This window comes from Silene latifolia, chromosome 8 (genome assembly GCF_048544455.1).
Source record: "Silene latifolia isolate original U9 population chromosome 8, ASM4854445v1, whole genome shotgun sequence".
Taxonomy (NCBI): Eukaryota; Viridiplantae; Streptophyta; class Magnoliopsida; order Caryophyllales; family Caryophyllaceae; genus Silene; species Silene latifolia.
Genome location: NC_133533.1, coordinates 80,417,262 through 80,489,350, shown reverse-complemented (window position 1 = coordinate 80,489,350; position 72,089 = coordinate 80,417,262). Strand labels below are relative to the sequence as shown.

The following is a 72,089-nucleotide window of genomic DNA, read 5'->3' as shown; positions in this document are numbered from 1 at the left end:
CCGGTCACATGGGGGGAAATTGCTGTATGTTGAGTCATGTGTGTTTGATACCTATAGTTGGAATCTTGTCCATGGTTGGATGAAATGATGAAAGAAGTGGAATGTGATGGTTGTCGAAAAATGTATCGATGATTTGTTGATGCTAAACTTTGAGCATGGAATGTGTTGGCATGTTAAGTGTTGAAACATGGTAAAAGATGAAAAGTGAATTGTGAAATTGTACCTGGTTGATATTGAGCATGAAGAATGTGATCATGTTACCTGTTTAATACATGTGCATATGAATATGATGATTTTAATGCTTGATTGTTGGTAGAAGCATGTGATTAAGGTCATGCGTCTGTATATGTAAATGTGGCGTTTAACTTTAATGTGAATATGATAAATGTTCAACTATGTACTGGTTTTTAGAAGCATTGGGTCGTTATTGTTTGTTTTATGCATGTTAAAGTTGTTTTGAAAAGAAATTTTGATTTGTATACAAACCGATTTTGGAAGGGTTGTCTTAAAACTGTCATAAGTCGAGTTCTAGAAAAGATATTGCTGTGATTCCAAGTTGAGGTGATAGCTTGTCCTCTTACGATTCTAACGATAGGTCACACACCCAGATTGACCAAGTAACGAGTGAGATATGACTGTTTTACGAAAATTGGACGGTGTTGAGAACTGCGCCTATACTCGACCGAGTAGTCCCTACTCGGCCGAGTGTATTTTGTACTCGACCGAGTACCTCACTGGGCGGCCATTTTGAGTCGGTGGCTATGTTCTTACCTTTGTTTTGAGCCGGTGGCTATGTTTTTACATTGTTTTGAGTCGTAAGGTATGTATACATGTATGTTTTGGGTCTTAAAGTATTCTTTTATATGCGACGGTCATGATACGTAAGTTACCAAATGTTATGATAGGGAGAAAGCCGGGTTATGAGAGATAAGTGTTGGATAAGGAAGACATGTGTTAATGTGGTTGTGAGAAATAGTGGAAAAAGAAAAGGGAAGGATGATGAGCTAGTCGAGGTAAATAGCATGTTTTGTGAGATATGGCGAGTGATATAGTTGTGTGTTGTGTAATATAAAAGTAAGTATATATGGGCAAAAGTGATGTAAGTTTAAAGAAACGTGAGAATGAAAGATTGATATTAAGGATACGATTAGTGGCATATTGGGATGTGTAAGGACTTATGGAGGGAGACGGTTAGTATTGTGTTGCGTAAGGATATATGAAATGAAAGGATGTTGTAGAGGGATAGAGAAGAGGGGTATGTAATGAACTTAAAGGAAGTTATATCGCGATGTGGATTTGTAGATAGTGGCTAAGTTTGGGAAGTTGGAATATCAAGGGGTGAGCCTGGTGTGTAATTCTTTGGACAAACGGTATGAAGTGAATTTTGGTTTCTAGAGATGAGAAAGGGAGATACGACTAATTGAAGAGTAACTGTTAGTGCGTGGACTTGATGGTGACATGGGTGAGTGTGAAGCAAGATAAGAGAGGATAAATGATAAGAAGAATGATAAGATATTGATATGAATTAAGGGAATTAGAGTTGTGGAGCTATGGAGTTAGGTAGGAAGAGAAAGGAGATGAATTATTAATTGGTATTATTGAGTAAAAAGGGGGAAATAAGGATGGAAGTAAGTTGAGAGAATGTTGACCGGAGTTAAGGAGCATGAAGGTAAGAAATTATGGAAATGTACGATAGTCTCACTAGAGGGTGTGAGTTAATGATTATATAAGAGAGTAGGACGACATGTTAGTCGTGAGTTTCGAGGTATTAAGGGAATAAGGAGCTTGTAGAGTGTTTGCACGATCTGAGATTTTGGTGGAGAGTTAGGTAACGATATGATAAAGGATAGAATTGGGAATAGTGTTGAGGTAAATCTTGTTGATGGATTGGATGATCGTTATTTGGGATGATAAACAAAGAGAGAAAACGGATTGTGATATTAAGAAGTGATAGTAAGAGAGTAGTCACATGAAGGATGTTGGTGCCATAGTATTGTCACTAGCGGTTGAGGATGATGTTACGTTAGGGAAGCTAGTTGATCTAATGAGGTTGATTTTGTAGAGACCAGATAGATATGTATGGTTGTGAGAGAGTATAAGATGTGGTTATATGAGGCGGTTGTTAGTAGTTGAGTATTAATGGTATGGTTACATTTGGCAGGGGGTGATGGTTATGCGGATGAAAGAATATGATATGAGGGGTGTACGAGTTAAGCTCGGGTGAGAGGTAACTTTTAACAATGGTAACTTACGTAATCAGGATTGGCTATTTGGATGTGATTATGGGTCTTAGGAGTATGTAAATGTTGGTGTGAGGTTGTGACCTCACGAGATGCGGTATGGTGTGATAGTCATAAAGTTGTTATATGAATGTTTGTAATATATGTTGGATACGGTAACTTAATGGAATGATGATCAAAAAAATGATAGTTTGGGTGGTCTGACAAGGCTGGTTATACTTGCATGTGTATTCATGATATAGGTTTATTCCATGAAAAGTATGGATGGTATGCATGAGATTCTTGTCTATTTATTCCGTATTATGTATGGTGTTGTGATCTGGTAAAGCAGTTTTGAGTAAGTTTGTTGTCCAAGATGTTATATTGAGTCAGTGTTTATGGGATTGTGTATGTTGTGATGTCTATCGGTGTGGTTGTGGTGCCTCGGGTGGTGATCCGGCACGGTACTTCTTGTTGTGATGCGGGTATTTTCGCACCGTGGTGCGGGTGCGTGTTGGTGGCGGTGTTGCGATGCCGTCACCGGTTGTGGTGGAATATACGGGGTGGTTACGATTTGAGTTTCAAAGTACTGAGACGCTTATGCACGATTGTTGTTTTTGTGTCACCGTTGTTTCTTGTGAATTTCGGTTAGACATGTAGATCGTTGTTTTGTTTGTTGATGTTTCTTACCAAAGTTAAGTTTGGGAATGGGGGTAGAGTACGATATGAAAGAGAGTTGTATATGTTTTCATTGTTATCATGGTATAGTGATATTCTGTTGATGGGACACAGTTGTGATAGGTTGTTACAGTAATTTTGATTTTGTTCTAGATAAGGCTTTGGTAGACATGGTAATGACAAGCGATTCATGGAACATGTGTGGTAATGATCTGATATATGCAGGTGGTTCACAATCCTTTGTTGCGAAAGTGAGTGTAGAGTTTGGGGTAATTAGTGTCGTGTTAAGTTATGTATGAGTCTTGCGGTAATGTAAGAAAGGAACTTGAGGATCTAGTGTGAGTGTACGTAACAACTGTGGATCGTGAGTTATTCTTTTGGCGATAAGAGTTTTATAGAGTTTATATAGAGAGGTATGTTGTGTTGCGGTAATGTGGAAGAGTTAGAGCGTTTGTCATGATCAGGACTGTGTGGTATTGGTTAAATGGAGTGCAGAATGAGTTGAGGTATGAGAACTGTTTAAGTAAGAGAGCCTTGGATATAGGAATAGTAAGTGTTTAGATTGTAGGCAGGTATTTTTTCTCATGTGATGGTGATGAAGATAATGAGAAGTATAGCTAAGGATCTAGTATTAGTGAGTTACGAGGACGTAACATGTGTCCTAAGAGGAGTAGGATGCGGCAAAGAGCGTTTTGATGGTTGTGCATATAGTAGTATAATTGGAAGTAGAGTGTTGGTGTAGCTTAAAGGACGGATATTTGTGTTGATTTTATTAAGGTCATGATCGTGCTTGTAGTAGTTCGATGTTTAGCAATGAGAGAATATTTCAACAGTGTTGACAGTTGAATGACAATGATTATGAGTCCAATAGTTTTGACAGTTGGAAGATGATGTTTATGTGTTTGAGTAAACTTCGAGGACGAAGTTCGCTTTAAGGATGATAGAATGTAACATTCCGTTTTGATGATTGATCTTCTTTTGTGGATTGAGTGCTATTGAGTGTTATGGAAGTAATACAAGGTTGACAACATTATATTGTGGTTATTGGGTAATGTTATGGAGTCTGTATTGAGAACCTATGCTATAGTTGAGACGATATCGTGAGCCATGTTGTGGAAGGAAGAGTAGTTTGTGGAGTTGGTGTTAAGTGTCCATGTTTTATAGGTTGGGTTGGAACTTCGCGGTCGTGTTTCGTTTTGTTTGTTGTTTTGCTTTGACTCGGGATAATGATTTTTGTGGTGACTTGTATAGTTCTTTGGTGTTGTTATATGTGGTTGGTATAATCTTGTGGCGTAGTGTTGGGCTTTGTTTTATAGTAGAGTGTGAACTTCGGGACGAAGTTCTTTTTAAGGGGGGAAGATTGTAACACTACGGATTTCCCTTGGTGACTACTCGACCGAGTAGAACCTACTCGGCCGAGTAGTGCTGAGGTTGTGTATTGTTTTGGTTCTGCCGAGGAACACTCGGCCGAGTAAAGTGAACACTCGACCGAGTATGGGACACTCGGCCGAGTATACACTTACTCGACCGAGTACCCGGTCTGGCGAAGTAATGTTTCTGCGGTTTTGGTTAAAATGATTAGAGGTTATACATAATCGTTCGTCAGTTTCTAAAATCATTTCTCCCCAAAAACATAAACTACGTTCATTCTCCTCTAATCATCTTCATCAATTCCAAGTCAAAGGTTGTCGATTGTGGGTTCTAGCATCTCATTCCGTGTCAATCGCCGTAGTAAGTGTCTTATACTTGTTCATCTATTGTCATTCTTATAAGTTAACAAACCCTAATTTGGTTAATTTGGGGATTTAGGGTTTTGGTCATCATATGTCGTTGATTGTTGATTATCGCTGTTGTAGGTGATGATGTGTTACTAGTTGTGCATTTGTATGATTGATTGCAGCGTAGCGGATTGCGAAAAGGTAGGGTTTTCCTACTCGCCATCTTGTCAATTGATTTGAGATTGTGCTTGTTGTAATTGTTGTTATCTCACGATCATCGGAGTATGGAGATTGTTGTGACGATGTTGGTGTGAGGGGATTGAGATGGCCGTGATGTCATGTGATTGTGATTGTGGTGGAGTCACTTGCGGGAGTGGCTTCACACCCTAGTTCGCCCTCCGTGGAACCCGCCACGGGAGGGGATGTGCACATTAAGGGACAGGGGATTGTTAGTCGCTCGTTGATGAGCCGGACTAGGTGGGGATGGGTCATGCGGTCACCCATCGGCGGCGAGGATTACCCGTGTTGCGATGGGTAATGGCGGGCTACACACTTCGGTGTGTAGTCGATTCTCGTGTGTGAGATCGATGATCAGCTGGTTGTATTGTTGTTGTCTTATATTGATTGAGTAGTACCGACCCCGTGTTGTTGTTTTGTAAAACCTGCGGTGATCCATTCGGGGATGGTGAGCGATTGTGACAGTAATGCGGATGTTTAGCTATGGGACAATGGGAGTCACCACGTCAAGTCTAGCTTCCGTTGTTATGAGTTTAGATGTCTTGGATTTCATTTGTATTGAGACCTTGTACGTTCACTGTGAGTTGGTCTGAGATAATGTAATCTTTAACTTATATACTTTGATAAATGTTGTTTGGAAATTGTAACTTTGATATACTAACCTCGGGAAACCGAGATGGTAACAGCCTTTCATGCTAGGGTAGTCCTTGGTAAGGTACCTTGGTATGAGGGGGTGTTACAGCTTGCTTATGCTTAGGAGAGATTATTTTGGGTTTGGATAATAGGAAATCCAACCGCGATCTGCCGTTCTTGGGGAGTCCCGTCATTTTGCAGGTAAAAGTCATCTCGTTTTTTTTTTTTTCTCGTTTTTTTCTCGTTTTTTGTTTTTTTTTTGTTTGGTTTTTGTTTTGTTTTTTTTTGTCTAATACCTGCTTTTGGTAGGTTTGGCTTATGGAACGGCTCCGATTGATCGAGCCCCCAGTTCATGCACTTTCCTATCATGCTTGTTCGATTGTGATGAGGACGCGGTTGTACATGGTGGACTTTACCCGGGTCTGCGATTATTGGAAGAACAAGCTAAAGAATGATGATGGTCCATTGATTAGGTGGGTTGTACCGTGGTGGCACCTCAAGTCTGTCACTGGGGTGTCTTCTTTGGATCCCACTAGGTCCGTGCGCATTCCTGGATTGGAGTTTATGGTGTGCATCTTCCCGAAAAGATTGATGAGGCAAGTTGGGCTGAAGCAGACGATCCCGAGGCTTGACACCGTCCCGCAGACTGCTATGGCGCTTACTACCGAGAGCCGAAGGGAGTGGGCTATTAAATGGGCCCAAAGAAACATGTGGTTCTTGAACTTCTCCGCCAATGCCTTGTGGGTGTCGGATTCTTATCTGAGGTGGAGAAAGGCTACTACTCCGGAAGAGCGCGAGAGACTGAGGAAACGCGAGCCTGTTGATTACAAGGTGCGCGAGGGAGAGAAAGAGAAGGAGAAGCATCTGACAGAGGGAGAAGAAGAAGTCGGGTTTCAAGTTGTTCATCCTTCAAAGAAATCAAAGACTACTCCTGTCGCAGAAATGGTGGTTGGCAAGAATGGAAGAGCCAGGCCTCGAGAAAGACCGTTGGTGATTAGGTCTGAAATGGTGCAAGAGCGTCCGGCTCGAGGTCGTGACAAGAAATATGACAAGAATGACAAGGGCAAGGGGAAGATGGAGGAATAGCCCGAGTCTTTATTTATTATTTGATTATTATTATTGTTGTTGTAATAAAAAGGAGGGATTTTTAGAATCCTAGCCTATTCTATTTTTATTATGTAACGTACTATTATTATTTAGGAAATGAATGAAATAAAAAGGTTAAATGGTTATGAAACCGTTGAGATTTTCTACTTATTATTCTTGTCGAATTTCAAATGCAATGCAAATGTCCTTCTATTTACATTTTAGATATAATGGGTTGAATCCTGTGAAGGATTGCCTACGTATTCACTTGAAAAGCGAAATCAAACTCTTGCGCGTAGTTCGAGTAAATGTAAAAGAATAATTGTTCGAAGCAAGAGCTTGTAATGAACATAGAAAATAAGCATGAGCTTTTGCTTACTCTGGAGGTGCGAATTTAGTTTATTTGATGATATGAGGATGACAAACTTGTCAAAATGCAAGAGCACAGTGACACTAGCTTATTTCAGTTTGGCCAGGGGCCGTTTATTTAGTGCCACAAGAGCGACACGTGGGTTTACGCGAGGCTTGTCTTTTGTTCCTATTCTAGGCATAGTACCGTTTCAGTTGGTCAAGGTTTGTGGGGTTTGAAAACTCATTTCCATCTAAGTCTGTGATTCTAACCGCACCCCCTGGGAGTATGGTTTTGACTAGAAATGGTCCGGCCCAATTAGGTTTGAATTTTCCCCTTGGGTCGACAGGTAAAAGAGCTCTAACCGATTTGAGTACTAAGTCTCCTTCTTTGATGTTTCTTGGCCTAACCCTTTTGTTGAAAGCTCGTTTGATACGTGCTTGATATGTTTGGACATTATGTAAGGCGCGTAGCCTACGTTCATCCAGGAGGATGAGTTCTTCATATCTATCCTTTTTCCAATCGGCCTCCGGGATTTTACTTTCTAGTAGAATACGCAGGGATGGTATTTCTAGCTTGACTGGTTGTACAGCTTCCATGCCGTAGGTCAAATAGAAAGGAGTAGCCCCAGTGGGCGTCTGACGACAGATGTACGATACCCCCATAAGGCATAGGGTATCTTGCTTGGCCAATCTCTATAGTTGTCGATCATTTTCTTGAGAATCGTGACAACATTCTTGTTTGCCGCCTCTACCGCGCCGTTAGTCTGTGGTCTATAGGGCGAAGAGTGGTGATGCTTAATCTTGTATTTGGCTAGCAATTGCTCGGTTTCAGCTTGGAAGTGTGACCCGTTATCGCTAATGATCTCATGTGGGCAACCATATCGACAGATGATGTTGTTTTGTATGAACTTTGCCACATTTTTAGCCGTAAGACCAGTGTAGGAAGCCGCTTCTACCCATTTGGTAAAATAGTCGATTGCCACTAGAATGAAACAAGACCTCCCGTTCCTACTGGGTTATCTTTCCGATTATGTCAATTCCCCATGCAGAAAATGGCCAAGGAGATGTCATTGTGTAGAGCAGTGAAGGAGGGACATGTTGTACATTCCCGAAGATTTGACAATTGTGGCAATGTCTTACGTATTTGATGCAATCGGATTCCATTGTGGTCCAATAATATCCCAAACGTGTGATTTTCTTTGCCATCATGGGCCCACTCATGTGAGGACCGCATTCTCCGTCGTGGACTTCTTCCATCACCTTTCGTGCCTGTGAATGATCAAGGCAACGTAGGACTACACCAAGAGGTGTTCTTTTGTATAATTCTCCTTGCATGAGAACGTATTGGGAAGCTAATAGGCGTATAGCACGTTGTCCCCTCTTGTCCATATCCGGTGGATAGGTACCATTAAGCTTAAAATTCAGGATTGCTTGGAACCAGGGCTCCTGTGCGATTTCCTCTTCGTCGGTGATTTGGTGGACATAAGCCGGCTCTGACCGTCGTTCGATGCACAAAGGCATTTCCATCATGTGATCTGGCATATTTATCAAAGATGCAAGTTTCGCAAGAGCGTCTGCAAATTGATTTTCCTCCCGAGGTAGGTGTAGGTAGGTTACGTGATCAAAGAATTGAGCGACTTGGTCTATCCTAGCCTGATAGGGTGCGAGGCTTTCGCCGGATTTTCCAAGATCCCGTAACTTGGTTGATGATCGGTGATGAGTCCCCATGTACTCGGAGGTTTTTAATGCCTAAGCTTACTGCCGCTTGTAGCCCAATGAGACAGGCTTCATATTCTGCAGCATTGTTTGTCACCTCGAAGTCGAGTTTGACAGCAATTGGTGTATGCTCACCTTCAGGAGAAATGAGCAACACTCCTATTCCGAATCCTCTTAAGTTTGATGCTCCATCAAAATACAGGTCCCAGGAGTCTACATCAGTTTGGAGTATATCCTCGTCTGGAAATGACCAAGTATCTATGGTTTGTGCGTCATTGATAGGATTTTCTGCGAAGAATTCGGCGACGGCGCGACCTTTTATAACTTTCAGTGGTACGTATTTAAGGTCGAATTCTGAGAGCATCAGAGTCCATCTTGCCAGACGTCCGTTGAGGACGGGTTTCTCGAAGAGATATTTGACTGGATCTATTTTGGAGTATATTTTGACGGAGTAGCTAAGCATGTAATGGCGTAGCTTCTTCGTTGCCCACACAAGAGCGAGGCATGTCTTTTCGAGTTGTGAGTATTTGCACTCGTACTCCAAGAACTTCTTGCTAAGATAGTAGATAGCTCTTTCTTCACTTCCTACGGTTTGAGCTAGCATGGCACCCATGGCGGTTTCAGTTACTATGAGATATAAACCAAGAGGTTGATCTCGTTGTGGTGGCATGAGCACTGGTGGTTTAGCCAATATATCCTTGATTCGATCGAATGCCTTTTGACAATCGTCATCCCACATGGTGTGGTCTGTTTTCTTGAGTTTCTTGAAGATAGGCTCACAAATCATCGTAAGTTTCGATATGAATCGACTTATGTACTGTACTTTTCCCAGGAATCCTCTGACTTCTTTTTCTGTTTGAGGTTGTGGCATTTCGATCAGAGCTTTGATTTTGGAAGGATATATTTCTATACCCCGTTGGCTAACAACGTATCCTAGGAGTTTGCCAGATGTTACCCCAAATGTGCATTTCTGAGGATTGAGTCTCATGTTGTACTTTCGTAGCCTTGCGAAGAACTTGCGAAGGTTCGCAATATGTCCCTCTCTTTCCTTGGATTTGACGATCATGTCATCTACGTATACCTCAACTTCTTTGTGCATCATGTCATGTAGGAGTGTAGTTGCGGTGCGTTGGTACGTAGCTCCGGCGTTGATCAATCCGAACGGCATTCTTTCAGATAGCAATAGGTTCCCCATTGGGTGACAAATGCGGTCTTATGCATATCTTCCATGGCCATCTTGATCTGGTTATAACCCGCATATCCATCCATGAAGGATAGTAATGCGTGGTCGGCGATTGTCCACTAATATGTCAATGTGAGGTAGAGGAAAGTCATCTTTTGGACTTGCTTTGTTCAAGTCCCTAAAGTCGACGCAAACACGGATTCTCCCATCCTTTTTGGGTACGGGTACTATGTTAGCTACCCAATCGTAATACTCGTAAACTTTGATGAACCCGGCTTTAAATTGCTTGTCCACTTCTTCCTTAATCTTTAGAGCCCATTCTGTTCTCATTCGTCGAAGCTTCTGTTTCACAGGTTTGAAACCTGGCTTAATCGGAATCCTATGTTCGGCAATATCCCTGTCGATTCCTGGCATGTCTTTGTAGGACCAAGCGAAAACGTCTTTGAATTCATTTAGGAGGTCTATGAAATCGGCCCTTTCGGTAGAGCTCAAGGTAGTCCCTATCCTAAGTTCTTTGGGTTCTAGTTCGGTTCCTACATTGATGGGTTCGGTGTCCTCTATTACTGGTCCCCCTTCCCCTTCCTGTAGTATTTCTTTGGCTACGTAGGGAGGTATTTCGATTGAGTCTGGGTCTTGGTCATCCTCAGTATCATCGTAAACAGAATTGCACTCAAGATAACACAAAGAGTAAGCAGAACCTGATTTATTCATATTAAGATTTTAGTAAAGTTGAAACAAAGAAGCCAACTAATCCATGGTATGTGGCGGCAAAGGGACAGTGGTTGGGGCATTTCCCGAACTACTGTGACTACTCGAGACTAAGCTAGGAGTAACGAAGGGAGTGGGGATGACGACAGAAGTGGACTCTCTAATGACTTCTCTAGACTCCGAATCTGACTCCGACTCCGACTCGAACTCATCGTCTTCCGGTTCTCCTTTGAACATCTCTCCTTCTCCAAAGGGTGAGCTTGAAGAGTCTTCCTTGATTGTTGGTCCATTTGATTGATTTTCTCCATCCTTTCTGCTGTCTTGCGTCGGTTTCTGTGATCAACGCGGTGGGGTTGAAGCGATCGTCTTGAAGTATCATAGTAATGATCTCATCCTGCGCGGCCCTAACGAATCGATCTTCTCCAAACAATAGGCTAACAGCTTGTTCGTCTAAGCAAGGTACTTGACGGGTTTTGACGGTAGGAACCGTTTCTGGAGGAATGAAGTAGCAATCGTGAAAGATCTCGATTCCGGCTAACTTCCTCTCGAGATAATGCCAAGGTTCGGGAAATCCGTGAAAGAGTTCTAGACTTCCTTCTTGGACAAAGTACCCATTTAAAGTAGGGAGGTATGGCCTCATTTGGATTCCTACGTGCTTGCGGTTTTGGACTTGGGCAAGCATTTCGAGAACTTCCTCTTTTGTAGGTTTGTATCCTATTCCAAGTGGTATCCTCGTTGAGTTGCCTTCCTTGTAGGGCGAGAAGGTATTCTTCCGAATAGGGTTCAAAGGCATTCCAGGGAAGTATCCCTGGGATTTGAGTATGTGGTTGACCACCAAGTTGGAGTAGGGATTATAGTATAAGGGTGCCAACTCACTTTCTATAACGCTTACACTTTGGAAGCCCCCAAGTTCGTATACGGGATCCGCAAGGACTTGATTGTTCGACTGTTTTTCGATTATTGCCTTGATGGGTGACGAAGTGATTGTCACTACTTTGCCGTTTAGTGGGATCTTGATCTTTTGATGAAGGGTGGATGTTGCCGCTTTGGAAGCGTGAATCCAAGGCCTTCCCAGAAGTATGTTGAATGAAGCTTCAATGTCCACTACTTGGAAGTTAACCTTTCGTTCGATTGGTCCCGTGGCTAAGGTTAGGTTAGCAAGTCCTACCACTTTTCGTCGTGTACCGTCATATGCACGTACACCTTGATTGGTCGGAGTCCAATCCGACTCTTTCATGCCTAGCTTGTATGCCGTTTTGAGGGGTATGACGTTGACTGCGGAGCCATCATCCACCAAGGTCATTGGCACATTCTTCTTTAGACAAATGACAGTGATGTATAGAGCAAGGTTGTGACTAGCGCCGAAAGGTGGCAAATCTTCGTCTGAGAAAGTAATAGGATTACTTAGCTTAGGTGATTCTTGGAAGACCAAGTTGACTAAATCTTCAGGAGTGGAGTTATGTGCTACGTTTAGCTTGGCCAAAGCTTGCAGTAAAGCTTGGCGATGTGGGAATGAGCTTGCTACTAGTTGCCAGACTGAAAGATCAGCCTTTGTTTTCTGTAATTGCTTGAGCAAATGATCAGTTGGGTCATCTTCGTTGTCATTTGGTGTGATGACGTTGTTTGGACCATTTTGAATAGTGCTTTGATATGGACGACCCGAACGAGTTAGGTGGTCCACATCTTGGTCTTCACCATTTTGGACTATTTCTTTGACTAGGGAGTTTTCAATGAGATATTCGTCCTCATCGTCATCGACCCAAACCCCGTTGACTGCAGCTAGTTCCCTCATTCTCATGATATCACCTTCTAGTCGTATGATTTGGTCGACTAGTTTATCAACCACGGTGATTATTTATTGCATAGTGGCATTTTGAGAGAAGATCAATGGTACACGTTCTTCGGGTATTGCGTTGGGATTGCGTAAGGTTGTTACCATGCTTTCTAGTTCCCAAACTTGTCTATCTACACTCCTTGCCCATGTGATGAAGTCGGAAATGGTAGGGGAGATAGTAGAGTAGAGCCCTTCATTCTCGATTGCATGAATTTCATTTTCGGTGGGAGAAATGAGGTGCGAGCAATCTAAGGTAGATTCATCACTTGTGATCACTAGAACTCCAAGAGGATTCTGAGTGTTGTTGGGCTTACCTCCCGGCGGTATTGGGAGTCGACCGTCTTCAATCATGTCTTGGAGCACGTTTTTCAACTTGTAGCATTTTTCTGTGTCGTACCCCTTGCCCCTATGGTATTCACAGTAGGAATTTTCATCCCAAAACTTGGACTTCCTCTCGGGTTCGGGAGTAGGTCCAATGGGTTGGAGTTTACCTTGCTTCATTAGCCTTTTTAGAGCGTTGGAGTAAGTGTCCCCAAGGTTTGTGAATTTCCTTGGTGGGGTAGCTTTCTTGGATGGCTCGAGAAGGTTAACTTCATCGGTCTTGCTAGTAGAGCCGTATAAACGACTTGTGGACCCTTGATATCCTCGACCTACCATTTTGGACAAGAGTCCTTTACGGATGTCATCTTCAATTCGTGTCCCTAATAAGGTTAAGTCCTTGAAAGTCTTGATGTTTTGATATCTCAAATGATTGGCATAGATGGGTTTGAGATTATCCACAAACTTTTCCACAAGAGTAGCCTCATCTGGGCGTTCAACTAGTTGAGTGCTAGTCTTCCTCCACCTACTTAGGAAGTCGGTGAATCCTTCTTTGTCATTTTGGGTAAGAACCTCTAGAGTACGCATGTTGACTTGGATCTCGGCATTATCCGCATATTGTTTAGAGAACTCGATTGCGGCATCTTCCCAAGTAGCGACCTTCTTGTGATCTAAAGTGTAGAACCATTGCTTCGGGATGGTGTCAAGAGATGAAGGAAAGATCCTTAAGAACATCTCGGGTTTGATGCCTTTGATAGACATGTAATCCTTGAAGGCACGGATGTGGTTCAACGGGTTCTCGTGTCCCTTGAACTTAGGGATATCCGTCATGTTAAAGTTAGTTGGCAATTTGGAATTGACGGCTTCATACTTGCGATTATTCTCCCTATAAATGTCATCCCCCTTAAGGTACATCAATTGCTCCTCTAGTTATTGGAGTCTTTTCTCAGCTGCAGTCGTCCCCATGAGAGGATTCTCATCCCTAGATTCATCATCGGACTTACGTAGCACTTCACTTTCAAGAGGAGGCAACCTTCCCTCTACGGCATAGATACGGCCTTCGATGAGCTCAAGGCGGTCATAGGTTTGTTCTTGAGTAGATTGCATTTGGGCTAGCGCGGCTAGGATTCGATCATTACTATTCTGGAGTTGGTTGAAGTTTGCTTCATCACTTGATCCGGGCATCTTGGAAACTGGATAAGAGATCGGAGACGAATCAAAACACGATCGACCATTCTATCACACTTGCTAAAAGAGGAAAAGTTTTGACTCGTGAAGTGGGTGTGTGCCACTTGTGTTGAGTGAGTTTTGAAGAAAGACAATGTCTTTGAAAATGTGTGTCCTAGTCAACTGTAGTGTAGTTGTAGGAGTGGGCTCGAAGTGAGGTTTTGAAATGGGCTTGTGGCCCGAATTTTGACGCGACAAACGGACAGAGTTTTGACCGGGTTTTCCGCTAATTAAGAGCCTATTTCGAAATTTTGTTTGAAAAAAGGGGTTTTGATTTTTGAAAATTCGTCATGGTTTTGTTTAGAAGTGGTGATCACGTTTATACATATTTATTCAAGAATTATAACGGGATGCTGAGTGCATTTAAAAGGGATTTGGTTTAAAGGGTGGGTTGCCATACCGAACCATCAAACCCGAAGTCTGTGGAGAGGCTCGTGCCAAACAAGAGTAAGGCCGATTCCTAGTCCATTTCCTCAAGTAGTGAAGGCCCTTGATACAGACAAGAGTAAGCATCATGGTATGGATGACGTCAATCGCTATCCATCCTTAGGCCCAAATAAGAATTAGGACCGTTTAGACGGGACGATTGGTCGAATGAGTTGGGTTGGGCCTAGGAAGGCCGAATTAAACGGTCTAGGAAGACCGAGTTATGAAAACTGACAATTATCTTGTACAAACTATTCCCTAACCTTGTTCAAGTTTCACCCTTGGCTAAACGTAAGTGTATTATCCCCACGTGAGTCGCCAAACGTGGACGACGGGCCGCCCACGGGGGCGCTTGGTGAAAACGAAACAAGCGTTTGCATTTTGTATGGAGTCGCCACCAATTTTTATGGGAAATTGGAACCGTTCGAATACCTCGTGTCATGTCATGACACAAAGTAGTGACATGAACACTAAGCAATCGTTACCCTTAGCATTCTATGTCTAGAATGACTCTTGTGGATGCCAATGAACACGGGTGTTCACAGATATCTGGAGTAAGGGGTGAGGGTACGTATTAGGAAGCTCTTTTGATCGAACACCTAATACCGCCCGCCCCGATAGCGGCCTCTACTAATGATTAGGGAGTTTATTCGTACTTGATATATCGTCGATTGTAATGCATGCAATGCAACATCCAAGTTTTAATCCTAGCATGTGAAGATTAATACTAAGTCGGTTGACAATTAATTAGCATACAATTGGGTCGAAGTAGGATTTAATGCTCATTTACATGTGAAAACATACAAACAATAAAAGAAATACAATAATTATAAATTACAATAATGAAAATTACAATGATTACAATGGAACAGGCGATTTATGTCGAAAATACCTTTAAGATGGATAATTTGAGAAAACGAATAAAAAGAAAGAATCAAATAAATTAACGAACAGGAATTAGCGTGATATTACGGTTAATAGTGAATTAATACGTAAACTAATTAAACTATGTCAAGGCAGAAACGGAGTTCAGGGACAGAACTCAGCCAGGAACAGGCGCAGCAGAGCTACGTCCTTTGGAATAGGCGCAGCACAGCGCGCCTTCCTTGGCTCGGTCTCGTCGCCGTGAAGCCATAATTGCAAGCCGTTAATGTCAATTGGCGATTTTAATGATCAATTAAATTATTCACTTGGATGAAAGTGATTAATATGTTACTTAACACATGAATAGGTCATAAAAACAGTAAAATGTGAATGAGACGGATGCAAACGGATTAATTACAAGATTGAACGATTAATTAGTGACATCGGTGAATGAAACAAACTAAATATGATGAATTAATGACAAATTAATGACGAACATGTGAATGAACAGATGAAAACTATATCAAAGACGAATCCCAGAAACTCAATATGAACAAATTGAATCTCTACAACCCGGAATTGAATTTAATGACGAAAACCCGCAAATATTGGATTACTCGGGATTTAAGTCGGATTTATGACAAATAAAACATATTAATGACGATGGTTATAACACATGTGGAATTATTATGATATTAAGACGAAGAATTAATGTATTTAAGCAAGCAAAAGAAAGAATTTGAACACGAATTACAGAGGACAAACGAAGAAGAAAGGAAGCGAGAATCTGCGCGGCCTCACGAAGAGGCGCAGCAGGAACTGCGCTCCTTCGAAGAGGCGCAGCAGTTGCTGCGTCCTTTCTCGACGGTTATCTACTGGAAATCCGCAAAAACAGGTTTTAACAAAGGGTTTTAGAAATCGGTTTTAATGGTATTTTCGACATAAACCTTACAATTGATTATGATACAATAATTAAATACAATAAATAAAAGGGGAATTTACACCCTCAGACTTACATGTTGACGAAACGAGAAGGACTAAGATATCGATTAGTGATGCTCGACGCGAATGCAAAGAAAGTGCCCTCGTAAGAGGAAAATGATTGATTAATTAAGTTGATTATTGTGTAGTTGGTCAAATTGGTCGGTCATGCAACGGAGAGGCTGGTACCCGGAAAGATCCGAGCTTACGTGGTCGAAAGTTCAAGCACGTAGGCGCCAATAAGTAAGAACAAAGTCTAGAATGCAAAGGGAGAAGAGAAGGGCGGACACTCGCGTGAGAAATATGAGGAGCGAAGGCTCCTATTTATACTAATCACGTGAAGGAATTAGGGTTTCGGAGACTCTTTGGAAGTGAATCTCGGAAAGATATGAAAAAGATACGAAAAACACGCAGAAAAGGGCCTGGGAAGAGGCGCTGCAGCCACTGCGTCTCTTGGAAGAGGCGCAAAGACTGTCGTCTATTCCCAGGAGGTTTCCTCCTGCTGAAGAAAGATTTCCGCGTTTGAGTTATGGTAGGACGAAAATAATTCGATCTTCCTTAATATTTTATATGAATATTACGGGATTTTATTTACTAAAAGATAAAATTTATGAAATATGGAATAGAAATATCTGGAACATTCCAGAACATTCCGACTCGGGATTTAACGGTTATCAGAAAATGGAGACGGTTTTAGGCCCGGACTCCGAATGTACTCTAATTACTGCCAAAACGACCGTATCGGGACGTAGATGACAACCATGAGGTAGACATTAATATTTGAGCAATCACTTGACGATAATCTTACGAACTGTCACAAATCATTCCGCGTATCAAACATGCGGCCCAATCATCACCGGGTGGTTTGCGGGAAGTGCAGAAATGAGGTATCTACAATACTCATAACCTTGTAATTGTAATACGAGACATAAATGGACCTTTATGTAGAGTCAATTATGTCCCATATTAGTTCTCATGGCGTTCTTCGTTTAATGTTTCCTTTATGTAGAGTCAATTATGTTCCTGGCGGGCTGAAAGTCGTATGCCTATCAAATATAAATTTATAATCACTTACTTACTAAACTATTAAAACGGTAATACGGCAAAAGTAAGGGTCGAACCCACCAGGAAGGACTAAATTAATTAACGTGTCTAAGAGTAGAGACTAAAGTAACCAGTTTAGGGGGAGGGGGTTTTGATTTGTTTGATTAACTAAAGAACTAAGATTTTTTTTTTTTTTGACAGTAACAAATAGCATATCTTACAAAAGAGCTTCCTGAGCCAGATTATGAGCTATCCTATTCACCCCCCCTAGGACATAAACTAAGAGAGCAACAATGAAAATAAGACGCAATAGACTTTAAATCATGGATAATGCACTTAACAGATGCATTCGCCTTCTCCGCTCCAGCAACCTGCATAACCAAGATGAGACAATCCGTAACAAGTCTAACATGAAGATACCCTTCGTCCAAGGCCCATTTGAGTGCCATGATAGATGCATTTCCTTCGGCATGCAGGGCAGACGAGGCAAACGAGCGAGCGTGAACAGTATTCCTTAAGGTCCCATTACCATCAAACATGCACCACCCCATACCAGAACTTATATCGGCCCTCCAGGCAGCATCACACTTGATAGTGCAAACATTTTCGCAACCAGGTCCATCAACAGTCCAATAGGGGAAGGAGTTTCTAATTCTCTTAGGTAAACCAAAAATAAGAGAGGAATCCAACAAAGGTGCTCTAAGGAGGCCAACATCCTTACTGCACATTACCTCATTCATACACTGAATGTCACCAAGAATAGAATTGAGAGCACTCAAAGGCCAAGGACGACGGTTTTTGAAGACCATCTCATTCCTACAGCACCAAATTCTCCAAAGGGTAGTAATAAGGGGAAATAGGAGGGAGTTAGGATTTGGGCAACCTAAGAAATAAGTCACCCAGTTTGTGACCCAAACCCTAACATCAATGTCCACCCCTCTCGTAATTCTAAGTCCTAAAGGACAGCCAAACCATAAAGCCTTTGCAAAGCTACAATCTCTGAAGAGGTGAGAACTAGATTCCACACAAGGAGATGATTCATCACAAAGAGAACAGAAGGAGCGTCAATCCATTTTTCGTTTGAGGAATTCAGAGCCCACTGGAAGAGCATTAGCCAAGAATTTCCATAGAAAAACCTTTAGTTTGTTAGAGATAGGCAACTTCTAGAGCTTTGATTTGCATAAGGCCACAATTGGTGCAGACATTCTAGAGCGGTCAACATTCGAGGTATGTCCGTTAGATAAGGCCATCGCGGCAACATAGTATCCCGACTTGACTGTGAAACCACCATGTTTAGAGAATTTTCAGTAGAATGAGTCATCCGCGATTTGACACGGGATATAAGTTGCGAGGATTTTCTTTGTAACTCCCTCACCCGGATCGAAACCAAGAGAAGAGAGATCCCATCTCCTATGATTATCATGAAGATCACTAACTAGTAGCGTGGAATCAGTAGGAGCATCAATAAGATCCCCACAAAGATCATGGAGACTATAGCCCTCAATCCATTTACTCTTCCAAGCATTAAGCCGAGAAGAAGATCCAATAGTCCAAGCAATATTGTTGTAGATAAGATCAGAGCCCCAGACAAGGCTTTTTAAAGCCCATGACGATGCTTGGGGAGCCTTCCAACGGTTCTGGAATAAAAAATCATCTTGAACACCAAGCTTGGGACCAATAACTTTGCTAATAAGGCTTTCCGGAACACATAAGATTCTCCAAGCTGACTTGGCCAGAAGAGCTTGGTTAAAACACCCAATGTTGCGAAGTCCAAGACCCCCTTCTCCCACAGGCCTACTGAGAAATTCTTTACTACACCAATGAATGGACTTATTAGTTCTAGTTCCACTCCACCAAAAATACACCATCAAGGACTGAAACTTTGATGATACACTTACCGGTATGAAAAATACCGATAGAGAGAAAAGAGATAGTGAAGACAGAACAGAGCGAATAAGAGTCAATTTACCGGCCGAAGATAGAAGAATGTTATTCCAGGAGGATAGCCTTCGCTTAGTCTTATCAACAAGAAATTTAAATAAATCCTTCTTAGAAGACCTAATACTTGTTGGTAAGCCAAGGTAGTTGCCAAGATCATGTTTGGGAGCAAATTTAAACTCAGTCAAGCACTTCTTGACCGTCATAAGTGAGCAATTTGGACTGAAAAGTAAAGAGGACTTATCTTTATTAAGGCATTGCCCAGAGGCAACACAATATTCATCGATTATGTTCATAAGAAAGTCCAAATTTCCAAAGTCGCCTCGAATAAAGAAGAGAGAATCATCCGCAAACAATAAATGGGAGATTTCCGGCCCGTTCTTGCAAATTTTAATACCCTTAATGAGATTGTCATCCTGAGCGTAGAGAATCATTTGAGATAGGACTTCCGTGCAAATCGCAAATATATAAAGGGATAAAGGATCACCTTGTCTAATTCCACAACGAGGTTCAACTTTTTCCATAGGAGCACCATTCAACAGAATTTCATAAGAAACAGATTCAATAGTACTCATAATAAGCTGAACCATAGAGCCCGGCAAATTTAAGTGAGAGAGCACCCCTCTTATAAAATTCCAGTTCAACCTATCATAGGCTTTACTCATATCAGCCTTTAAAGCCATCATACCCTTCTTGCCATAACTCCTATGATTTATGAAGTATTTCTTGGGCGATGACGATATTATCTGCAATACTTCTATTAGGGACAAAAGCACTTTGAAATGGACTAACCAGGTCATCCATAACCCCTTTTAATCTATTAGCAATACACTTAGTGACAACTTTCATAATAACATTGCAGAGGATAATCGGCCGAAAATCCCCAACTCTCTCCGGGCAATCATTTTTTGGTATAAGAACAATAAAGGTTTTATTGAAGTCCTTAAGCACAATACCCGAATTTAGAATATTGAGAGCTCCGTTAATAACATCATTCTTAACAATAGACCAATACCTCTGGTAAAAAGCCGCCAGAATACCGTTAGGACCCGGAGATTTTAGAGGTCCCAATTGGAAAACAGTCGCACGTACTTCATTTTTCGAATATACACGACCCAACCTAGCTCACTCTTCCATGCCCACTTTACGCTTAAGATTATCAAATAAGTAACCGTACTTATTTAAGTAATCTTCAAAACACTCAGGCTCAGAATCAGAATTAAAGATAGTGGAGAAGTGTGTAAGAAATAAACCACGAATCTCCTTCATATCAAAAGTCCATTCATTAGACTCCTTCTTAATACCCAAGATAAGATTAGCACCAGAGCGTCCTTTAACCCAATTGAAAAAATACTTTGTGCACGTGTCACCCTCACAATTCCATTTTAATTTTGTACGCTGACGCCAATAAGTGCCAGCAACAAGAGAGAATTCAATAAGCTTTTTGTGACATGCTTCGTAATTAACAATATCACCACCCTTCTCAATATCCATAAGATAGGACTCAAGATCCTGATCAAATGCACTCCACTTTAGTCCCCATTCATCTTTTTTGTTACAGGCCCAAACTCTGAAAGCGTTATTTATACGACGTAATTTTGCCAAAAGGATATGAGAAGCATCACCCTTATCTTTTCTTTCCCAACATTCTTTAACCAGACCACTGCATTCGACATGATCAAAACACCAAGTCTCTAGCCTATAAACTTTCTTCTTAGTATTGAGAACCATATTTGTATCAAGGATATTTGAATAGGTAAGTGTTTGATAAAGGTATTTGGGAATAGAGAAAGCCAATCATGAGAAGCAAAGCCCTTATCAAGTCTTTCGTATATTCGATGTGGATTCTCCCTATTGTTGCACCAAGTGAATCTAGGTCCCTTAAAGGGGATATCCATCAGACAATGTGTATTCTTCCAATATGAGAATAAGTTTGCTCCTCTGATCAATTTATCACTGCCACCTAACTTATCAGAAGAGAACTCAACTTGATTGAAATAACCAATAAGCAACAAGGGTTTATCAAGGGAATTAATATGACAAGTAAATTTTTCCCAAACTGCACCTCTTTTTGTAAGATCCGGTTCACCAAAAACACAACACAAGTACCACATGCTACCCTTACGCTGATTAACCAGGAGGATAATAAGATTGCAACTGATAAAGACACATTCTAATTTACAGCTACTTTTCCAGCCAACCCAGAGTCCCCCCTTTAAGCCGTCGATCACATCCAAAGCAGATCAAGGAAACCCATAGATCGCAGAAGAATATCAACTGATCGTACATCACACTTAGTTTCACAAAGGAAGACGAAGTCTAAACTATTATGGAAAGACCTACATATTGCTCTAATTTTAGGAATAGCGGGGGCAAGCGGATCCTTGTGGACAATGGGCCCACGGGGGCGCTTGGGAGAGAGAACAAGCGTTTGCATTTTGTGGAGTCGCCACCAATTTTTATGGGAAATTGGAACCGTTCGAATACCTCGTGTCATGCCAAGACACAAAGTAGTGACATGAACACCAAGAACTCGTTACCCTTAGCATTCTATGTCTAGAATGACTCTCGTGGATACCAATGAACATGGATGTTCACAGAGATCTGGAGTAAGGGGTGAGGGTACGTATTAGGAAGCTCTTTTGATCGAACACCTAATCCCGCCCGACTCGATAGCGGCCTCTACTAATGATTAGGGAAAATCGTCTATACTTGATATATTGTCGATTTATATGCATGCAATGCAACATTCATTAGATTAATCCTAACATGTGAAGATTTAGACTAAGTCGGTAAACAATTAATTTTGCATACAATTGGTGTTGAAGTAGAGATTTAAGTTCAATTACATGTGAAGGCATACAAGTGATACAAGAAATACAATAATGAAATTACAATAAAGGAAAATACAATAATTACAATGGATTGATTTATGTCGAAAATACTTCTAAAACGGATAAATTGGGAAAAGAATAAATAAATAAATTAACAAACAGGAATTAGGGCGATAATACGAATAATAGTTAATTAAATACGTAATTAATAAACTAGGTTAAGGCAAAACGGGAGTTCAGAGACAGAAGTCAACCAGAAACAGGCGCAGCAAAGCTGCGCCCTCTGGAAGAGGCGCAGCAGTCACTACGTCTGTTCCTTGGCTCAGTTCTGGCTGTGAAGCCGGAATTGCAAGTCGTTAATATTTGTTGGGGATTTTAAGTGATCGATTCTATTATTTACTCGGATGGAAGTGATTTAATTGATTAATTACATATGAATGAGTCATAAAAGCAACGAAACATGGATGAGACGGAATTAAGATGAATTATTTACATGAATGAAAGATTGATTAGTGACATGAGTGAACTAATAAGGTTAAACATGACGAATTAATGACAAACTAACGACGAACATGCGATGAATATGACAATAGACAGATGAACAATATACTAAAAGTCGAATTCCAGAAACTCAATATGAACGGGTCGAATCTCTACAACCCGGATTGAGTTTAATGACGAAAACCCGCAAATATGAGATTATAAGGGATTTAAGTCGGATTAATTGACGAATCAAACATGTTAATGATGATGAGTAATATACATGTGAGATTATTATGTGATTATGTCAAAGAATTAACAAAAACAAACGAAAACAAATAAAAGAGACGAATTTACAGAGGACGGAGGAAAAAGAAAGGAAGCGAGAATCGCGGCCTCACGAAGAGGCGCAGCAGGCACTGCGCTCCTTCGAAGAGGCACAAAGATTCTTTGCGTCTTTTCTCGACGGTTATCTTCTGGTAATCCGTAAAAAGGGTTTTAAACAAGGTTTTAGAAATCGGTTTTAATAAGTATTTTCGACATAAATCTTACATTAATGATACAAAAAGTAAATAACAATAAATAAAAGAGAGATTTACACCCTCAGACTTACATGTTTGACGAAACGAGATGAACTAAGTTTACGATTAGTAATGCTCAACTCGAATGTAACGAAAGTGCCCTCGTAGGAGGAAAACGATTAAGATTAATTAAGTTGATTAGTTGTGGAGTTGGTCAAATTGGTCGGTCATGCAAAACGAGGCTGGTACTCAGAAGGATCCGAGCTTACGTGGTCAAATGTTCAAGCACGTAGACGCCAAAAAGTAAGAACAAAGGTCTAGAATGCAAAGGGAGAAGAGAAGGGCGGACACTCGCGTGAGAAATATGAGGAGCGAAGGCTCCTATTTATACTAATCACGTGAAGGAATTAGGGTTTCGGAGAGACTTTGGAAGTGAATTTCGGAAAGATATGAAAAAGATACGAAAAACACGCAGAAAAGGACCTGGGAAGAGGCGCAGCAGTCACTGTGTCTCTTGGAAGAGGCGCAGCACCTGCTGCGTCTGTTCTCAAGTGGTTTCCTCCTGCGGAAGAAAGATTTCCGTGTTTAAGTTATGGAAGGACGGAATAATTTGGTTTTCCTTAATATTTCGTATGAATATTACGGGAAATTGTTTACCAAAGAATAAAGATTGTGAAATATTTATAAAATATGGAATAGAATTATCCGAAACATTCCAGAACATTCTGACTCGGGATTTAACGGTTATCAGAAAATGAAGACGGTTTTAGGCCCGGACTCCAAATGTACTCTAATTACTGTCAAAACGACCGTATCGGCACGTAGATGACAACTAAGAGGTTGACATTAGTGTTTGAGCAATCACTTGACGATAAACTTACGAACTGTCACAAATCGTTCCGCGTACCAAACATGCGGCCCAATCATCACCGGGTGGTTTGCGAGAGGTGCAGAAATGAGGTATCTACAGAGCCCCCACTTTGACTGAGGCTTGGACAAGGCGAAAGTCAAAGTATAGCCATCAGGTCAATCGAAAATTACAACCTGATGACTATGGCGATGCGAGGCGGCTCAAGGGGTCTGAGCCAAGGACCTGTCGTCGGGAACATTTTAGAGTTTGTCGACTATCGGGGAGGGTCGTTTAAAGTCCATTAGACTACGTAAGGAGGCTCGCCAGCCATAAGAAGAGACCATAACTGAGACTTCTTCTCGAGATGCTTCCGGAGGTGCATAGGAGCTAAGGGTAAGGGTAAGACCTAAAAGATAAGTAAGGATTGGTGCTAGGGTGTGGGGCCCTAAAGGAAAGCATCAATGGGAAGGAGGCCCGAATATAGTTTTAAACTAAGGGGTAACTAAAGCTTGAGTGTAGGAACTCTACTGGTTTGGGAACTTATGGAGAACGACACCTTTATCGCACTCCGTGGGGAAACAAGAAATATTGTGAGTAGCAGGACACAGTCGGGAACTGCTGGGAGAAATCTGTTCATGTTCAGCTTGAAACAAACTTCGGAAGAAATAGGGACTGATGTTGATCTCCATGTCTCGAGAGGAAGTGACCGTCGGTCGTGAACTCTCGTTGGGGAACATAATCGGGAACTAATCTCCATGTCTCGAGAGAGAAAGTCTATCCGCTTACTCTCGCTGGGGGAATATAATGAAGGCGTGTCGAAACAAATTGTGAAGGAATATCCGCTCGTTGTGACAAGCAAGATCTTGGAAGCGATAAATAACGTATGATAGTCTGCTGTTGGCTTAGAAATGCGGGTCGGAACGAAAGATAATCGTCAAACGGACCAAAAAAGGTAAAAATGTAAAATAGCAACGAGGAAGAGGCGCACCAAAGATGGGCCCACAAATAACGAACTCATAACGAATTTTTGAAAACTCGTAAGAAGGGAACACCAGGAAGAGGCGCAAAGAAGAGCGCGTCTCTTGGAAGAGGCGCAAAGACTGCCGCGTCGTCTGTTCCCAAGGGTGTATTTTCTGCGTAAAAACGCGATAAACAGAGGGTTTACAGTCATTTATCCGAAACACAAATCATCAAATTTCTCTCTCAAATCCTAACCATTTCCGCCAAGACTTGATCCAAAAGCTTGCATTCATCATGACTAATCGAGGTATGTATATCATTCTTACATTAATCTTCTATATTTGCTCAATTTGGATCGAAAAAATTAGGGTTTTCAACCCAATTAATTCGAAAATTTGGGGCTTTTCCCCCAAATGGATTTTCCTTGTAAAATTGGTCTTAGAAACGGATAATTGGTAATATAAGGAACATAACCATGTATTTGTTTCGAATTTTCGTTGAGTTTTGAGCATTTGAGTGAAATTGAGACGGTTTCACAGCTAGACCGTAAATTGCTTCAAAAATAGCCTTAGGATTGCCCATTTGCAATGAAACTCGATATTTGGGATCCTTGGATGACGGGTAAACTTCCTACCATCTCGGAATTTTGGTTTGTGACGGCTTTTTCAGGACACTTTTCTAGGGCATAATCGCCGTTATAACGAAATGCTGCCGAAATTTCGACTTGAACCCAGAACTAGGCTTCAAATTAGGCTTGACTTGACCCTAATTACCACATGAGTGATCGGGTTTGTGAGAATATGGCCAAAGATGGCGAGAAAAGAGCGATTTCAGGGCTTCCGAAGGCTCGAAAATCCCCTAACCAAGGCTTGTCGTCACGTGACGCGGCCTAAATTTACTTTAATGTTGCAGGTGATGAGGCTTCTACTTCTGGGAGGGCTCCCATGGATATAGACTCTACTGTGATCGAGGAGACTTTAGAGCAGGCTTTCACCGACGCGGTGATGGCTGCTGGGGACGGGGTCCACGAGGAGGAGGCTGTTGAGGAGGAGGAGGCCCCGAGGCGGGCCAACGTTGGGCGAGGAGGTCGTCAGCTGAGGGGAGCACCCACGTGGGCTGAGACCTGGGACAGCAGGCACTTGCTTTGGGCTGCAGAGGGTCGCCTGTCCTACATGACGGTGAAGAGCTTGGTAATCTTGACTTCATTACTCATCACTCACCTTTTTCATTCATTTCATTTGCTCATATCTTTCCCAATTTTCCTTCAAAACTAAAGATAGCTTTTATTTCAAATCACAATAGGAGGCCGGGAACATCAGGTCGTTCTCGGGTTACACGACGGCGATGGAGTGCTACGAGCGGCTGTCGGCGGAGGAGCGTGCCATGATCGAGCGTGGAGCGTTCGGTGCCTTGGTGCAGGCTTGGAGGGATATCGCGAAGAGGAAGCTGCGGGCTAACCTTAGCCTGGTCCGCGCTTTCTTAGACCGATTCTGGGATACGACTTCCATTTTTCACGTGCCTTTCGGTGAGGTGGGAGTCACTCTGGAGGACTACGGCATGATTTCTGGTCTGCCGTGTGGGACTGAGGCTGTGGAGTGCTCGGAGACTGCCATGAGGGTGGACTCGGCCGAGGCTAGGAGGTTGATCGGCTGGAACTTGTCGCCGAAGGTTGTTACAGTGCCTGGTTTGGTACCCAGCTCCTACGTTCGAGACTATTTTGCGGGAAAGATCCCGGCACTGGTGACGATTGACGGGAGAGAGACGGCTCCTCCTCCCTGTACAGCTGAGCAGAGGGCCCGCTTATGGTTTTGGTGGTTTCTGTCTTCGATCTACCTCGGAGACAAGGGAGAGAGGTTGTCGACGAAGCTTCTTCTCTTCCTTTCTGACCTGAGCTCCCTGGGGCGTTGGGACTGGGTCACTGCTGGTTTTGCGGTCCTCATCCGCTTCATGAGGGCCATGGTTCGCCCGGAGTTGATAGAGAAGGGGACTTCTCCTGGTGCTGTCGGCCCTGGACTACTGCTGGAGGTATGAACCTTCATTTAGACTAAAATCAATTCTTTTCCTTATCAAATCACAAAATATCGTCATTGACTACATTGCTTTACAGGCGTGGGTGTACTCCTACTTTCCGAGCCTCTCGCCCAAGAGGACGGAGCCGCTGGAGAAGGCCTATCCCGTGGTGAGGGATTGGGTGATGTGCAGGACGAGGAGCAAGCATTCCTCTCACGGTGTTTACCGGCGGGACGTGAACGCTCTTCAGCTGGACAGCGTGAGCATCTCACTTATATTCATTTCGCTTCTAACATTGCTTTTAATTGATCATAAGAATGATTCCTTATTTGTTTTGTCCCAGTGGGTGCCCAGGACTTGGGCGGAGTACGCTGGAGCGCCTCCTTTTGTGCCTGAGGTCCTTCGACCTAGGAGCTCGAGTCGGCTGCCGTTGAGGACGTCGATGGGTTCTGTGTGGTACTTGGGCGAGCGCTTGGCTCGTCAGTGCTCCCGGGACGTGTTGACGGTTCCCATCGACCCTCCTAGGACGATGTTCAGGGAGCCTTCTGAGGCTGAGAGGGAGGCTGACTTGGCTGGCGTTGGTGGTGACGCCCTCCTTCTTCCTGGCGAGGACTACTCGGCGTTCCTCTACGGGAGGTTGGTGTACTGGCCGGTTGTGGTGAGTATCTTTACTCTCCTTCTTTACTTGATTTTGAGAATATGATGAAAGATCATCGATTAATGGGAAACATTTGACTTTGCAGGAGGTTGAGGCGGCGGGCATCGAGCCCCCAGAGTACCCCGAGACCCTCGAGTACACTGACGCGACTGGGAGGACGACGATCTCCGAGCTACGTGACTTTGACGTGGTTGTGACGGATGCTGGCCTGGACAACTGGCAGCATCTGATTCGGAGGGTGAGCCTCTAATTTACATAATATTTGTGTAAGAACACATTTGGTTGAACTTATTCAATTATTGAGAACTTCTTTTTTTGAAAATGCAGGTCGCGCCGTCTCGGTTCGTGGCGTTATGGAGGGTGGCCAACCGGCTGCGAGCTACTGCCGTCGAGGCACTTGTCGGCGGTCGAGGTCGTCAGGTATGAACCTTGTGCCTACTTCATCTTTGAATTTTGATTTTCCATCTTTTCTTGTAATTGCTTGAAATGATTGATATGAGCCAATTTGTTGTTTACAGGGGGACCGTGAGCTGGAACGCGAGTTGGCTCAGTCTCGGGAGGAGACAGCTCGCTTGTTCAGGGAGCTCGAGGTTCGCGACGCCGAGATTGTTGCTCTCGCGGCAAAAGTTGCGGAGCTGGAGGGCGACCAGCAGTAGTTTTGTTTTGTTGTTGTTTGTATCTTGCACATTTGTACATTTTGGACCTTCATTTTGAACATTTTGGACTTTGTTTGGGGCTCGAGCCCCCAGTTTGTTGTAAATTTCCCTTTTTTTGTTGTATATATGATGGCCTGAGTGCCTTTGTTGCTGGGTTGTGTTGCTTGTATCTGCAGGTTAGCTTTGAACAGGTTTGGTAGATGACGGTTCACGCCGTCATACTGCCGAAATTTACATAGAAATCACGTAAAACATACATTTGTATATATACATGGCATGTATTAGCGCAAAACAAATGACTCAAAGGAACGCAAAAATGCAAAAATTGCAAAAATTTTGCCGGAAATGACCGGACGGTAGGGAAGGTTGCCCCTAAAAAAAGAAAAAAATAGAAACCTATAAGTTAGTAATGAAATGAAATGAAAAAGAAATAAAAGAAAAAAATGTGAATTTTGAAATGAATTAAATTATAATGAAAATTATTTCCTAAAAAAGAAAGAATTACATTAAAATGAAAATTATTTCCTAAAATGAAAATATACAAGTGTGATGAAATGACGAAAATGTCTATATCGCCTCGAAATGCGTGCCCGCGGAATTAGGAAATATGGAATATGGTAATTTCCACGTATTTACCAAAACAATAACTCGTAGGAATAGGAAATTATTCATCACGAAAATAGGAAAGATCCAACGCGGAAAATCACAGAAACCTAGCTGAGGAAGAGGCGCAGCATGAGCTGCGTCCTTTTGAAGAGGCGCAGCAGGTGCTGCGCCTGTTCCCAGGTGCGTCTGCTCTGGCAGATGTTAGGAAACATAAATTAGTATAAAGAGAGACGTCGATAGAGCTTTTTATTCACATAATTCTTCCGTCTCTTCTTCGTCTTATTACATAAAATTCTTAATACAAGCACTCATCATGAATACTTTGGAGATCCGCCTAAAAGAATGGACCAACGTGTTTTCCAACATGGAGAAGTATAACATGGGCGCCTATAATCTTGGATCATTGTTGAGTTTGAAGCTTATCAAGGTTGTCAAACCATTTTTAGATGTTTGTCTTGATTATTGGGACCCGAATTATCATATTTTTGCTTTCCCCGAAGGCGACATTTGCCCATTTCCTGAAGAAATTGCTGCGATTGGTGGGTGGGACCCTGAACACTTGCCTGCCATTCCTTCTACTTCGCAAGGGTATAAGAGCAAATTTAGGGACTTGCTTGGATTAACAAGACTTGAGGTTGATCGTTTAGTGACCTCGAAAGGAGTGCGAATGTTGGACTTCGTTGACCGATTTATCAACAGGGCCGACCCCACCGTTTCTTATGTTGCTAGGCGAAGGGCATTTGGATTTTGCTTGTTGCATGTGTATGTCCTTCAAGGGCATGTTGATGAAGACTTGAGAGGTGATCCTCGTCTTTTGGGCCTTGTTGAGCAAATGAAGCTGCGCAGGAGCCCAGCTTGTTTATGCTTAGGAGAGATCCTGTTGGGCTTGGATAATAGGAAAGCCAATCGCGACCTACCATATTTGGGAAGTCCCGTCATTCTGCAGGTAAAAGAACATTTCTTCCTTTTTTTTCTTCTTTTTGTTTTTCGTTTTTTTTTTCGTTTTCGTTTTTTTTTCGTTTTTTTCGTCATTCTGCCATGTCCCCTCATTCTCATGATTTCGTCTTCTAGTCGCGTGATTTGGTCGACTAATTTATCAACCACGGCGATTATTTCTTGCATAGTAGCATTTTGAGAGAAGGTTAGTGGCACATGCTCCTTAGGTGTTGCGTTGGGGTCATGTAAAGTTGTCACCACATTTTCTAATTCCCAAACTTGTCTATCCACACTTCTTGCCCATGTGATGAAGTCGGAAATGGTAGGAGAAATAGTAGAGTAGAACCCATCACTCTCGATTACATGAATCTCGTCTTCAATTGGAGAAATCAGGTGTGAACAATCTAAGGTAGATTCTTCGCTTGTGATCACTAGAATCCCAAGAGGGTTCTGAGTGTTGTTGGGTTTACCTCCTGGCGGTATTGGTAGTCGTCCATCTTCAATCATGTCTTGAAGCACATTTTTCAGCTTGTAGCATTTCTCTGTGTCATGCCCCTTGCCCCTATGGTATTCACAGTACGAGTTCTCGTCCCAGAACTTGGATTTCTTTTCGGGTTCGGGAGTAGGTCCTATGGGTTGGAGTTTGCCTTGTTTCATTAACCTCTTAAGAGTGTTGGAGTAAGTGTCCCCAAGATTTGTGAACTTCCTTGGTGGGGTACTTTTCTTGGATGACTCGAGAAGGTTAACTTCATCGGTCTTGCTAGTGGAGCCGTATGAACGACTTGTTGAGTCTTGATATCCTCGACCTACCGTTTTGGACAAGAGCCCTTTACGGATGTCATCTTCAATCCTTGTTCCTAGTACGGTTAAGTCCTTGAAGCTCTTGATGTTTTGGTATCTCAAATGATTGGCATAGATGGGTTTGAGATTGTCCACGAACTTCTCTACAAGGGTAGCCTCATCCGGGCGTTCAACTAGTTGGGTACTAGTCTTCCTCCACCTACTTAGGAAGTCGGTGAATCCTTCTTTGTCATTTTGGGTAAGAACCTCTAGAGTGCGCATATTAACTTGGATCTCGGCATTATCCGCATATTGCTTAGCAAACTCGATCGTGGCATCTTCCCAAGTAGCGATCTTCTTGTGTTCTAAGGAGTAGAACCATTGCTTTGGGATGGTGTCAAGAGATGAAGGAAAGATCCTTAAGAACATCTCGGGTTTGATGCCTTTGATAGACATGTAATCCTTGAAGGCACGGATGTGGTTCAAAGGGTTTTCGTGCCCCTTGAATTTAGGGATATCAGTCATATTGAAGTTGGTTGGCAATTTGGAATTGACGGCCTCATACTTGCGATTATTCTCCCTATAAATGTCATCCCCTTTAAGATACATTAATTGCTCCTCTAAGTATTGGAGCCTTTTCTCGGCTACAGTCATTCCCATGGGAGGATTTTCGTCCTTGGATTCACTCGCGAAGTCACCCACTACTTCACTTTCTTGAGGAGGCAACCTCCCCTCTACGGCGTAGATCCGGCCCTCGATGGTGTCAAGGCTATCATACACTTGGTCTTGGGTAACTTGGATTTGGGCTAGCGCGGCTAGGATTCGATCATTACCATCTTGAAGTTGGTTGAGGTTCGCGTCGCTGGTTCCAGGCATCTTGAAAACTGGATAAGAGATCGATGACGAATCAAAACACGATCGACCATTCTAACACACTTGCTAAGAGAAGAAATGTTTTGACTCGTGAAGTGGGTGTGTGCCACTTGTGTTGAGTGAGTTTTGAAGAAAAGACAAAGTTTTGAAAATGTGTATCCTCGTCAACTATAGTATAGTTGTAGGAGTGGACTCGAAGTGAGGTTTTGAAATGGGCTTTGGCCCGAATTTTGACTTGACAAACGGACAGAGTTTTGACTGGGTTTTGTGCTAATCAAAGGCCTTTTTCGAAATTTTTATTTAAAAAAGGGTTTTTATTTTTACAAAAATCGTCATGGTTTCGTTTAGAAATGGTGATCACGTAAGGTACAAGCATTTATACAAGGATTATAACGGGATGCTGAGTGCATTTAAAAGGGTTTTGGTTTAAAGGGTGGGTTGCCATACCGAACCATCAAACCCGAAGTTTGTGGAGAGGTTCGTACCAAACAAGAGTAAGGCCGATTCCTAGTCCATTTCCTCAAGTAGTGAAGGCCCTTGATACAAACAAGAGTAAGCATCATGGTATGGATGACGTCAATCGCTATCCATCCTTAGGCCCAAATAAGAATTAGGACCGTTTAGATGGGACGATTGGTCGAATTTGTTGGGTTGGGCCTAAGAAGGCCGAATAAAGCGATCTAGGAAGACCGAGTTATGAAAACCGACAATTGTCTTGTACAAACTATTCCCTAACCTTGTTCAAGTTTCACCCTTGGCTACACGTAAGTGTATTATCCCCAATGGAGTCGCCAAACTGTGGACAATGGGCCCACGGGGGCGCTTGGGAGAGAGAACAAGCGTTTGCATTTTGTGGAGTCGCCACCAATTTTTATGGGAAATTGGAACCGTTCGAATACCTCGTGTCATGCCAAGACACAAAGTAGTGACATGAACACCAAGAACTCGTTACCCTTAGCATTCTATGTCTAGAATGACTCTCGTGGATGCCAATGAACACGGATGTTCACAGAGATCTGGAGTAAGGGGTGAGGGTACGTATTAGGAAGCTCTTTTGATCGAACACCTAATCCCGCCCGCCTCGATAGCGGCCTCTACTAATGATTAGGGAAAATCGTCTATACTTGATATATTCTCGATTTATATGCATGCAATGGAACATTCATTAGATTAATCCTAACATGTGAAGAATTAGACTAAGTCGGTAAACAATTAATTTAGCATACAATTGGTGTCGAAGTAGAGATTTAAGTTCAATTACATGTAAAGGCATACAAGTGATACAAGAAATACAATAATGAAATTACAATAAAGGAAAATACAATAATTACAATGGATTGATTTATGTCGAAAATACTTCGAAAACGGATAAATTGGGAAAAGAATAAATAAATTAACAAACAGGAATTAGGGCGATAATACGAATAATAGTTAATTAAATACGTAATTAATAAACTAGGTCAAGGCAAAACGGGATTTCAGAGACAGAAGTCAACCAGGAACAGGCGTAGCAGAGCTGCGCCCTCTGGAAGAGGCGCAGCAGTCACTGCGTCTGTTTCTTGGCTCAGTTCTGGCTGTGAAGCCGGAATTGCAAGCCATTAATATTCGTTGGGGATTTTAAGTGATCGATTCTATTATTTACTCGGATTGAAGTGATTTAATTGATTAATTACATATGAATGAGTCATAAAAGCAACGAAACATGGAAGAGAGAGAATTAAGATGAATTATTTACATGAATGAAAGATTGATTAGTGACATGAGTGAACTAATTAGGTTAAACATGACGAATTAATGACAAATTAACGACGAACATGCGATGAATATGACAATAGACAGATGAACAATATACCAAAAGTCGGATTCCAGAAACTCAATATGAACGGATCGAATCTCTACAACCCGGATTGAGTTTAATGACGAAAACCCGCAAATATGAGATTATAAGGGATTTAAGTCGGATTTAATGACGAATTAAACGTGTTAATGATGATGAGTAATATACATGTGAGATTATTATGTTATTATGTTAAAGAATTAACAAAAACAAACGAAAACAAATAAAAGAGACGAATTTACAGAGGACGGAGGAAAAAGAAAGGAAGCAGGAACTGCGGCAGCCTCACGAAGAGGCGCAGCAGGCACTGCGCTCCTTCGAAGAGGCGCAGCAGTTGCTGCGTCCTTTCTCGACGGTTATCTTCTGGTAATCCATAAAAAGGGTTTTAAACAAGGTTTTAGAAATCGGTTTTAATAAGTATTTTCGACATAAATCTTACATTAATGATACAAAAAGTAAATAACAATAAATAAAAGAGAGATTTACACCCTCAGACTTACATGTTTGACGAAACGAGATGAACTAAGTTTACGATTAGTGATGCTCGACTCGAATGTAACGAAAGTGCCCTCGTAGGAGGAAAACGATTAAGATTAATTAAGTTGATTAGTTGTGGAGTTGGTCAAATTGGTCGGTCATGCAAAACGAGGCTGGTACTCAGAAGGATCCGAGCTTACGTGGTCAAATGTTCAAGCACGTAGACGCCAAAAAGTAAGAACAAAGGTCTAGAATGCAAAGGGAGAAGAGAAGGGCGGACACTCGCGTGAGAAATATGAGGAGCGAAGGCTCCTATTTATACTAATCACGTGAAGGAATTAGGGTTTCGGAGAGACTTTGGAAGTGAATCTCGGAAAGATATGAAAAAGATACGAAAAACACGCAGAAAGGACTGGAAGAGGCGCAGCAGATCCATGCGTCTCTTGGAAGAGGCGCAGCACCTGCTGCGTCTGTTCCCAAGTGGTTTCCTCCTGCGAAAGAAAGATTTCCGTGTTTAAGTTATGGAAGGACGGAATAATTTGGTTTTCTTTAATATTTCGTATGAATATTACGGGAAATTGTTTACCAAAGAATAAAGATTGTGAAATATTTATAAAATATGGAATAGAAATATCCGGAACATTCAAGAACATTCTGACTCGGGATTTAACGGTTATCAGAAAATGAAGACGGTTTTAGGCTTGGACTCCAAATGTACTCTAATTACTGTCAAAACGACCGTATCGGCACGTAGATGACAACTAAGAGGTTGACATTAGTGTTTGAGCAATCACTTGACGATAAACTTACGAACTGTCACAAATCGTTCCGCGTACCAAACATGCGGCCCAATCATCACCGGGTGGTTTGCTAGTGGTGCAGAAATGAGGTATCTACAATCCTTAAGACCCCTGCAATTCTAAGCCAAACCTTTCATGGAGAACAATGAGGTTGAGACCACCGCATCCGGGCCACCCAACAACATTGCCAGACCCCAACTTCACCCTACCAAGCACATCTCATACGGGAACCCAAAACCCGAAAACTGACTCCATGAGAACCACCATCTCCGAACCATAAAACCCAACAAACAAGATCACAAACCCAAATTCACCACTCCGAAAAGATATAGAAAGGACCCGAAGACCACCATTAAAACCAACATAGAAGCCAAAAACCATCGACAGCCACACACACCAAAAAAAGTCAAGCCAACATGTCTTGACGACTCGAACCTCAAATGCACACATGCAATCAACACAAGCAGGAGATGGAAATGAAGACCCTCCAGAAAGATGATAAGGTGGACCAAGACACCACAAAGACACCCGAAACACCAAAGGACACCTCCCAGGACCACCGCCAAGCAAGCAAACAGACCAAACGACATAAGGAGAGGGAACGACAGGTGGGGGAAATAGGGGGATCACCGTATCGGACCCAAAAGGCAACCACTTAGGTAAGTAGCAACCTCAACAGATGAGAAAACCTCATTGACACAAAATAAGCGAGGTCTTAAACAAGACCAACAATCCAGGGGTGGGGGGAGTGGGGGGATCACCCCTGGATTGTGAACGAAAAACGGCGGCGACAGGCCAAAGTACCCGAGGGAACGGATAAAACACTCTTAAACTTTAAAAATTGTAACTAATACAAAACAGGCGTAAGACTAATTCTTCAGAAACACCAACAAAGACTAGTCTTCAAAATAACCACCTTTTGTTTTGAAAACATGTCCAACCAGGAACGCACTAGAAGCCATCAGCAAGACCAAAATCCAACACCTCACACGAATCGTCCTTGAGGCCGATGAAGAAAGCAACGGACAGCACCACCAAGGAGGGTTAAAACTTATAAAAATAAGGCCAAAGTCGAAGAGGCCGCCATTAATGGAACAGCTAGCTCAAATAGCGACGGAACACAGAAAGACGATGATCGAGAAACTTTAAAATCATCAAAAACACTCAGAGTCGTCACAAGAAAGAACCGAGACCAAACTGAAAATGCCACAAGCATGAATCAACCCGAGACACACAATCAAGACGGAGGAGATGAAAAACAGGAATACCGGTGAAAAACAAATCAGAACGAGCAGCAAAACGTCACCGGTGATAGACCAGGACAGACCCATCCCCGTCTACAAATCAGCGGCGCGGGAACAACAAATGGACCGGAGATGCGGGAAATCAAATTGAAGAAAGGGGGTTTTTGGGATATGAGATATATATAATCGCCGGAGATAGGTAAAGGACAAACCCATCTCCTAAGCGATTGGGTAGGGGGAGAAGAAGGGGGCAAGCGTGGATGGTGGAGGCGGCGGAGCAGCGAGGTCTAGGTAAGGGTTTTAATTTTTGTTTATTTTTAGAGAGAGAGCATTGTTTAACCGTCGTATTTAGACTTGTTCAGTGAGAAGTTTTATTATTTTATTAGAGTTGAAAAGTCTGTTCACCATAAATTTTATAGCGCTTAAGCAACTAATGAAATAGATGAATTCAAATGGTTTAAAAGGTCTTAGATCCAAGCATATATCCACACTCAATAACAATTAATCATTGTAAGATGGTTTCAAGTACTAATCTTGAGTACTCTATCGTGAATGTAAAATTCTAATTCTCCTTACGAATAGTCAATTAAAACGAATCTCGTTCTTAATCAACCCTAACTATTAAACAACCCTAACTATCCAGTTAAAGGTTTAATTCAATAGAAGCAATATAATTTAGAGAATTCGATAGAGAATAAATAGCGCATACAATCCAGTTGCACTTTAGATATTTATGTGAATCGCTTCGAAATACTAATATCAACGTATCCCGTTCAATACTAATTCTTAGATGTTACTAATGTAAAGTTGATCAATAAATCCTATTCAATTAACAATACTAACAATAGAATGAAGAAATCGGTTACTAGTTGCGCATCTAGCAATTATCAATCAACATTCATATAATTAAGAGCTAAGCAATTCACAATAATCAAGAAGATAAATTAAAACATTCAAACTCACAACCGCCTTTAGAGTGCTTCAATCGCTTGAATCCAAGATGAAAGGTTAGTTACACATAGTCTTGATGAAAATAACAATAGGGTTTTTCTCTAAAAGTTGCGTAAGTCTTTTCTAAAACCAAATACTAAGTTATATGGAGTAGTAATTAGGTAAAATAACTAGATTAGGAAATAAAGTACTAATAATAATAATAACCTTCGGAACAAACCGAGTAAAGTAAAGAAACAAATGAGTCTTCAACGCGTGAATTACGCGACCAAAGCACAAACCTATGTCAAATGTAGGTCGCGTGTCGGTCGCGCCTCGCCGAATGTCGATCGCGAATTTCGTTCTTTGCTAAGCTCGTCTTCTCTTTCATATGCGCGCATGAATAGTGCGACATATGCTTTAGTTAAGCGCGCAAATCAATGTAACTTCATAGATTTCCTACCCACCTATCCTCGGACTCCGTCTTTGATACACAAAACCGACCCACAAGCTCTTCTTCATCGTTTCGAAGCTTCATCTTCTATTTTGGGATCCAAGTTCTGCCATTGTTACTTCAACTCGGCACCGGTTTCTCAAATCTCATTACAAACTCTACCAAATAACTAAAAAACAAGTGTAATCGGTAGTTACATGATATAACTCACAAAGTACCGCTTTTGACACTTGAACTTCACCAATTCGACCCTCTTAATACATACTAAAACCGTCTCATCAGTCCCATATTGGTTCTCATTGCCTTAATTATCTAACGCATTATCGTATTACGAGACAAATTTTTTTTCATTGACTTATGGTGATGTACAGGTCAAGTAAAGAAATGATGAGTTATAAGATGGCACACAAAAGTGAGATAGAAAATTCGAACTTGTCCCGTTTGGTCATGAATGTATCTACGAATTATAAATTAGTTTATGTGAGTAAATAAAACCATCCACTTATATAATAAAATAAACTATCGATATGTATCTATATCTATATATATTATAAAGCCGTAAATCTTTTTCCTTTTTCATTGACTTACATAGATTGGTACAATATCTATTAAATTTGCATGTCATATGTCACATATGGCATAATTATATTGATTTACTTTCGCCGGGCCATTTTTATTGTTCATCTCTTCCATTTTGAAAAGATCAAAAGAAAATCTATAAATATTATTAAAAGGGTAAACCGTAAAAGCCACGTAGACAATGTCACCTCGCACTACTAAATGCCACCTTGCATTACCAAAATTCCACGTCACCAATCCTCCATGTAGTATGAGGTGTTTAATTAAGAGGGTAGTTCATGTTCGTATAATGATCCATTTAAAACGATATACAAATTAAAAAATATTTACATAAAAAATAAATTAGCATAACAAACATTAAATTTTGGCCTTTTTAATTTCTAGATAAATTAAAAAATAATTAAAAATCAAAATTCATACTAAATTTTAAATTTCTACGTTTATTCTTATAATATTTGAAGTAACAAAGAAATATCACATAATTCTAATTTTACGCCGTTTATGAAATAATAAAGGATTTGTAAATATTAAGGGCAAATCATAACATACTTAACATTAAACATTTGTATTTTAATTTTAATTTTAATTTTTAAAACTACAATTGGTTAAGCGAAAAATAAAAATTTACATCACTCTAATTTTAAATTATTTATATATGCAACTCCTTCTTAAATATTATTGCAATAAACTTGCTCAATTTCATTAAATTTAATAAATATGTAAATCTATAAATATGATTTATAAATAAAAGAGAAGACAAAATATCTACCATTTTTTTAGTTCGTAAGATAACTCCCTAAACAATTATCATGCAATGTGGATTTTGTAAAAAAAAAAAAAAAGAAAAAAAACCTTTTATATTTCATTTCTCATTACTCTATATTTATGTCTATATTAAATTTGCTAAAAATGAAAATGAATGCTCAAAAGTCATAAAACATTTATACATATTTATGTATATATTAAATTTGGTAATAATAAAAAAAACTCAAAAGTCATAAAATGCATCCTCATTTGGCTATAAATGTTTGATGGAAGGCAACATTTGTGAGCCGAAATTCAAGCGAATACTTTTTTACCCCCATGTGTGTGTGTGTGTGTGTGTGTGTGTGTGTGTGTGTGTGTGTGTGTGTGTGTGTGTGTGTGTGTGTGTGTGTGTGTGTGTGTGTGTGTGTGTGTGTGTGTGTGTGTGTGTGTCAATAATCTTTTTTATCATTGTATTAACATCATGGTAAGTGTACTACGGTTTTAAATTAATAATTTATTTATTTATTTTTACGTTCCATTGGTTATGAAGTAATCTTCACGTTTTTAACCTTAACATATATGTTGTTTTGTTCTCATTTAGGGGCTATTAAGATTTGTGGAGTTGTGTTATTCATGGATAAATATACTTACATCTTTATAAATCAATACCCTATTTCTTACATTATTTAAGGGAAAACTTAAATTAATAACGATGAGGTTAATATTACATAAATCAAATTCCACCATTTTTTTTATTAATCACTCAGTGGATTTTTTTTAGAATTTATTGGAGAAAGAAGACTATTTGAAGAAGAGAAATACTTGAATTGCTTAAACAAATATTGCCTCTATTCCACTCAATATTATGTTATAAACTAACTACAAAATTGACTACATGAATGTGAATGACTAATTATTTTTAGGTTCATAAATAAAATTTAGTATTTCAGAAACTTTCAAATGTATGTTTTATTTGGTTATGTGTTTCTTTTCTATTCATCATTTTTCCTTTAAAAAATAGCTCTCATAGAATGAAATTCGAGTTGAGAGGATCTCAATCTTATTAACAAGTTGGACCAAAAAATTATATTGACATAGATAATGGCTAAATGTAAATTATTATATCTAATATTTATGCGTACATATCATATTCTCTAATGCATATGTCTTATAACACATAAGAGTTTGCAATGAGATTTGTAGTAGGCTATTATTTAACTCATTTGATCATTTATGCAAAATTTAGAATTTTTGACAAATTGGTATAGATGATATAGTAAGACTAACATTTATTAAAGTTCATAACTATGCTACTATATGATTTATGACAATTAAAATATTGAGAAGATAAAAAACCTTATAATTCTATAATTTTTAAGCTCCTTACATTGTGAGATTTATTATTCTCAAAAAAAGAAGGGAAAAAAAAGAGAAATAATTCAACATTATGCATTAATTTGCCCTTTCGTCTTTACTTACTAACTTTATTTGCCAGAAGACAAAGCGGCATTCAAACTTTTACGTAGAAAATTTAGTAGAAAATCTATACAATCTAATCAAAAATCAACCTTAAGCATTTAATTTTTTTTACAAGGTGTCATGAATTACTGGACTCATTGAAGGGTAACTTTTTTAAAACCACATATTTTTAGTATATTAATCAAAATAACAACTAAAATACAATATATAGTTTTGAAAAATAAACCAAAATTGTCAAAGAAATAAGTCATTAACCAACTAACTTTCATGTATTTTAAAACTATATTTTTTAAATGGATCAACTAATTGCTCAAACAAATATAAAGAATACGATAAAACTAACAAAACTAAAACAGATAAACCCGTGAATCTCACGGGTCACAAACCTAGTTGATATATTATTTACTCTATCTTTTGAATGAAAAAGTATCTAAAACAATATTATTGTGACGGTAGTAGTTAATTATCTACCGATAATGTTGGATACTTATTTTTTTTCTTAGTAAATGTAGAAAGGAAACAATAGTTTTGGCATAAATTTTTAGTGAAAGGGAAAAATAACATTGGAGCAGAGCTAAGGCGGACCAGGATTTAAACGTAACAGGGACGAACGAGGAATAACATAAGGTAAACTGAAAAGGTTCAAAAGTATTAGCTAAAATGTTTTAAATTTTCCCTTTTATAGTTGAAACGAGCGTCCTATAAATCCCCTATCTCCACGACTGTACTCCATCCATAAAATAAAATTAAAGAAGAAATATTTAAAGTGAAGTCGTAAGTAAATAAATTTAGTTAATCTTACCACTTACAATTCAACATCAACTTTCACATATCGAAGTTAAGTAGGCAATCAATCATACTCCAACAAACTAATACTACATCTAGTACTTCATAATGTTATTTTTATATCACTTATAAAACTCAAGACTTACTTTTTTTAGGAAGTAGATTTCTTTTCAATTTTTTGGTAGAAAATATCATGTGCTATTTTCTTCCTTAAATACAAAAAAAAAGTGTCCTAATCCAATGTTTTCGTGCATGACAATTGGTAGTCTTCCTCTTATATACTAAGTACTAAACTCCACCCATATTCGTCATATATACACAAGAAGTAATTAAACAAACCATTTTCATTACAACAAGAAGCATAATGTTGTTCATCAGTCTTCTTGTAATAATCCTTCCTCTAATTTCTCATCTTCTACTAAAAAAACTAGGAAAAAATGAGCCATTCAATCCCCCACCCGGTCCGAAAGGCCTTCCCATCATAGGAAACCTACACCAACTAGACTTCGTAGCACTTTACGTCCAATTCGCGAACTTAGCAAAGAAGTATGGTCCGATAATAGGTCTAAGACTTGGGTTTACACGGGTGATTGTGGTTCAATCTGCACAACGGCCAAAGAGGTGTTGAAAACACAAGATCTTAACTTTTGTAGCAAAGCACCAAGGGTTGGGTTGCTTAAGATGAGTTATAATGGATTAGAAATGGCATTTGGTCCATATGGCGAGTGTTTTAGAGAAGTTAAGAAGCTGAGCATTCTTAATCTACTTAGCCCTAAAAGGGTGCAATCGGCTGGTCATATTAGGCAAGAAGAAGTTACTAGATTGATGAACAACATTTCCTCACTCTCTTCTAAATCACAAGTTGTTAATTTGACTGATTTATTGATGAGTTATGCATGCTCAAACATGTGTAGGATGGCTTTTGGCAAGAGGTATTTTTGTTACTCTTTCTTTACCAATTAATCCCTATCTTCCGTTAATTTGTTTCTACATGTTCTATTTATGGGTGTCTCGTTCATTTGTTTACATTTCTCTATACTAAGAGTAGTTTTAAAGGATAATTTAATCATTAACATAACATATTGTTCACTTGTCACTCAACAAGAACACCCAGAAATGATAACCTCCCCTTTCCTCGATCTCTGTGCCATAATCATACGTAAGCAAATGCCCAAGACGGAGGGAGTATTAACATCAATTTTTCGAGTTGTTTCTCCAAACGTAAATTATTTTGGAAATCACAAATGACTAATGAAATGGTGAAAATACTAATTTTGGATAAAATCATAAAATCAATCTACACAAAATATTAGAACTCTTTGTATACTATTGTTGTTGGTAATTGACAGATTTTATAATAGAGAGATATTAAACATAAATAAATTGTATTATTAATGATTTTGTTGGTATTTATAATACCTTATAAATACGTAACAAAACCTAAACGTAGATTTAAAACCTTCTAATAATTTTTTTTTGAAGAAAGAACCTTCTAATAATTTATACGAATATAGCATATCTCTTATTTCCTTCCTAATAGTAATCCTTTTTTATATTGTTAAATCGTGAATTTTTCTTTCAGTGACCATCATAGATTGTACTCCATAAAATATCAACGCTTTAAAACAAGTTTTCGACCTTGATGATGATAATCATTGATTCATTTCTAGACAAAATATGGAACGAGAATTTCAGAAAATGAACCAAGAAAGAAAGACAAAACGGGAGTAAGTCTTTACCAAGCCTTAGACCCACAGAATGACAAATGGACCACCATAGGATTCTTTTCCCACGTTTTATTTATCATGGAAAATAACGTAATAGTCCTCGTAGGACATGAGCAAATATGGAAAGGTATATTGTAGTAAGTATTCTAAGAGACCGTCACAGCATCACGCACTTAATTACTATAAAAAAAAAAGCTATCTTTGAAAGCAACAAAACGAAAAATAAAAAGATAAATCAGTAAATGCTCCAAATACGCGAGAGTTTCACATAAATATGATTGAGAGAGGTCTCTTTGGACTTTGGAGAATTTGTGGGCAAAAAATAACCCAAAAACTTGAATTGACATCAGTGACGGATCCAGAATTTTAACAATGGGAGTGCACAATTTGGAAAAAACTCGAACAATATAGTAAAATGATTAATGATTATAAGCATCATTGTCATTATATATTAAAATTTCATGCCAAAGAAATTACAAATTTTAAAGATTTAAATTCATTCGACAAGGGAAAAAATCGTCGTCTTTTGAAGTATTGATGTTCTTTTATTAATGAAAAGGGTGTATTTCTCCCTGGCTTAGCTTGATTGTGAGCATTACTAATTGAGATTCTTTTATGTGCTTTTTAAAGGATTATAAACTCTAAGCTATTATAATTTTCTATTAATCTAAAATGACACATAATATATAAATATATACGTAATTGTATCTTCAAATTTGTATCTTGGAATAATAAATCTTAAATTAAGGCTCTAGTATTCAAATTGAATTGATGTATAAATCTAAAATTGAGGATGTCAATTAAAGTACTTGTAACAAATAATCAAAATTCACATTGCTAAATCACAAATAAACAACAAAGAATCAAAATAAAAGTAAAAAATAATTTATAAAACAAAACAATGATAGAATTTGACACTAAAAATCTAAATTAAAAAAATTGGGAAGAAGGAATTTGGAAAGGGTGAGTAATAGTTTGGGCGCAAAAAAATGAAAGGGAAGAATGGGAAAAAAAATAGGGGCTGATGAGCCTTGATCCCGCAACCTTATGGATAATGAGGACATGCCTTTTCCGCTGAGCTACTTTGCATACTTTCTTTTTTATAAAACGGAAATAGCATACATATCCATTTAACTATAAGATAAGGACCTCAACTTTGGAAAAAAATCCAGTTAAGGACCCGAACTTCTATTCTTTACAGTTAAGGAACTCATGCAAGACTTCCGTCACTTTTAAACGTTAAATTGACATTCTGATTCTGCAAACCAAAAATAAAAGCCTGGATTCTATTAAAAAAAAAAGAATTAAAGTTGCACTATTTTCCATTATTTTACTTCTCATTTTCTCAGTAAGGTGTTATTGAATTTCTCTCACCTAGTATTCCACCTTTACGTTTTCAATAATTGCAATAATGCATTATTAAGTAGTTTATGAACTTGCAAGTTGCAACAATAAGCATTAGAAGAAAGTCGTTGGAGTCATGAGCTAATTTGTTCTGATTTAAGAAGAAGCAACTGACATCACACATTTGAACTTAATATACTTCAAAGTTCAAACTGTGTTAATGAATTTAGGTTGGGTAAAGAGTGATTTAATTCGGTCGGGTTTAGGTTGAAGAGTTCATGACCCATTTACATGTCATACAAGCACGAGCACGAGCACGAACCCGACACTCCGATCTGTTTGCCACGTCTATATTTAAGTGAACAATTGTACTATTTCTTTCATATATTTTCATATTTATTTTAAGGTCAAACTAATAAAACTTTCATCATATATAAGTTGAAAAATAAAAAATATACATAAAGATAAATTATGTAAATTTTTTATAACAAAATATTCCACACAATATTACGGTGTAATCTTTTAGAAAGAAAAGTTATAAATATATGTTGAAATATACAATCCAATTAATTACCGTCTTAGGTATTTTTATAAAAACAAATTCTTATTTATGACGGGTATATCCGTAAATTTAAGCATGATCAAGTAGTATGAATAAGACAAAAGTATAATGCATAGGGAAAACAATAAGTCTGTCTTATATGTACAAATGTGATAATACTTGACCCGTTTTAGTATTAAATGGGATATATTATATACATCCGTCTTAAATGAGATTAACTATTTTATAAAACCAAATTATAAGATAAATAATAGGAAAATACTATACTAATTACGTGGATTTGGGCTCTCCATTTTGATGAATTAGATTAGGAGAAAGAGGTGCTCCGTAAAAAGTAAAGAAGTAGACGCGAGAGATTGACAGGGAGTTTGCACAACAATTAATTTACACGCTCCATAATCATTCTTTTCGTCATGAACAAACGTTGAGATAACGTAAACTTTAACGAAATATTCACTCAAGTCCTTAACGGAACAAAATGAAAGCTGAGGTCCTTAACGGAAAAAAAAATAAGAAAGTTCAGGCCGTAACCTTATGGTTAACTCCATACATATCGTATTTTTGTTTTTTTTTTAAAATAAAAAAAATCGACCAATCAAGGGTGCGCACGTGGGATGTTGTACGCACCCCCGGGTCCGCCACTGATTGACATGATTTACTTCGAATTTGACTCAAACTTTGTTGGACTAGTATAGTGAATAACTTGGTTTAAATGGTATCCTTCTCGTTTTTTTTATTTTCTAAGTGATATCCCTTTTTTTCCAACAAAAATTATTGATGGCCTTACGAAATTTTCGATTTGAAAAGAAATATTGCCACTTTCGAAACATATTGCATGATTTATGTTCGGTTAAACGTTTTTAACCAAATAAGCTTTGACAGAGTATGGTGTTGTAGCTTTAGAAGTGCTTTTGTAAATGAAAACGTAGAAATTAGACCAAATACTAATTTTTAGGAAGTTTAAAACTACTTTTAAGAAGTCATAAACTACCCTTTAAGCCACAAGACCACAATGTCGGATCATATTAATAATTTTAATATGATCACAAGACAACTTACTTCAGTAAAAATCTATTTTGATGATGAGATAAAAGCTATAAGTTTATTATCCTTATTACATAGTAGTTGGGATAATACATTGACTGCAATTAGTAGTACTTTCTCACAGGACAAGAGAAGCTCAAATTTAAGAATGTACGTGATCTAATCCTTAGCGAGAGTATTCGTTATTCTCAAGACTCAATTAGGTGAGCCGTCAGAATCCATGGAAGCGGTTAAATTGTCGATAGTGATAAGAAATACAAATTTAGAGGTAGTTACAATTAGAGGAAGCACTACATGTTGGAATTTTAGTGAGAGTGGACATGTAAGCTGGAATTGTCCAAATCCAAAGAAAAATAGACAACAATGTAATCATGAGGATGCATGGTAATGAGGTGATACTTGTGAAGTATGAAGGTAATATTTCTGTAGTGAATGTCGAAAATCTAATAGAGTTGTGGGCATTAGACTCTAGTGTATCATTCCACGCTAGCTACCCCATATAAAAATGCATTTCATAAGTTTGTTGGTGGAAGGTGTGGTAATGCTTACTTGATAAATGGTAACGCGGTGCCGAGATGTTGAAATCCGTACCCTGGGTAGGGGTAGGAAAGAGTTAACAGGTGTTATGTTCATCCCGGACTTTAAAAAAAAAGTTGATATATGTTGGTAAGCTTGATAATGCAGGCTACAAGGTTACATTTGAGGAAGGTTCATGGAAGGTAGTCAAAGGAGTAATGATAGTAGCTCGTGGGACTAAATAGGAACATTCCAAAGTGTATTGGTTAGAATAATGTAGTTGCTGAAGGAATGAAGAAAATAATAGTTTCACGTGATTGCGGGATCATAATTTTATGCATAGTGAGGCCTTACATGAAGGCGAGAAGTGATCCAATGTCATACAAGGTAAAACTGGCACGCTCAAATGTGTGTGAAAATTCAAGCAATTCTAATAAGGTAGGTATGGGTGCTTTGTTTAGGTGGAGTACACACCCTGAAAAACAATGGGTAAAGCCCGGTAAGTATGGTTGTGATATTTGGGAACAAAGTTAAATGATGAAGGGTCACTCTGCTGGGCTCTTGCATTTAGCACCAACGAAAACATGATCGCATTAAGTTGGAAAAGTAAAGTTCAGTGTTACCTCCTGTCGAGAGGTGGGAGATTGTTAAAAATGATTCCCTCCATTATGGAGTAGTATTTTTCATAATAAATATACGTGAATTCACGTATATCTAACTCAATAAACACTTCATTGATCACTAACATAAATGAGAGATGTTTGATGTAGTTATTAGCTTCTTAGAGTTATGCCTTGTCATTAGCTATAAAAGAAGACAAGGCAAAGTAGTTCTATCCATATTCTCATTGTTGTATATTTGTTTAAGTGATAGAAAACATTCATTGTGCAATTATAGTGAGGACGTAGCCAATTGGTGAACCTCATAATTCTTGTGTCTTTATTATTGTGCACTTTTGTGTGTGGTTCTATCCCTACCCAAATCCCTATTGGCTGATTTTCAACATATTTGGTCAAATTTTGACATTGACTTGCTGAAATGATTATTGCATTTTGTAGAAAAGTACCAAATTCTATTTTTTTTTAAATCATTTTTTTATAATTTATCTTATTTCCGACAATTCTTTTTCTTTTCTCTATTTCTCTATATTTTAGTATTGATCTCCAACTTTATTTTATCTTAATTCCATTAATTGATCTTCATTTTATAACTCATTTTCCTTCTCTTTTTTATTCTATCAAATTATAAATTCTCATCCTCATAACAATACTCCTCAGTTATCTCGAATATTAATTACAATTATATTTTCTATTATTTTAATCATTTTTTCCAATTGTGTGCCTCTAATTTTAAAGATATAATCCGTGATTTATTTTATTTTTTGCTTATTTTAACTACATTTTACGTCTTTATTCCAGTACATTAACTCTATATTTTGCTCTGTTGTTGTAGGAAATTTGTGTTCTCTTTATAGTTTTAATGAGCTAAGTAAAGAAAAAGATGTTTATAAGAGATAATTGATTGATAAAGTATAAACCTATTTTGGGTTAAGAAAAGAAATTTTGACTTTCTTTTTAGCTACTGGCTAGAATAGTTTATTGGGTTTTTTGATAACTGCTACCATAAGTAAACCACTTTTTGAGAACTGCTACCAATGTAAAAAAAGTTTAAAAAATGCTACCATAATCCTTGGTTCGGTTAAAAACCAATACCAATTAGCACCGAAGCCCAATTTTTGACTTGAAAAGACAAAAATACCCTTCTTTAACCTTCCCCCTTTCTTACCCATTCATAAAACACAAGTTTCAACCTAACTATTCAATTTCATCACTAATACTCTATCAAATTCCTTCATCCAAAATAAAATTCACTTGTCATTCTCTTAATTATTTGAAGATTTCACCTAAAATACCTAGATTATTTTATCTACCCATCTTTGAATCCTCATCCCTTTGTTTACCCAGCCAACTAAAAGCCAATCAACTTACATTTTTTCAATTAATTTGGGGAAATCCAAATCTAACCTGATTAAGCTTCACAAATTTGACAAATATCATATTATATACCCATATTAGTAATTGTATTTGTCAGCCCCTCCATTTATTTTTCTTCATCATATCCCATTGGAGTACCTTCTTCTCCAACATCAACTGAGTAATTATATTTTTTTTGCCACTCTAATTGTTCTTCATCATACCAACTAAATTAACCACAACCATATTTAGTTGCCTTGTAATTTCTCTCTAAACATGAATCCTTCAACATAGCTACAAAGATCCGAAAAAACCCAGATTTTTATCGAATAAGACATGAATAGTAACCCTAATTTGAAAACATTAAAAGTTATCACAAATTGAAGTGAAAGGTTAAGAACTTACCCCCATGAAATAGATTAAAGGAGAGAGAATGAGAATAGATTAAATGGGATAGAACTTAGAAGAAACAAAGATGAAGATAGAAGAAAGATTAATGGAGTAGAAGATAAATATAAAAGAAGAATTGCAAGGAGGGGGAAGGGGCAAAATAGGAATAAGAAATATGACTTAATCTAAGGATTAAAATGAATGGCTGAAATTCATTCATTTTGCCTCGTTTATTGAATTGGTACTGAATTTTAACCGAACCAAGGATTATGGTAGCAATTTTCAAACTTTTTTTACCTTGGTAGCAGTTCTCAAAAAGTGGTTTACTTGTGGTAGCAGTTATCAAAAAACCCTAGTTTATTTTGTAGTGTTTAAACCAAAAATAAAAATTTGGTACTAAAATTTTAAAAAAAAATAATAATATATTTGCGGAGATGAATGTTAGGTACTTTTTTTTTCTTAAAAAAAACACGAATATTTAATTGATTGGTTAGTTATAGAAGATATAAAAAGTAGACATGTTTCACCATTTTTAATACTATAAAACAGGTACGAGGAGGAAGGGACAAAGAGCAAATTTCACGAGCTCCTAAATGATGCACAGGCCTTGTTCACAACCTTCTACTTTGCAGATTACTTCCCATCAGCTGGTTGGCTTGATAGGCTAACTGGTATATCTGGTAAACTTGAAAGGATTTTCAAGAGATTAGATTCTTTCTATCAGGAAATCATCGATGACCATCTCGACCCTAACAAACGTGAATCTCGTCATGAGGACTTTGTTGATGTTCTTCTTCGTCTTCGTGAAGAGAACTCGCTTCCATTCGAGTTCACATGGAACCATATCAAGGCACTCTTAATGGTATTTTTCACATTCTCCCATTTTTACCGCAACTCTATATTTACGATCATTGTGCATAATATAAAGTCGAGTGGTACTTTCAAATATATTTGCAGAACGTCTTTGTAGCCGGAACAGACACAAGCGCAATTATGTTAGTATGGGCAATGACAGAGCTAATGAGGAACCCTGAAGCAATGAAAAAAGCCCAAGAAGAGCTTAGAAATGGAACTCAAAACAATGGCTTCACTGTTGACGATGACTTTTCGAAATTTGAATATTTCATGGGAGTGATCAAGGAAACCCTAAGAATGCACCCTGCTGCCCCAATACTAATCGCCCGAGACACAATCCAGAAATGCAAAATCAATGGGTATGACATCCTTCCCAAAACGGTAGTTTTTGTTAACATATGGGCAATCGCAAGAGATCCCGAATACTGGGAAGATCCGGACAAATTCAAGCCGGAAAGGTTCATAGGAAGTCCTATAAATTATAAAGGACAAGATTTCGAATTCATTCCATTTGGGGCGGGTAGAAGAATATGCCCGGGATTGCATTTGGGTTCAGCTAATATAATGCTGACATTGGCGAATTTGTTGTACCATTTTAATTGGGAGATGCCTGAGGGTTTGAAGAGAGAAGACATTGATACAGAAGCTGCTCCTGGTCTTGCTAAGCATAAGAAGAACCCACTTTGCCTTGTTGCAAACAAGTTCGTCCCTTAATTCACAAGAGTTTGCAGTGTACTTTATTGAAAGTTTCATGTGAAAGACTTCTTCATTTTATGTAGTACATTCTCCTCAATAATGACGAGTTTTAAATGTTTTTATCATTAAAACTTGTATCAATAGTTTCATTTTGCAAAATAATTTCATAAATCAATTTTATAATGCAACTGTCAAACTACTCGCGAGGGCTTGCCAGTGATAAAGAGAATTCTTTGAATGGAACATGGAACAGCACATCCTTGGAACTAATAAAACAACTCTAATTAAGGAAAATGTAAAAACTCGAAGGGAGTATAAGAAATTGAAGATAGATTACACATACATTCCGTTTAGGGGAGCGTGTAAAAAAAGGTGAAGATCAATATCCGTTCAGATTAGTGTCTTTAGAGGTACACAGTTCTCAGATGTAAGTCTTTTTTTGGCATCATAACGACGACATTACACAATAAATCTGAAAAACTAAGAAAATTTTACCATCTTCCCCCAAAAACTACTAGTTTAGTTCTCTCAAATGGGAAAATTGATTGTCTCCGGGCAGTTTACCTCTGCCAAAATTCCAACAATCCCCGCACTAATTCGATCGGTTAAATCGAACATAATCACGAAATAATCTCACTTACGAGGCCTCCCTCTCGACCCTTTAGGGCGACCACGCCCTCGTCCGCTACTTTTTGCCTCAGCTGGGGATTTATGGCCTCCCCTACCTCGACCACGGCCTCTACCACCCCCTTTACCGCCTCGTTGCCTTTTCTCCACATTACCATTTGCCGCCTCTTCTTCACTATCATCACTTCCTTCCTCATCGGTCTCTTCATCTTCCTCGTCTTCTGACTCTGACGTGTCCTTCGTATTCTTCCTTTTTTTGGAATTGTCAGGAGATCCCTTTGGAGTTTTTTTGGGTGCAATCACGGGTTCACTGACCTCAGTACCTGCAGAAACAGCAAACCTTGTGAACCAGTAAACAATAGCGCCTTGGAGTTTTTTTGTGTATTAGGGCCAAAAACAAAAGCAGAAAGGAAGTGGTGGTAAATGATGGTAGTGATCAATTTTCCACCACTTTCTTTTCTTCTTAAATGGAACTCGATTACTCTTGTCACAATTAACCCCCATCCCAAGGGAAATGTGATTAGCCTTGATGGTCCATGATTCCAACAAGGATGCCAAGGAAATACTATGTACGGATATGTACCATATTTTCATATCATCTGAAAAAAAAGAGGCTATAATAGGGATAAATAAATTTTACCTTCATCGCATGCTTTTCCATCGTAAACATCAAGCTGTCACGTAATAAAAGATGTCAAATATCAGAAAATTACGTGTCTATAGAGAACACAAATAATTTAGTGGAATTTTCCTCTTTTTCATCGAATAGAAAACACAAATATGGATATTATATAAGCACTGGAATGACAGTTCTCACATCTGCCATGTCCATCTACATACTTCCGCTAAGCCACTATTCCACATTATTTGAAAATTGGAAAGTAACTGTATCTAAGACATAAGGTCACTTTTGGACCAACGTTTTTACAATTAGGTCAAACAGATAAATAGATATTAACCTGCTCCAGACGGTCAATAACACCTGTTCGATCAACCACAACCATGGAGTGTGCTAGTCCGCAAGCAACACTGCAAATGAACAATTTGGGTCATCGTACAAGGGATAGCAAGGGAGAGTATACTCCTGTGTCATAAATGCAGGACATTTTGTATATGTACAATAATTTAAGAAGATACATAAATACCAACACTGGTGCTTTCAAGAATATAATTATAATTATATTCGTCCTTGAGGATCCATGAAAAGGCGTATATATTGGTATTTCTTCTCTTCTTAACTCTTGTATAATAAATACAAAAAAGCACGTATTTCTGCAACGGAGAGAGTAGTAAAAGCAAGTACAAATTCAACTCCAACCTGATCACATGCATCCCATCAAGGATATCCACCTTCTTTGGAATAGCTGATGATCTATGAACAGAAAGAAAAAAAGGTTATTGAGGAATCCCATGGAGAGAAGAATATATATTTCTTTGTTTGATGACATTGAAGCTTACTTTTGGGCATTTGGGCCGTAGCCTAATTCCCCATTTTGTGCATGGCCCCAACTTATGCATGATGTATCGGCACCTACAAAATGGTGCATGCTGCCAGAATCCATACATCGCAGATTCCAACCACTGCAAAAGAAAAAAAAATACTAATATATAGATCCGCAGGTAACTGTTTGCCCAAAAGAAAGAAACTCAAGGATAGAAAAGAAGTAAAGCATATGCGACTGAACCCAATCCATCACTCACACATCTATCAGCAGTTTACATGAAACATACTTGGCAATGACAGCAGACTTCGGGGTGAACATAGATGAAAATAGTTCATGAGCACAAGGACGGAAATAAAAGCTCAAACAAACAGTAGTCACACAACAAATCACGACAAAAGGAGACATATTTAAGCTAATGAGTTAGGTTAGACAGTCCCACGATAGGAGGGTTTTAGGAACTTTCAACATGAAATTTCATAAAGTTGACTTCAAAACCATGAATCCTTATCACCATCGTTGTGTGGTTCATAACCAATCATTGATACTGGAACAGACTTTGTTTGGGACTTAGGTCGCCAGAGTGCATCTGAACTTGAACTATTTAGTATTATGAGAACTTGGGCCTGTTCCCCAACTGAATTGAACACCAAAACATGCAACATCGCTCACCACCTCCTACTCAGGGATCATGTGACTATGTTTTTAGCCTAAAACCAAACCTGTACCTCAGTCCTCAGATAATAAATCACCCACAAAATATGTAATACAAAAAAATTTAAAGATGACAAGCTGCAGATATGCTACCTCAAATCCATTAGAGGCTTTGGATACATCGAATCATCACCTGTACTCTTAATTTTTCCCCACATGTACAATTGCCCACCAGCTGAACACCAAAAGATCAAAAGAAAGTTGCATAACATAAGCCAACCAAGAAAAGCAAATAAAAGAAGATTAATCTAGCTGAACTATTAAACAACAAAATCATTCAAAACAAACAATAAGACTTGGGATCCATTATCATCGAATTGAACAAGAAAGGACCAGCATCCATACCAGCAGTACATGCAGAATTAGCACCACCAGCTGAAACCACAGCATCAGGAGGTAAAACATTATGCCTAGAAAATACATCAATACGTCTAGGAGAAAACTCATCCTTCTGTTCCCGATGTCCCAATCTAGTACATGGTGGCAAAAATGAGAGGAACATTTATAAGATTTAGACAAAGAACCAAAACATTAACGCTTCTTTGGATAGAGGATTTGGCATTTGGCTAGCAAGTTGGGTAAGAAGGATTTGGTGAGGCATGAAACGGATGGATATATTTTCTTACTTACAAGCCAAATCAAATCCTTCCAACAAGCAAAAGACTTGGAAAGGAAAAAGCGCCCTCTCCTTCCATCAATGTGTATCCAAACAAGGAATAATTTAGAAATGGTAAGTCCCTGATCCCGCATTCAACCAGTTGTTCAAGCATGCTTGTATGAGGGAAATAACCACCAAGATAGAATACAAAACACAAACCTTCCATAGCCACCAAAGCCCCAGCTGCAATAAATTCAACAAAAGATGTGAAAAACCATAATATGTTTTATAGAATATAGACAAATTTGCTACAGAGCCTATTGGAGGACAGGCAAGGGGCAGGTATAGAAAACTCACGTGTAAACAAAGCCATTGGAATCCACTGCCACTGAAATATATATGATAATGGTAAATAAAAACCACCATACAGTTAAATCATAACAATGACAAAATAGAAAGACGGAAAAGTTGTACCAACCTGTATGATTTGTTCCGCATGCAACTTTAACAATAGTTTCTCCAGAAAGGGAAGCTATTGCTTTTGGACGTGCTTGAGGCTGATAAGCAAGCCTAACAGAACTATCCTTTGTATTGTACTGAAGAAAAATAATATGATACATCAGAGCCAAGGAAATGCCACACTCTATGGATAAATTGATAAGACGCAAGTGAACCAGCTGCGTACTTGTATTTATCAGTTATCTCAGACCCTTCTTAGACTTAGTTTGATTTGAAAAACAGCCCAAATAAAACCGCTTATTCGCCTTTTCAGGCTATGGCCAACAAATAAATGGCCTTTATTTATCTCAAAATACATGATGCGGACATATATGCACTTATGAAGGAATTTACACAACAGTTTAATTTAACTACAACTAGTCAAGAAGCAACAAGTAATCAATAGAGCAAAAGCATAGAAAATATGTGAGAAAACTATATGATAACAACTATCTTAAGATCATCCAGACCATGGTATTAAAAAAAAAGATAATGGCACTTTGGCAGCAATGGCAAATCATAATGCGATGACTCATTTAATGTTGGGGTTCAGCACATCTGTTTTGGTAAAGTAATATAAGTTGTGACACTTATATTAACCATGTAGCCGTCATGTATCCGGCAAGTATCGGCCATTATGCTGACTGCTAATGGCAGCCTGTTACATGTCAATATGAAGAAACACTATTACGTAACTGCCACTACAAAGTGTAAACTCGACAACTACACTGTACCATAGTCTAAATTAAAAAGTTCGTTATGGACCTATGGTACAACTAACATACTTTGTAAGTCTTTGAAAACAAAAACACAACCACTGATAACGTTGATCTATAATCACTATCATTAAAAGTAGATTAAAGGGTTATACGGATTTTAATCCATGAATGACAGAGGACAAGAAGTCCCTTAAACAGCCCCACCCAAATCTATGCTATTCAACATGTGCAGGATCTAGCTTGGAGAAATGGAGAAAAGGCAGCAAATATATGTAACACCAATACCATCAAGAACATAAGTTAGTCCAACGATGAAAAGACATCCCATTCTACTATACAACCGCACAAATGTGAAATAGCAATTAAACAGCTGCATACCTCATTGTCAGTACCATGACCAAGTTGACCATATTGTGGGAGGCCAGCTGATCTACATAGAAACAAGAAAGATGAATTTACCAAGGCTGCCTCAATGAGAAGCACATATGCGAGCAACTTGTAAAGTGGCTTTTGAACTAGTACTAATAGAATATGACACAAACCACAAAATCGTACAATATAGTAGATCCCTGCACAGAAGATAACCACATAGTAAAGTCCCCACCACAAGCAACTGTAGTGACATCGGATACTTGACATGGAACAGGAGAAGCCTCAACTTCTGCAAAACAGAGAAACACACATAAGAAAAGGAGCACCGGAACTACATGACCAAGATATATGAAACAACATATTGATTGTAGAAGCACTGCATGAGAGTTCTGATCAAATAATGTATGTGTGTGTGTGCGCGTGATGATTAACGTCACGCAAAATCCATGATTTTAACTGAAGAGCAGGACTTACCATTTCTTAATGAGCCAGATCCCAGCTGCCCATGTTTGTTCCAACCAAAGGCAAAGGATTGACCATCATCTGTCACCACAACTGTATGAGCCCGTCCAGCTGAGGCCATTACTATGTTATACCTGCCAGCAAAAATAATATTCCTATAAACAAAATTTTATCTAAATATAAAACAAAGAAGGGATTGTTTTATTTTCAACTCAATTTTAGCTGCAAGGCTGATAAAATCCCAAAATTGATGAACATTAAGCAACTACTATTGAACAAAATAATATCAAGGAGTCAATGGAGTAATAGTATACTTAGAAAGTTCAGACACAACTGTAGGCCTATCTCGCTGCAGTGTATCCCCATGACCTAATTGTCCTTTCTGCAAAGCACACTTATTCCATCAGTAAACACATCTTTAATAAACCTAATTTAGAAAAATTCAGCAATCATCCGCAGTTGAGATAAGCATGCCTCGTTTCGCCCCCACGTATAGCACCGTCCATCCACATCCAATGCCACACAATGGCATGAAACTACACAAGAAAAAGACAAGTTAAACTGATATTCTGCTTATAAACAAGGCAAAAGTTAGCATTCATTTCACTATGTAAAAAAATTCAAATGATCACAGCATAAAACCTGTTAACATCTGAAACCATAACAACTACAACACAGACACACTACCCATAAGAACAAGACTACAAGAGTTAGCTCATGTGGTAAGAGCTCTCTTACTCCAACCATGATGGTGGGGGTTCGATTATTATCCGCGACATAGTGCGCTCATTTGAACCGAAAAAACACACACATTACCATCAAACTCAGCATCAAGTGAAAGTAAGCAACTTTTAGCATCAACGAATTACCCAGATTCGCATACATCATTTCCAAAAACAATCACATTACTAACTAGAATAAGATACACTTGAATCCAGAAATAAACATATGAATCAAACTAGAGAACATTGCACAAACTTAACACATAATAGGCAACTCATTTGCCATCATACACAAAACCCGTCATACATTCCACTAAACACCAACATTTCCAAAGATTTAACAAAACAGCTATACTCTTAAACTCCAGGCCTACATCAAATGTGTAAATTCTAGCAACAAGCAAGTTGAAGTAGCTAGCAGAAGCCCAAGACATACCACAACCAGCAGCGACGTAGCGAATGTCGATACCAACAAGAGGACGAAGCCTAGTAGGAGAATATAAGTTGCCTTCAGTCCCAGTTTTCTTCCTACCAATTGTATCCCAATTTGTGGACCCACAAAACAACAACTCCCCTCCTTTTTTCCCCTTCTCTTCCTCACATTTCTTCTCTTCCGCCATTTCTTACTGCAAACAAAACAAACCAACATTCATCAACATACAAAAATTCAACTTTTTTCAAAAAAATAATTGAAATTAAAACACTGTAAATGGAGGGTTTTGTTCAAAAACCAAAAACAGATCCAGAACAACAAAGACAAGAGAATACCCAAAAAGGGCTTGAAAATGATTGATCCTTTTTTAGTCGAAATTTAGAATGAAAAAATAAAAAAATAGAAAAGAAAAGGGTTTAAATTCAAACCAAAAAAAAAAGAATGAAAATAACGGCTACTTACCGTTAAGAGTGGTGAGAGAAGAGGGTAGCTGTGAAAATGGCGGGAAAACGGAAAGAATGGAAGGAATCGGCGAATTAGGGTTTAGAGGTAACCCTAGATCAGAGAAAATGAAAATGAAGAAGAAGAAATGAGTTGGGTGGGGAAAGTACAGAAGATATAGATGGAAGATAAAACAATTTGAATTAAAGTAGGAGTATAGTGTGTTTAATAAGGAGTCTTGTCTTTGGAACAAGGAAATCTTTTGGAGAGAAAGCGGGATTGGTTGTTTGCTCTTTCCCATAGATTTCAAGTACATACCCTTCTTTGCTTTATTTCCCTTTTTTTTCCATTGGCAGCTGGCTATTGAATATTCATTGTGCTACTAAATTAAATTGGAAAATTCACGGTGTTGTTTTAAACGTTATTGCTTTTTCACATACGGAATTTACTCTTTTATATACGTTATTTACAATATTATCCTTGTCATTTTTTCATCCCTTACCCAATTTCCTATCCCTCCCCTAATCTCCCTTCACCACTAATCACCGACACCCATCTATGGTCAGTCCAATTGCCGGCAACCCTCACTCCAGTAGACATTACGCCGGCCAACTGACCTGACCACCTTCCCTTTGCCCCCCACACTCCCCATCTCTCGTGCCCTCCCCTCGGTTTTCTGCCGCAACACACCTTCTCCACACCAGGCCACCACCACCTGCCGACTCCCGGCGTCGGCGTCCCCCTACAATCGCTCCCTCCCCCGCACTCTCCCTCCCTGGGCCGGCCACCATAGCCTCCCTGCTCCGACCACCATCGTCCAACAATCAAATCACCATGCCTTCCTCTTGTAACCTAATTAAAAAACTTGAAGATAAACCCTAATTATGATTCAAAATAATTAATAAACAATTTTTTTTAATTACTACACAAAATAATTACTTCACTGGTTGAGAATTGAAGGATTGTAATCCATGGTTAAGTTTTTAGATCAATTTGTTTAGATTTTTTTTTGAAGGAGACTAATTGTTTTAGATTTAGAAAAAAGGGTATAGTATGGAAACTTTATGAAAAAATGTATGTGAAAGAGTAAATTTCGTATGTGACCGTCTTCCACTAATTTAGTGGGAGACATATTAGGGAAAAATAAATCCAGTGGGTCCCTCACCCCATCATGTGAGAGGTCTCTCAATAACGCTATTGAGAGACCGTCTCTCCGGAGTTTTTGTGAAAAATCAATACCCGTTTTAAATTCTTAACAATAAAATTTAGGATTAATTGATAAGAATATTATGAATTATGGACGTGCTGTTCAAAATACTTTAAACTTGATCAGTCCCCTAATTATAGTTCTTACCCAAATCTCACACCCCTTCTCTTACCCATAAAATGTGATGCTTTCAATTTCAATCCACCTAAAGTTTCATCGTTTTGATCTCCTTTACTCTTCTCCTACATTCTTGAAAATTTGAATTTTTTTGGTCAATTTTACTTTAGTTTCTCGTATTTTCCCTAAAAAAATTGGAACTTTCCCAAATCGATTCCTACCCAGATCAAAATTCGTTTAAAATATACAGTCTTGAAATACATAGAAATTAGTTAGTTAATACCTTATTTCTTTGACAACTTTGGTTTAATTTTGTAAATCGAATCCGGCAAGTGACAATGTGGTAGCTACTAATTTTGAGAAACTTGACAACGGAGCAATGACAAAGTCGACTCAATATATATACGTGTGTTTTACTCTGCAATATAATAAAGTGAGTTTTTTAAATATTAAAAGTTGAAACCATCCGTATATAATAAATTCCGTATGGAAAAATCTTCAATAACGCCTTATAAGGTTGTAAACTCAATAGTCAATAGTCAATACCTCAATATAGTCATCTCCAAATTATTTCCAGACCTCTTCATCAACCCTCACATAGAAATATCTTTGAAATCTTATCACCACGTGCATGTTTCAAATATTATTTACATCCGAAAGAACATTTATTATATCGATAGAAAAATATTAGATACGATTCAATGCTATGGTCGGTATCTACTCCATGTATTACGAATTAAATTTCTATTTCAATAGCTCAATAATCTAAAAAACTATATTCCCTAAATTCGAATTCCAAAAGGTTCATAAAATTTTTTAAGTTCCTTATTACTATTTCAAGAATTTGATCCATCTCTTGTTATACTTATATCCATGATTCTATATAAAAATAAAAATAGTATTAAAGACTATACATTAATCTATTCCGGTTTTGAAAAAAAAAAACACATAAACTTAAAAATATACGGATTAGAATTTAGAAACCATACTATTTAATATTTATCTGAAGGTTCACTTTCACTTCCTTTTAGTACGCTTTCTTTTAGTACATGCCTTGATAATAGTTCATATGAAATGAAAAAGAAAAATATATGTTAGAGATGATTATACTCATGAATACAAAAATACAAATTCAAATAGGTTGATCGGGAAAGCATAATAGTAAAATTACACAACAATATACGCTTAATAACAAATTTAAAGAAATATTATAAGATCTCCATTTTGAGATCAACGATCATCTTATAATGGTTAAAAAAGCATAAACCACTTAAAAAAAGTAAAGTAAATTTTATAGAAAAACAATCAAAAGGTGGGAGTTGGAGAAAACTTAAATTGGAAGAGGAAATGACATAATTAAAATGATTAATTAGTCATGATGGTTCAAAAAGTAAATTGTGAAATTTTAAAGATTTTCCATTCAATTATTTGTACTTATTTATTTACCATTAATTATGAGAGTAGATTTTTAGTTTCTAGAAAATTATGAAAGTAAGTTTTATGTATTATTCCTGTTTTGACAAAAACAAAACACATAAACTTAAAAACATACGAAGTAGAATTTAGAAATCATACTATTTAATATTTACCCGAAGGTTCACTTTCGCTTCATTTTATTACATGCCTTGATAATAGTTCATTTAAAATGAAAAAGAAAAATATATGTTAGAGATGATTATACTCGTGAATACAAAAATACAAATTCAAATAGGTTGATCGGAAAAGTATAATAGTAAAATTACACCACAATATACGTTTAATAACAAATTAAAAAAAATATTATAAGACTTCTATTTTGAGATCAACAAGCATCCATTACTTATCAGTTTCTACCTTACGTTTTTTTGACCTTTAATTTTATCTCAGTTTTGTGCCTTTTGTATTTTCTTCCCTCTTCAGATTACCCACGTGATGGTTTAACTTATCTGCATTCACATATGTTTCATGGTGTTTTAAAGTTATATAAAAAATATATTGACCAAAAGATAAAACATAACCCTGGCAAAAACTTGACAAACGAATCAAAACATTGTCACATGTAACTCACTTAAATTAAACCAACTGGAAAACATGAATTCAAATATAAAGCAAACGATTCATAAAACCAACAACATAACAAATTAAAATATACTTTATTAGACACAACAACAACAACAATAACAACAACAACAACAACAACAACAACAACAACAACAACAACAACAACAACAACAACAACAACAACAACAACAACAACAATAATACATACTCAACAATAATACTCGACAATAATACTCAATATAATCAATATAGTCAAATAAATAAATTAAACCATAAAGTACAATTCACAACTTAGAAACTTGTAGATACCCAGTATCTGCTGAGACTCCAACAAACACCCGATGATTATCGGACTACAACATGTTTTGGAATCGCGGCGTTTGATCGACAGTTTGTGTACAACTTTACGTCGTAAAACTTAAAACGATTTCGAAAATAAAACATTTCGAAACATTTCAAAAATACCTGGAGTGTTTAATGCACGACGACGGGGTCGCAATGACACTAACTAGAGTCAAAACCGACACCGGACCAAAAACCGACTCAAAAATTCAAATCCCGACTCCAACAACGAGTCAAACCGAGTCAAACACAAAAAACCAAACATTTCAAACCTTCTACCTTAAGTTTTCCCGGATTCATGTTGGTCAAGTACCAAACATGTGACTACAAAACCTAGGATAGAGCAAATCATGATTGCGTTTGTTGTGAAAGTGACAACACAGCTCGAAGACCCGCGACGTGGCTCGCGCCTCTTTGAGCAGCCCAAGTGGCCACGTCGCTCAAAACTCACACAACCACTCATTCTCCTATAAATACCCCTCAAATGCCACCCATTTGAGACTTACGCGAGTGTCCGCCCCCCTCTTTTCTCCCTGATGCGTGTCTAAAATATGATGTTTCACACTTTATTCTACACGCATTTCAGAGCTCAAATGTGCAATTAATATATGCCATTATTTCCCTATTTTCCTCTACTTTTGTGTTTTTGTCTATTATTGCAGAAATATGAAGAATTGAGCGGAAATCGAGCCGAATCCGTCCCTAAGTAATTAACATTGCATTTGACATGAAGTATTGACTCGAGGAATGAGCTTGGTGCGCGTTTCAAGGCCTAAAGATAGCAAAAGAAAGGGTGCGTACGAGTTTAACGAGCAAAGAAGCATTTCACGATATTGCAGCCCCATTCAGATGGCCATATCTCGAGTTCTATAGCAGATAATCGAGTGATTCAAATTGGAGGTGAAAGCTTATCCTCTTAGCTTTCCAACGCCACGTAGAACGCCTGATTTGACCAAGTAACGAAGAAATGGCAGCTGTTTTAAGATCGGTGCGCGCTGCGGGAATCGTCAGAATGCTATTCTCAGCATAAGACTCTTGGTCGATCGACTGGTCCAAGTGGTCGATCGACCACCCCACGGGTTCCAGTAGCTACTGTTCTGCTACTTAGTCGATCGATCGATGCTTATGGTCGATCGATCAACAACGTCTCGACGCAAAATAAAAGATCGAGAATAAGGAAGCCCAATATATATTAGGTTTAGGAATAGTGTTACGTGAGATTGCTATATAACGTAACCTGACATCCAGTTTTATACATTCAGTTTTTAGAGAAATACTTAGGGTTCGATATTAAGTTTTGCATTAGGATACATAATCAATCAATAAAGTTACTTTCGCATCCGGTTTTGATCTCTATTCTTGCTTCCTATCGGTATCTTTCTGTTCTTTATTTCAGTTTATTACTTTAATTCGTAGTGTAGAATTGCTAGTGAGGATTCCCAAAGCCGTATTATTGATTCATGTTAATTACTTGTCTAATTATTTCAATTATGTATTCTTATGCTTTAGTTCAATTATATTGTTGTTATCGTTGTTAGTATGTGTAGCTAAATCACCCTTGCTAGGATGTAGGGGATCTATGGCGTAGATGGCATTAGAATAGGCGACCTCGCATTAGGGCTTGGTCGATCGACTGGAGTAGCTGGTCGATCGACTGAGTCGGTTGGTCGATCGACTGGGGTAGCTGGTCGATCGACTGACTTCGTGTTTGATTTGCTTCGTTTGAATCGTTAAGTGCAATATCTATCAATGAGACCTAGCGGAGACTTGTTAGATGCTTAGTTTTGACCAACCCGTAGATCGAAAGATAGGGAAGGACTTAGATTGACGATTTAAGACGGCTAGATTGCTAGATTGAAAGATAATGTAATTTAGTTTGCATTAAGAATCATTAGTCAAGAACGAGAGTTAGTATTAATGAGACTTAGGGATTAGTAGCATAGGCCGAGAGGTAGTTACTAATTAACATGGACCGAGAGGACTTGTTTTCCCCATCACCCACGACTGTATTTCGAGACTTACCTAGACTTGTGTGCCATCGTAGCTGTAGTGACCCGATCATCCTAGCTCCTTTTTATCATTAGTTTACATCTATTTTTGTTATTTGCTCTTTTATTTTCGCATTTAGACTTAGATTCTTTCCATATCAAAACCCCCACAATTGTTACCGAGAGACTGAAATAAAAGCAACTATAACTCCCCCGCCTCTCTGTGGTTCGACCCTGTTACCACTAGCCTAGGTTAGTTTTAATAGGAATTATAAATTTTATCTTTGGTACTCACAACGACGGGTATCACTCCCTTAAAATTCTCGACTCGACTTCTTAAGTCACAACCCGACGCGTATTTACGACCTACCGATCGTAAATACAAGCCTTACACATTGTTTGGTACCGTCATCGTGCATTAAATCACTTGACCGACCACTTCGACCACTCACCATCACTAAACTTTTAAAACACTCTTTTACTTACCAAAACGGTTTTAAACCGAGTTTTTTCCGATCAAACGAGTTGTTACACTTACGTCGGTCACTCGCCATAACCAAACATGTAAGTATGAGGGTGTAAAAATCCTCTTTTATTATGTTTTCATTTGTTTCATGACTATAACATGCTAAAATATGCATAACATGAACCGAAACATGGAATAAACGAGCCAAAACTGATTTTTGGTCTGAGGCAGAAGCCCCTTAGGTCGCCAACAAGCCCGCGCCTAAATGGGGTATTCAGACCAGAGATCAACCGTGTTTGTTCTCGTTATTTCCCTTAATCCATTTTTCATATTTGTAATCGGTTTTCACCATTTCAAGTATTTTCGAACCATTGTTATTTTATTTCACATGTTTTAACCATAAAGCATTTTTCACCCTTGGTTCCTCATACCATGAGGGTTAAATCCGTGTTTTGGTGATAATATTTGGTTAATGACATTTAAAAGGTATTTTAAAGCCTTTTATTTCATTTCTTTACACTTTTCAAACAAACATATTAGTCACCAACACAAAGTCATCCTTGGTTCTACATACCATGCCGGATTTTAACCCGGGTACGATGATGAGTACCGACTAATTACATTCAAATGGACTTAAAACAATTAGTCCATAATCATTTTCAAAACTATTCATGTCAAGTTTGTCAAATCGAACCCGACACCGAATATTATCAAAATAATGATGGTTATTCGAGTCTAGTTCTTCAAATCAACAAATGCGGTCTAAACGACCCCTTCAAATCAAACCGGGTTCAAATACCCATTTCAAACTCGTTTTATAACGTTTTCTAAAAGGTCAGAACACGACACATAAACCGTGGGCTAACCCGCGCCTAAACAGGCTCTTCTTTTCTTATTTTCAAAACCAGAGGGAGGCCCCTTACACCGCCGGGTGGCTCGCGCCTCATGTAGCCGTCTGGTACAGGGCCTGTTCCCTTCCAGCATTAGTCTAGGACGATCCCGACTCCGGTTGACCCGGATATAGGACGGATCAGATGACTATTTGATTATCCCAAAACCATATTTGCAAAATGCCTTACTAAGACAAATGGATCATGTTATGCACCCTAAACCTAACACGGTAAATGGATGTTTAATTTCCGTCTTGCATGTAAATCAACCATTAATCCAACTCGACATCTTATACTTGATACTTGGATTAAATCAACCGACTTAGAAAGCTCTCACATGTTAGGTTTAAATCTTTGGATGCGCATTCATGCATTTAAACCGTTTTATCAACTTTTGCATTCAACCAACCAAGATCGATCAGTAGAGGCCGCTAAACGCGGGCGGGATTGGGTGTCTGATTAAAGGGCTTCCCAATACGTACCTTCACCTCTTACTCAGAAACTTTGGATAGTGGACGACCTTATCCAGGGCGTACGAGAGTCATTCTAGAGATAGGATGCTAAAGAGGGACGATTTCCTTATCTTTAGTACCTATGTCAAACGCTGCTTTGTGCTTCGATTTGACCGAGGTATAAAGTGGAATTCGAACGGGTTTCAGGCATCCCACAAATGCTTGGTGGCGACTCCGAACATTTCTAATCGTTTCGAGACCCTTACCGATACGAAACCGACCGATCTAAAACGATTCGGTCGAAAGCACCTTTACGCCGCCGAGCGTGGCTTTCAAAAGACCGCTGCATGTCCACAGATTGGCTTGGCGTGCAGGTGGCCCGTGACTATGGACCGATAGGTGGCCTAAATCCACAGACCGAGACGTGGCCCATGTCCACAGATTGGCGACTCCACTGGGGAAAACTAGGACACTTACGTCTTTGTGATACCTAGATGGTGAGACTCGAACGAGCTCTTGGTTGGAATGCATTAATTGATATTACGGTCACGGTCGGGTTCCTTGTCCGGGCCCACAACCTAACCCTTTTCGACCAATTGGCTCGTTTCGTCGGCATGAGTTTTCTCATCCCCGCGTTTCGAATCCCGATTGAGTCAAGCATACCGTTGACGTTACACATTTCTGTTTCGTCAAAGAGCTTTCATCACTTTCGAGCTCGAGGCTAGGGCACCCTCCTTACACATTTTGTTTGGATTGGTATCCCTCTCGCAAATCGGGGTTTGATTGCTTGGTGTGTAACCCACCCTTTTAAGCCAAAACCCGTGTCAGCATAATGCATAATATAATGAACTACGAGTGCTTATGTGCTACTTGATCATAAGTCCTTCCGTGTCATTTTTAAACTTTCAAAAACACCTATTTGCGCCGTTATAATGGCCATTTAAAACATCGGTCTTTCGCCGACCGATGCACGCCTTTCTAGGCCGTCGTAATGACGATATTCAAACTCGGTTTTGTATAACCATTTCAACACGCCTTTCTAGGCCGCCATAATGACGATTTTCAAACCCGGTTCTGCATAACCATTTCAAATCACCTTTTTACGCCGTTATAATCGCCGCGTCTAGACACGGATTTTAACCCGTTTCACGCCGACAATGGCTCTCTTTCAAAACCCGAGAAAAGCACACACCCTTTTCTCGAGACACTTTCGGGATCCCGAGGATCATGCACCGTCCCCGAGACCTCTTCACACATTTCAAACTCGATTTTCGAAACATACAATTTTGAATTTCAAAAACCGTCTTGGGAAACAATGCACTGTTTTCCGAGCCGACTCAAACTCAAACCGTCTTTTGCAAATAAACTTAAGACAACCCTTTCAACTGATCGACTTGTGGAGATCTCTATCTTCGGAAGCCACCCATTAAAGCGACAAACGAATCTTTTTGAAAATTTCTATTTTCGAAAACTTCAGTCCACCATTCCAATTCCGCCTCGTGTCTATCGAGTCAAAGCAAACGTACTTATGGGTCTTTACTTATGAGTCGTCTCGCCACGAGACCCGTCCAATGGCGTCGCGCCGTCATGTTGGACTCGTGTCAAAGGTTCGGTCAAACACCGTCACGTCATAAATCGAGTCAGCACCGAGGGACCACACACGGTCGCCCCGTCTTGTTGGGACTGATCTTTGTCTCGTCCTTTGTGTTGTCTGCGTTAAGTCTTAGAACCATGTCCGATTGAGTTGTAATGTGAGCCGTTTTTCTGCCTCAGAACCATGAACCCGTCTTCAGCTTCGTCCAACAACAACAATGACAACAACAGAGATGTCACAACTGATCAGCTAGCCAGCCTGCTTACCGCCCTTAAGGTCAACCTGGATCGCGTCGAGACTTGTATCGACTCCTTGGAGAACAAAGAAACTGGGGAACATAATACCCCACCTCTGACTGAAACTGAGAAGAGACTGAAACTCCTGGAAGAACAGCTCCTAGCCCGGGGTAACAATATGCATCTTGAGAACAACCGAAGGTTCGAACCTGTTGGGGACCAGTTACTTGACAAATTCACCCTAACCGATGTGCCTAAGTTCAAGGGAGTGGAGGACCCACTCAACCATATCCGTGCTTTCAAAGACTACATGGCCATTAAGGGGGTCAAACAAGAGCTTTTTACCCGGATCTTCCCATCCTCTTTGGAGCCGATTCCTCGCCAATGGTACTACTCCTTGGATCCGAAAAACCTTACTACTTGGGATGAGATCGCGGTCGAGTTTGCCAAACAGTATGCCGACAATGTCGAGATCCAGGCCAACACCCGTACTCTCGAAGTATTAACCCAAAACGACAAGGAAGGGTTCACTGAGTTCCTAACCCGTTGGAGGAGGGTGAGTACTCAATTGGTCAGTAAGCCGAGTGAATTAACTCTGGTGGAAAAGTTTGTCAACAATCTCCGCCCGGTTTATGCCAACCTACTGAGGTATCAGAATATCAAGACTTTTCAAGATCTGCAGATTCTGGGGACGCGTATTGAGGACGACCTCCGAAAGGGTGTCTTAACAAAGACCACTGGCAGGGGTTACTAGGGATCCACCTCAACCGGATCTCGCCCTTACGGTCAGACAAACAAGATTGATGAGGTTAACCTCGTCGAACCATCCACTAAGAAAACCGAGCTCCCCCAGAGAGTGTTCACCAACATAGGGTCGACTTATGCAAGTGCCCTGAAAAGGCTCATGGAGCAAGGGAAGTTACAACCGATCGGACCCACCCCGGATCCAACCGATGCCAAGAAGTCCCGATTCTGGAACCACAATGCCTACTGTCAATATCATCGAGGGAAAGGGCATGATACCAAAAATTGCTTCAAACTCAAGCACCTCATTCAAGACATGATTGAGAAGGGAGATTTGCCTTTACCCCCACCAACTAAGCCAAACAACAAGACGAATCCTCTGGGAATTCGTGCCATCTCTGACGATGAGCCGACCCTAGACTGCTCTTACCTCATCTTGCCAATTGACGACGAAGTGAATGCTTTGGAAAAGGATCCTTCAGACGGAGTGTTTGTGCTTAGTGCTGCCACTATGTTTACTATGTTTCAACAAGTTGAAGAGGCCATAGCCAGCCTCTCTGAAAGAATCACCCGACTCGACGACGCCTACCGTCGACTCATCTTCAATCCCCCAACACCGAGCCCAAGGGAGAATTCCCCAAGCATTCAAAACTACCCACCCCAGGATGGATTGCTCCCGCGACCATTCTAGCATAGACCTCACGAAAATCACCCTCAAAATAACTACCCCTAAAATAACTACCCCCATAAAAATCGCCCTCACAAAAATATTCCTCACAAGAACTACCTACCGAGGAATACCCCTCCAAGGTATCCTCGAGACTCTGAAATTAACGGCATATGGAGGGATGATGTTGAGGATGTCTATATCCTCCCAGGGAAGGAAAAGCGGACGAAAAAAATCGGACATCTCACCCGATCCGGACGTCCCTATCAAAATCCGAACAACTCAACGGTCGTTCCAACAACGAATGACCAAATCGTCCCAGAGGTGGACACTTAACCAAGGGCCCCCGAGAACTCGATCCTGAAACAGCTCCAGAAAGCAAAAGCCGAAATCTCAATTTGGCAACTGATCGCAACATCTTTTGAGCATCGACAGGCCTTGCTGCAGGCCTTGGGTAAATTAACTGTGCCCTCCACCTCTTCCCTAGAAGAAATAGTGGCGCACATGACGAGAGACGCCCCCAATCTAAACAACCCGGTCGTCTTCTCCGACAAGGACATCCCTCCGTTCGGAGCCAATCATAACCTGGCCCTGTACATCACCGTACAATGCCTCCAGAAAAATATACCCATGTTCCTCGTGGATGACGGTTCCGCTGTGAATGTCATTCCTCTCAAAACTGCCCACAGGCTGGGTATCAAGGAATCTGATTTGATCCCAACGAATCAAGGAGTGCGCGCCTACGACGGTACTCGTCGCAAGGTCACTGGGCTAATCACTTTGACCGTCGCAACCGAAGCACTAGAAAGACAAACCAGCTTTCAAGTGGTCGACATCGACGCGTCCTTCAACATGCTCCTGGGACGTCCCTAGATTCACGCCGTCAAGGCGGTCATATCAACTCTCCACCAGAAGATCAGGGTCCCCTTCAACGGGAAAACGATCACGATTTCCGCTTCCCCAATCAAGGCAGTTATGAGAAGGGGGATAGCCTCCCAAGCCATTGAGGAGGACGATAATGAAATGTGGGGTTTCCAAGCTGTGAACGCCATAACTAATGAGTTGACAACCTCTGATTGTGACCCGTTCACCAACAACTGTATCATGATGCGTCAGGGTTACTTCCCGGGTTTGCCGCTCAATCCGCTGAAGGACCCATTGCCTCCCTTGAAGCAGATTAAGGTCCCCAACATTCCTTTTGGGCTGGGGTACGAACCTACTGACGAAGATATCCGGGAGATGAACCTCCTAGTCCGAAAACGCAAGAAGCACGGGGTTATCCTCCGTCCCTACCACCTGACTCTCAACGGATACTTTGTCCCCGAGGGGGAGTCCGAGCCCTACCACGGTTTTCCGGAACCAATCTATGACTATGTGGCGAAGGCTAGGTACCCGGGAGTGGAAGTCTTCCAGGACTGCTACTTTATCCCCGACAACGTCGAAGCTGCATCAACTGAGTCCAAGCCGTCACCATGCCTTAACGGACAAGCTGTCACACTCCTCTTTGGGGAAGATAACATCAAACACCTCGACTATGAGGATATCATCAATATCGCCCTGAAAGACAATCAATTTGATCCAACCGCCTTGATCTCCGATACTGACCCGGAGAAAGCCACCCAGAGCTGGAGGAAAACCATTAAGTGGACCGATCGCCAAGGCCGCATTCTCAAGATAACAACTGGAGAAGGCCCTATGTTCAAGGAGGGAAGTGAAGGAGGATCTGAGTCTGAGTCTGAGTCGGAGTCAGAGTCTGTCATAGCTCCTAACACTCCTGATGTCCCAGTCAAGGTTCCCTTCCCACTATTTTATCACAAGGTCGTGGCTGATTCAGAGGCTGAGTCTACTAGGGTCACCCCCGCCCCCATGAAAGGTGACAACCTGGAGCCTGTTCCAGGGGCCACTTCCTCTGTTGTGTCGCCTCTGACTGACCACGCGATGTCTGTCCTTTCTGAGCTTTTCGCTCGTGTCAACTTAATGAACGCTAAATTTGCTTATGACTCGTCTCAATTTAACTGCAATGCAATTCTGAATGACTATGAGGAATTTGACTTGAGTGACTACCCACCTCACTTAGCCAAAGAACTTGACAAACGGGAAGCCAGAATCCCCATTATTGAGGAAACCGAGCCTATTAACGTAGGAACCGACAACACACCTCAAGAACTTAGGATAGGGACAACCCTGGACCCCTCGGAAAGACAACAGTTCATTGACCTCCTCCACGAATACAAGGACGTGTTCGCCTGGTCTTACAGAGATATGCCTGGGATTGACAGAGAAATTGCAGAGCACAGGATACCCATTAAACCCGGAGCTAAACCTGTGAAATAGAAGCTACGCCGGATGCGTCCTGAGTGGGCCCTAAAAATCAAGGAAGAAGTGGACAAACAGTTCAAAGCTGGGTTCATCAAAGTGTCTGAATACTCGGATTGGGTGGCTAATATTGTGCCCGTGCCAAAGAAAGACGGAAGAATTCGGGTTTGCGTCGACTTCAGGGATCTGAACAAAGCGAGTCCAAAAGACGACTTCCCTTTGCCACATGTTGACATTCTGGTGGACAACACTTGATCGGTCCGTTTCGTGTTCACAATTAAATAGATGTGGTCGTTGGGTCACGTCCGAATCAAAACACAATTTATAGCTTCACAAACAACTCTACAATTAGTAAAGAGGCAAGTAAAGGTCGGATCCCAAGGGACGGGAATTGAGATGAGATTTCTATTGAAACTAGTTGTGTCTTAGGGGTGTCATAATTTGGGTTGATGTAGAAGGTCACTAACTAAAATAGCAATGAAAATAAACAAGCAAGATGAATTAAAAGGGTTGTAAACAATTGATAAAAAACACTAGGGTGTCATGGGGTCATAGGGGAATTATGGGAATTGATCATGCAAACATGTTCTCAAATTATAAGCAAGCAATTATTGTTGTGATGGATTGAGTTGGGTTATATCTTACAATCCTAGGAAAGTTTGGGTCCCGGAGCCGAATCGATTAGATTGTACAACACCTACAAGTCGACTTAATCTTCCCTACTCAACAAGATGCATGGTCTAATGAGACTCGAGTTGGTTTATGTCTTACAAGTCCCATTGAAAAGATAGGTGATGGGTAAAAAATGCAAGGATTCATAGGCTCGCATTTCATCAAACATAACATGTGCATGAGTTGAGATCAAAACAAGCAAGCAAATAAATCATGAAAGCATATTAATTTAAGCATGAATCATTCCCCATGTTGGTTTCCCCTAATCACCCATTAACCCTATCTAAGAGACTACTCACTCATTATCATGTTGATCATGCTAGCAAGGTTGTCAATCATACCAACAAAATGAAACATGATGAACAAAAGAAAGTAATTAGCAATAATTAAAAAGGGATTAAGAGAATTATACCTACTAATGATTCCAATAATAAAGCAAAGATAAAAGAAGTACTTGATGCTTGATTGAGAGGTTGTCAATCTCCCAATAATAACCCAAATAATCTTCAATTACCCAAAATAAAGGATGAACAAAAGAGAGATTAAGGAAATAAAACTTGTATTAAAACTTGATTAATTGTTGATTACAAAACTAAAGAGAGATTTGATTGGTATTAACTACTCTAAGAATTGATAAGAAGAACATGCTCTTCTAATTAGACTAATGGGGTATTTATAGTGGAAATTAGGGGGATGCATTATGGTTAACTAAGGGCTAAACTAGTAATTACACTTTTTAGATTGAGCAGGGAGGAGCCGGTATTATTCGAAGGAAGGGCTTCTTTCTTTGTACCTTGGAGAAGATGAAATTGTGTTGTACAGGAATCCGTGCGTTTTGAATTCGGGACGGGCGGATTCTGGCGGTGGAACACGGGCGGCTTCAGGTGAATCCGGGCGGATTGTGGTGGCTGCAAACCCGAGCGTCTTTGGAGGAAACCGCACGGATTGTGCATGTGGAGGACGGCCGGATTGTAGACAATCCGCACGGATTGTTTCTCAGCAACATTTCTTCTTCTTTTCTTCCCTTTTCTTCATAAATTCCTTGGGGATTTCCTTGGGGACTCAAGGATCCTTTCTCAACATTGCTCATCTACTATAATATGTACAAAGGCCTTCTAATCTTGTCTCTCCTTGATGCTTGGTCATTGGATTTGATCAATTTAGTCTCGTTTTGCCATGAAAATGCAAGATTCTTACCCCTTTCCTACCAAGGGATCAAAATCTCAAAGAATATGCAAAACAAAGAACTAAAGATAATAAATGACCCAAATATGCACTAAAAAGCATGGGAACAAGGCTAATTCGGGGGCTAAATATGCGCTAATTATGGTCACATCAAATATCCTCAAACCGAACCTTTGCTCGTCCCGAGTAAAGAGGTGACAAAGACTAGGACCATTATTTAAACTAACCTAATAACATAGCCGATATGAGACAATTAGCGGGTCTCACTCCGCCCCTTCAACTCACAATAAGACAACCATGAGGTAGGATGCCTTCTTGCAAGGCAAGGTGGGTCTTGCCAAAATGGCGACACATCCAAACATTAAGCACACAAAATCACA

At 39.4% G+C, this 72,089-nt stretch overlaps 1 protein-coding gene and 1 pseudogene across 1 annotated transcript; one reads left to right on the top strand and one right to left on the bottom strand.

The window, feature by feature from the left end:
• The first annotated feature begins 41,022 nt into the window (after positions 1 to 41,022).
• On the top strand, positions 41,023 to 49,861 carry LOC141595420 (cytochrome P450 83B1-like; annotated as a pseudogene).
• A 217-nt stretch (positions 49,862 to 50,078) lies between these two features.
• LOC141596995 (uncharacterized) lies at positions 50,079 to 57,119 on the bottom strand. Its single transcript, XM_074417279.1, has 17 exons — positions 56,815 to 57,119; positions 56,356 to 56,545; positions 55,672 to 55,733; positions 55,512 to 55,579; positions 55,210 to 55,331; positions 54,919 to 55,024; positions 54,742 to 54,793; positions 53,625 to 53,742; positions 53,504 to 53,534; positions 53,366 to 53,389; positions 52,894 to 53,018; positions 52,642 to 52,723; positions 51,851 to 51,973; positions 51,711 to 51,764; positions 51,352 to 51,421; positions 51,033 to 51,066; positions 50,079 to 50,715 (listed from the first exon to the last, which is right to left on the bottom strand). The coding sequence occupies exons 2-17, from the start codon at positions 56,537 to 56,539 to the stop codon at positions 50,399 to 50,401; spliced, it is 1,572 nt and encodes a 523-aa protein (XP_074273380.1). The 5' UTR covers positions 56,540 to 56,545; positions 56,815 to 57,119; the 3' UTR covers positions 50,079 to 50,398.
• Positions 57,120 to 72,089: the final 14,970 nt, after the last annotated feature.

Bases quoted from the DNA above. Each gene is read 5' to 3' on its own strand.
- LOC141596995 (XM_074417279.1), bottom strand. From the start codon at position 56,539: ATGGCGGAAGAGAAGAAATGTGAGGAAGAGAAGGGGAAAAAAGGAGGG. The intron at 53,743-54,741 runs GTATGCAGCTGT...ATTTTTCTTCAG, and splicing joins GTCATGGTACTGACAATGAG to TACAATACAAAGGATAGTTC. The intron at 50,716-51,032 runs GTAAAATTTATT...CTGTTTCTGCAG, and splicing joins TGGAAAAGCATGCGATGAAG to GTACTGAGGTCAGTGAACCC.